Below are 72,089 nucleotides of genomic sequence, written 5' to 3' on the forward strand. Positions count from 1 at the left end.
TTTTTCTGGGGGTTAGTTCACTGCTAGGAAAGTAGTTCATGATCTACACTGATGATTACTCATTTGGAATTCAGAGTATTCCAGTTTGCCTTTTCTAAGCAGTGTTATAGCAGTTTCCCAGCCAGGTATGTCTCCAGTTATGGTAATTATCTTTCAGTTAGAGAGCTAATTGACTCTGCTGCAGCAAGTGTGGAATAAATAATGTTACTATGGTAGCCAAGGGTTTGGAACACAAGATGTCTCATTTCCCTGAATTTTCTTTCTTCCTAAGAAATTGGGCCTTTTGTGACTGAGACGTGAGAGGTTTGAAGCTGGATTTTGTTCCTTCCTAGAAGTAAGGAAAAGAATGTGAGTTTTGTAAGGAGGAGTGCAAGCTTTGCCTGATTCTCTTTACCCTTATTCATTAACAAAGTGCTTACTGATGAGTCCCTTTGAAATCGGATGTGTGCATTCGAGTTAATGTTGGGATTGTCACTGGATAAAGGGTTTGCAGGGTCAGGATTGAAGAATTTGACCTAGAAATGGGTCTGAAACAAACTGCCAGACTCAGAGGCCCCCAAACTTTAAGGAAGATGGGACCAAAATCTGGGTCTGAACTTTGTGGCTGAGGCCTATCCCTACGCATACTATTACTTCTCGAAGGAAGCATTTTGCCCAAGTATCTCAGGATATGTCCACATTGCAAGTGAAAGTGTGATTGTAGCATGGGTAGGCTACTCATGCTGGCTTTAATCTAGCTAGCATAGGTAACAATAGTAAAGTAGGCTTCAGCAAGGGCTAGCAACCAGAGTACAAGCCTTCTGGGGACCCTGCGTATGTACTCTGGTTGTTGCTACATCTACACGACTAGTGTTTCCTGTACTAGCTGGAATAAAGGCAGCAAGGGTATGCCTAGCCATGCTACATTCCCCTCTTTACTTGCAGTATAGACATATCGTCAAAAGTAGTTTCCAACCAATGCACCCATACGCCTTATTCTTGTTCATAGATTCATAGATTTCAAGGCTACAAGGGACAATTCTGATAATCTAATCTGACCTCCCGTATAATACACGGCATAGAAGTTCCCCGAAATGATTCCTGTTTGAACTTCAGCAGATCTTTCCAAAAAAACATTCAATCTTGATTTAAAAATTCCTAGTGATGGAGAATCCACCATGACCCTTGGTTAATTAACCAAGAATTCAATGGAGTGCAGAATTCGTTACTAATGAGACATCAGAATTAGAACTGGACACAAATTGTCATTTTTGTGCAAATATTAGTTTCCCACATCAGGTGCATTCACCCCCTCCCATGCCATTTTTCTCCCTTCCCAACTCTGCCCCACTCTGCTTTTTCTTTTGTCCAAAATACATTAAAAAAGTCTCCTTTTGTGTAAAAACATGCCCAAGAGTACATTGTTTGGATGGTTTTAATGAAAAGCCACCTTTACCCAAAAAAGGGGTGATTATTTTTGCATGGCATTTTGCAAACGGGTTAACTGAGGCCCAAGGAGGTTAAGTGACTTGTCCATGGTCGTACTGAATCTGTGGCAGAGTCCCGATACCAGGTACTATGCTCCTAACAAGAGATCATAGGCCCAGCTGGTATAAATCAGTGTAACTCCATTGACTTGGATGGAGTTATACTGTCTGATACCAACTTGGCCTCACATTTCCCCCTCCCCTCCCACACACACGATGGCCACTGCTATATCCCTGAGAGTTTAGCAAAATGCTTCACTTCTCTGAAGCCCATTTAACAGGCCAAGTTTTATAGTTAACTGCTAGTTTGTCTAGATTTATTGTCTTTTTTTTAAATCGGAGAAGCTTCCAGATTTCAATTTAAAAGTGTTTTGTTCTCATTCGTTTTGCATTTATGGAGCATGGTATTTGTTGGGTGGAGAGAAGTTGAGACCATAATCTGGCATGGTTGACTACGTTTCTAAATTTCAAACCATTGCTTTTTCTTTTTTTAAAAACATTTTCATCTGCTGATATTAAACATTTTGATCATTCAGAATGTAAATTGCATTACCCATAGATACTGATGGGTTTGGGTATATACATATACAAATCAGGTATTGAATGATTCAAATACAAAATTATTTTCTGGTTCATACCCTTAATGACATATTTTCCCATTTTCTGTAATTGCCTAAATGTTATATAGTTTACATACCCAAGCATTTAATAGCAACGTTCTATGCAGGGAGAGGGTATGGTGTAGAGGAGGAGAATCACAAACAATTAAAATACCGTTGTTACAATTGATTGGAATGTTTTTCTTTCAGTGCATCATGTTAAGTAGTGGCATCAGAAGCCGATTCCCTGGAGAATCGTGGGGTAGAGTTGAAGGGAGCAGGAGAGGAGGGAGGGAAATTCCTAGTGCTACATTCCAGCGGATCCGAACCTGATGTCCTTGCTCTAGCAGGACTCCCTGTAATGGGGTGGCCTGCTTCAGGTCATTCCTAAACACACAGCCAAGAGATAGTTAAAGGTTTTCCAGGCTGTGTGACCTCACCTAGCAAGCTCTGAAGGCCATCTGTTGACCAGCCCCTGGCTCTATTTGTTTTGCAAGGAAGCAGAGTCTATAAAGAGTTTAATTACACCATAGAAGTGGTTTTCTTTTTGCTAAACAAATATTTGCAGCCTATTCAGGGTGACCAAGCATTCAAAGGGAAAAAAGCGGGCGACTTGCCATGCGTGTGGACTGGAAGGCATGAAGGGAGCACTTTGGTGAGGAGGATAGCAGGGCTTCAGCAGCTGGGCGAAGCACCACTTCCTCCCTCTTCCCCATTCCTGAAGCCCTACAAGCCATTCCAACAAGTCTAGAAAACTCTTCACAAAGCATCCTGAATTCCATACCAGCGCCTTTGCTTCCCTTCCCCCTGGAGCTGGGGAATAGACATGCACCCTCTTACTCCAGTACATGAACCAACCTCTAATTCATGGGGATTAGGAAAAAACTTTCCCAGAAGCCACTTATTGTTTGGAATTCTTTGACTTTAAGTATATTTCAATAATGGGTGGGCAACTGACTTATTCGGTGATTAGTTTTCTCCCATGAACACAACCCCTCCTCACGGTGGGAATGATTGGAGGCCCAGGACATTTGCATGTCGTTTTCTGGACAGTGAGAATACAGGAAATGAGAGAATATTTGTAAAAAAAAGTTTATTTCACTGATTTAAAGAACTGGCTGTGCAAAACATCTGGAAATCACCGGAATATGAGACATAAAATAAAAATATTTTAAATATGCATTTGTAATACAAAATAATCTTTCACTCTGGTAAGTAATCTTTCCAAATATTTTTAAAGATAGAAAATATAGCTAGATAATACATATATACAGCTTACAGGGTTTTTTTCTTTATTGTAACTGACAGCACTAAGGTAAAAACAAATTCATCTGGGTCTTTAATGCTCATTATAACAGAAACAGACATTCTCTAAAACATTGGAGTCTGTGTTTTCAGAATTGCACATGCAAAAATGTATCCAAGTAATCTGTACATGTGATTGCGTGCAGAATTATACTAATTATGCATGCAAATGATCTTTCAGATGTCTTAAGGGTCATTTGCACATGTAAATCTAAACCCATGGGCCGCAAGTTACCTCTGGGATGTCCAGGAGTTCCAGCTGACTAGCAACCTTGATTTTCCTTTTTAGAATGAAAATTGTTATATTTTTCAGCATTGCCCCCTACCTATCAATGTATTAGTGTGCTTCCAGTAAAGTGTGCTTGTCATCTTCATTATGTGTGGATTCAGAACTGTTTTGATCAGTTACAGCTGTTTTATCCTTTGCTCCAGTGCAAGAACTTCTCTTTCTATTTCATAAGGGAGGTCAGCATTAACTTGCTCTTCAAAATATTTCTTGATTTCCATTACCTCTTTTTCCCAGAACTCTTTGGAGACATCAAACAGTTCTGTCATGTCAATGCCTTCTAGGCCCTTCAGGTTCAAGGCTGCGTCAGCAGGGATGTAGCCTATAGCAGTTCGCTTGGCATCAGCCTCTCCACGGATTCTGTTGAACATCCATTCCAGCACACGGGAGTTCTCCCCATAACCAGGCCACAGGAATTTTCCTTGCTTGTCTTTTCGGAACCAGTTCACATGGAAGATCTTGGGCAGTTTTGCAGCTGGGCGATGTGCCATGCTAAGCCAGTGGGCAAGGTATTTGCCAAAGTTGTAGCCAAAGAAAGGCCGCATGGCAAAGGGGTCGTGCATAATTATTTTTCCTGTTAAAAGAATGTACATAGAAAGTAAGATAATGCTTAGCCTCATACAACATTTTAACCTGTCAGCAAGAAGAGCTTTAAGAATCTGGTTAAGCATTATCCCCAATCTACAAATGGGGAAACTGAGGCAAAAATTGATTCAGAGCCTGAATTTCAGAGGCGCTAAGCATGGTCAACTCCAGTTTAAGTAAATGGAGGGTGCGGATGGTCAGAACTCTGAAAATTCATCCCTGGGCATCCCAAAACTAGCTTGCATTGCCCATTCAACATGTGCTCTGTAGCAAAACAGAAGACTTCAGTGACTTGTCCAAGATCACACAATGGCTCAGTATCAAGTCTTTCAACTCAGACTCCGGCATCCTGTTGGCCACACTGTGTCCTTGCTCCATATTACCCACATGGAGTTGTTTTACTGGGTGTTGAATTTTAGGTTAGAATTTTTTTTAGCTCCAAGCAGAATATTTTGTATTTTGAAAACTGCACAAGTCACAAAATTAACTCCCAAGAAGCAGACTTTACTGTATGGTAATGTACGGTGATCACTGCTGGGTATCCAGAAAGGACTACTTTTAATATGGAAAGGCAAATGAGATTTTGAGTTACCTTTGTGCTCAGCAGCTGCAGTTGCTTCAGATCTCATAGCTGCTCCTATAAATACGCCATGCTGCCAGCTAAAGGCCTCATAGACTAGAGGCACACCTGTAGAGAGCAAAATAGCTTCACTAATTAAAGGTCCAAACATCTTTGCTATAACAGCTTTAGCTACCTGAAGTACAGCAGTATGCATGTTACCATAGAATTCAGTCCCTCTTTTTCCTGTTATATAATTCAGTTCATTTTTTCCCCTCTCTCTTATTGGAAAATAATTTAGGTCAGAATTCTCTCTTTCTCTCTGGCCCAATGAATCTTAAAGTAGTTGAAGCTGTTCCACTCTGTATAAATACTTTGAGTCTGTGAGCAAGAGAGAGAGAGAAAGAGAGACTGATACTGTAGTCTGGTGGTTACGGCACCCACCTAAAAGGTGGGAGATCTAGGGTCCAGTCCCCCTACTCCAATCACTTTTTAATTAACTATCCAAACTGAACAACTTCAATTGGAGAGCTTGAGGAAGCGCCACCTTAGAATATTCCATAGCTCAGTGCTTGGAGTGCTCCCTTCAGAGGTGGGAGACCCCGACACAAATCATTTCTCCCAATCAAGCAGAGGAGGGAATCAAACCTAGGTGTCCTACATCCCAGGTGAGTGCTCTAGCCATAGGGCTAAAAGCCATCATGTGGGCATCTCTTGCTCTTGTGGCCAGATTTTGAATGGAACTTGGTCCAGTAGGCAGCCTCAGTTCCCCATCTATAAGATGGGGATAATACTTCATTTCTCCCACCCTTTCTCAGTCTGGACTATCTAAATTGTAAGCCCAGGCTCTGAGGCATGGACTGTATCTTGCTATGTATCTGTCCCATGCCTAGCACAATGGGGCCCTGATCTTTGTTGGGGCCCCTAGGTGTTAACATAATACAGATAACTATAAAGTGTTGGGCCCCCCAAAATCATAGGCCGCTTCTTAAAATGTGGTTTACTAATCTAGTTATTTTGCTGCTCTCGCTGCTCAGAGACACCACAGTAGCAAAAACCATATTTAAACCCAACTGTTGCCAGCACAGTTTTAGGCATACAGTGGCTAGGGCTTTGGTCTTGATACACATTATTGCAGCTCTTACCAGCAGGTCTACGGCCTCCAAATATTATACCCTCAATCGGCACTCCTTCTGGAGATTCCCAGGCAGGGTCAATGATTGGACACTGGCTGGCAGGGGTGCAGAATCGAGAATTGGGATGGGCACAAGTCTCCCCTGTACAGACCAAAATATTTCATGATTGCAGAGTTAATGTGAAATGTGATGAGAAATTTTAAAAGTCCTCCAAACATGCAGAGTTACCATTCCCTGGAGTCCACTTCTTGTTCTTCCATGAAGTCAGTGTCACTCCTGGTGCAAGTGGTTCATCAATGCCTTCCCAGTATATGCCTCCATCGCTGGTTTCTGCTACATTGGTGAAGATAGTATTCTTGTGTATGGTCTTTATGGCATTGGGGTTTGTTTTTACTGATGTCCCAGGAGCAACTCCAAAAAATCCATTTTCTGGATTGATTGCCCTTAAATTACCTGGAATTTAAGAGATACCAAACGATACAAAACCCAACTTACAATTTTTGCTCTCGGCAGACTAGGGTCCAGATCCTGCTGCCATCAAAGTCAGAGGGAAGTGGCCACGGACTTTAATGAGAGCAGGACTGGTCCCTAGAGCAATTCAGCCTTAAAGTAAGAAGAGTTACCTTGCTCATCGAATTTCATCCAGGCAATATCATCCCCAACACACTCAATTTTCCATCCTGGCAGAGTTGGGTTCATCATAGCCAAGTTAGTTTTTCCACATGCGCTGGGGAATGCCGCGGTAAAGTACTTCTTCTCACCCTCTGGGTTTGTGATACCCAGGATCTATTGAAAAATAAATGTCTCTGTTTAATATGCTTATTTTTCCTGCACTTGTGTTATTACCAGTAAATGGCAATAATAAAACATGCTGGATTTGCTGCAGATAGAATTTTCTTTGACAAAGTGTCCCCTCATGGAATACATGTGAGCAGGTCGCAGGTTTTTCAAATTTATTCACACATTTACTCAAACTTTATTATTATTGTGTTACATAGTGCACCCAATGAGCTTAGAGATGAAAGGGAAAAGGGAGATGGGGCAGTAGTTGGAGTGGCAAGTGGGGTGGCAAGTAGGAATGACTAGCGCATACTTTTATTGTGAAGTGAAAGAGCCAGAGGAGAGTGAGAGGCTAAGGAGAGGAGAAGGGGAGGGAGGGAGAGTGAGTGTGAGGGAGATCAATTTACTTTACTTTATAGATTAAAAATATTCAGACTTTGAATATTTTTGTGTTGCTGAGCTGTGATGGATAATCAGGTAAGCCACATGGTATTTTTCAGTTCCCTGAGTGGGTCAACCTGGCATAAATACTTGTATGAATGAATGTAAAATGTCTTTGCCGTGAATACTCAAGTGCGTACCTAGCAAATTCACTTTGCAGGACCATTTTAGTGAAACTTGATTGCTCAAATGAGAGTGGAAAGTGAACACAGGAAGGGCATGAACGTAGGCAAATGCAATTCATTTGAAAAAGCAAGTGAATATTTTCAGGAGTTTTTTTCAGGTCTTTAATATTAAAAGCAGACAATTTTACAAACTATGGACCCTATCCTGCAAGCTGTTGTATGCATGTAGACCCGTATTCCCATGTGTATCCTTATTGAAGTGAATGGGATCTGCACAGGCACTGAGGTCTGCCTGTAGGGAACATAATTCAGGATCAGAGCCTAGACAAGCAGATGGAAATCTTGCTTAGATCCCTATTTTTATATTTTCTTCTATAAAATGCTTATTGATCAACAACACAAGTACTTCCCTGTTTCTACATAAGCTGGTTGTATGATATGTATATCTCACATCACAGTAATATTCATGCCAGACAGTAATTCCACTAATACTGTATCAAGTCATGGCATAGTCACGCTGAGCTGTTTTGAGGTTTAATTGCTTTAAAAAATGCACTTATGATTTTAACAGCTCTTACCAGCATGTGCTCAGCAAGCCAGCCCTCTTCCTTGGCAATTCTGCTGGCAATCCTGAGGGCAAAGCACTTTTTCCCCAGCAAGGAGTTTCCTCCATAACCACTGCCAAATGAGATGATTTCTCTGCGATCAGGAATCTGAGCAATCAGAGTCAAATCTGGGTTGCAGGGCCAATTGTTTACTAGTGGTTCTGCAAAACACAATGCACTACTCGTGAATATAGGAATTGCCAGATTGGGTCAGACCCAAGGTTCATCTAGTCAGCGTTCTGTGTCTGACACTAGCCAGTACCAGGTGCTTCAGAAACCCTGTAGTGGGCATCTGTGCAATAATCTGCCCCCTAGAAAGGCCTTAAATCCTAATTCCTTCACCTGGGACTTGACCTGCTTTTCTTGCACAATCCAAAACCTCCTGTTGATTTCACTGGCAGTTTTCAGTGTGCCAAGGATACAAGGTAGGTGCAACACATATGTCTGAGAATTAGCCAGAGTTAATGGTTAATACGATTACTTACTTTTTAGTGGGAAAGGGCACCCAACCGAATGAAGGCATTTTACAAACTCTCCATTCCCTAGAGCTTCCAAGACGTCTGTTCCCATCCGGGTCATGATTCTCATACTGGCCACCACGTACGGTGAATCTGTCAGCTCAATACCAATCTTGCATAAAGGAGACCCAATGGGCCCCATACTAAAGGGGATGACATACATTGTACGTCCTGTAAAGTAGGAGCAGAGCCACGTGAGTGAGATGTGACCAAGAAGACAACAGTGTATTGTTAGAATAATCATTAAAAAGTGCATTGTCCCTTTACATTTTCTCATTTCCTTAAAAGCTCTCCACCTTTTGCGAGGTGGTTCCAGAGGATATTTATAGATTTGAAATGTTCCTTTTTGTCAGGTTATGTAATAAAAGGTTTTGTTTTTAACTACTAGTAGTTTTCTGTGTTTTTTAAATGATAAAAGCTGCTGTGCTGTGTGTAGGTAGAATTGTCTAGCAGTCTCAGAAGGAGCAAGGGGCCAAATTCTCTACTAGTGTAAACTGGGGGAATTCTATTGAAGAGAATTTGACCCAAGGAGTCAGGATTCCTGGGTTCTTTCCTCAATTTTCCATCTACTGCTGACTCTCTGTTGATTTCAGGAAAGTCACCCAAGCTTTAGTTGCCCTTCTTTAAAATGGGTAGTAGAATGACCGCATATATGTATGCAGAGCTCTGAGACTGAACGGCCTGAGGAAATGGATTAGGTGCCTAACCTTATGTGCCAAAGTTTGTAAATCTTAGCCAAATGTGTTTGTATTTTTAGATTATTATTTATTATTACTGGTGTTTGTATTATTATGAAAGTGTCATGTGAAATTTTCTTTTTACCTTTCATGCACCCCGGGAATCTGACATTGAAGGCTTTCTCAAAATCTTCTTCTGACATCCAGTGACCCAGCTGGCTAGTTCCAGTTTTAGGGATTGGAATGGTATCTCTCTGCTCCTGAGTGATAATGACTGTTTTGCTTTCAATTCTTGCCACATCCCTTGGATCAGTGAGAGCCAACCAACTATTTAAAAAAAAAATCAGGAAATTGTGTTTTGGTCGTTAAAAAGTGGTAAGTAGAGTACATTTAATCCTTCCCTAGAGGGAAGGCACAATAGGGTAAAATGCATTATAGTGGGTAAGGTGACAGAGCCCATAACGTCCAAATATCTTTCCAGACAGCCACAGCTTATTCAGATAAAGGATCGGTGGAATGTATTCTCCCATACAAAATAGCTACGAATATTGCAGAATGAACTGACGGTGTCATGGCTTTAGAAGTTTAGCTGTAGTATAGTTACATGTTAATCTCCCTTGACCTCAACTTCACCAACAGTCAAATGGGATTAATAACTCATCAGGAGTTATAAGACTTGACTCTATTCTTATTTACACCAGTATAAATTGAGAGTTTTGCCAGTTTTACACAGAAATCAATAGAGCGACTCCTGGCTAAAGCAGGGACCCTGTAAACACTTTGCATACAGGTGTAAGTGTTTGCAGGATCAGGACCTAAGCGAGATCAGAATCTAACCTATTGTGTTGGCAAAGCATTTTGAAGACTTAAGGTCCTACACAAGTCACACGATATGGTTTCTGTTCCTGAATTGGATGATTTATGTAATAGAAAAATGAATTGTAAACTGTGAATATTCCAATTGAATAATACCGTTTAAATCAGCATTGGGTGAATATTCAAGGATAAAGTGCGCTTTTCCTGAGTACTCAAATGCTCAGGGAAAGTAAACACTAAAGGGTTTTGAACACAGTTGAAATGAAATGCCCTTTTAAATATAAACGTTCATGGGAAATTATATACCACAATTCTCTCAGATCTAACCCTGACTTTCTTTTACATTTGTCTGTTACTTACCAGTTCTCATACTTCGTCAGCTTCTTGATCATGCCTTGTTCTACCATGATATCCAGAATGTTTTTGTTCTCTTCTTCTGAGCCATCACAGATATGAATTCTAGCAGGTTGGCATAGCTTGGCATTGCTTTCAATGAAGTATCTCACTTCCTGAGACAGGCTCTTCAAATCCCCCTGGATGAGTCGTGGGGTTATGTTCAGTCGAGTCTTCAGCTGGGGAGTCATTCTTTGTAGGCTGCAGTGGATATTGTCTGCAATCAAAGATCAAACATTTGGCCTGTTAGCACATTACCCAACAATTCCTAATGGAAGGAATATGCTTTTCTAAAAACACATTCAGTAATAAAAAGAATGTGTAATAGACTTAATTGTGTGCTTATGGTAATAAATCTAAATCAAACCTGTGCATAAATATGGAATTTAAAGCTCTAGAAGAATGCATAAAATTTATATATAGAAACTCCACTTACTGTCCTGTAAAAGCGTTCAGAGAGGATTTCACTGCTTCTTCTACCTGTTCGGATTTTGCCTACTTTGGTCTATTCTTGTGATCATTTACTTCCAAGGAGGAATCCTCCTCTCTTAAATACTCCTCTCATGCTGGAGTCCTTCCCACCAGCTGAGGTGAAGCAGGCTTGTCCCCTATGTCATCACAGGATGGCTCTAGGAACAGTGCCGTGGACAGTTATCGTCATGAACAATTGACAAGAAGCCGCGAAGAGGTAATTATTTAACAGGCTTGATTAATGAATGCTCAAAGCCGAGATTCTCAGCCCTTGGATTTGCTGTTTTAAGCAATTACAAAACTTGTTGGTTTGGTCAATCTTTGAACTAGTTCTGCTCTGATGCAAAAAGTGTTGTAACTCCTCAATGTGTGGGAAAGGTTGTGCGCAATGAGGGGCTGGAACTAGAACACCAAGGGTAGTAAAGCATAATAGACAGCCTGGCACATCTCGTATGTGTGTGCCGGCTAGTTGGCTGTGAACTGGTGCCTCATTCAAAGTGTGTTTACTCACCTTGGAAACACTGCCTGATGTGGGGATAAAGTGCAGCTTTGAGCAGCAATAGCAGGGGAATAAAAGAGCGCATTTCACATTCTAGTCACATATCAATGTACCTGGAGGTTTTAAGTTTGTGCATGAAGTTCTGAAAAGCTATGCCCAAATCATTCTTGCTGATGAATTTCCTATAGTGTTAGATATAAGCAAAACCTCTTTCTCTCTAAGCCGGGGCTTTTCATGTGTACAGAACAGGTAGTCTCAAAATTCTGTAACTTCCCAGTAGAGTGAGCAGTGACAGATCAGCAACTGTCTGAGCAGCTAAAAAAAGTCTGTTATTGTTGATTTAACAGAGCTACTATGGAAAATGGAAACCTGTATCTAAATTGCTACCCAAGAAAAATCACAAAACGTCCTTGTGTTTAGCAAGGAAGAGTTAATAGCAGTTCTCTAAGTTAATAAAAGAATAAAATAAAATTCTGCTTTCCATATGTAACTTCCTGTAAGGCAACAGCAGCTGTTTTGTCATTAATTGATATAATTTGATTGATGAAATGATTGACCCCATGGTAACCCTGTGAAAGTATTTCATTCCTGCACGGTTCCTAGAGATAGGACCAGATTTGCAGAGTTCAGCCATTCAGTTGCACATATCTTTATAACTGATGCAATCCTGCCCACAAATCAGACAACTGAGGACAACTGTATGGCCTAAACTCTTTGGATGTCTGGCCCATAACTCCCTATGCATTTTGCTATGTTTAGGTCTTTAGATTTCCACCTCTTACAGGGGTTCTCGCAACAAATTTTTTGGTGGCCTCAGAGTACAGCCACCAACTCTTGCTGGTGGCCGTTATGACAATTTTTCCTAAAATACTTAATTAACTTGAGGAAAAACATATAAATATGAAACATACACATCCAAATCATAGTAATTTATTTATGTAAGGGTTTTTTTGCAGACTGGATAATAAAAATAATGTACAGTTGTCTATTCTTGACTAGACCTAAACAGAATAGAAACATAGATAAGATTCATAGCATGTCTTTGTCTTGTTGTTGTTTCTTTTGCTTTTTTGGTTGCATTTTTGTGTTAGACTTGCTAGCTATGAAAAATGATATTTGTATGTTTGTTAATATCACTTTTCACAGCAGACTTCTTAGCTAGCTGGGAGGCAGTGAAAAGTGATATCAACAAACATACAAATATCACTTTTCACAGCAGACTTACTCAGCCTTACTTAGATGAGGAGGTAGGGAGGGAGGCAGTGGGGGCCAGGGGCGATGGGGTGGATGGGTCTGGGGATGGAGCCTGCCAGGTCCTGCAGCTGCTCCTGGGAAGGTGGGAAACTCACACCAGCTGTCTGCTCCTCCGGCGTTGTGGCTCCAAAGGGGGGCAGAGCCAAACCCTTTTCCCCCACCCCTCCAATCACTGCCCAGAAGGCTGTGGCTGCAAGAAAAGCCGTATTTGAGAAACACTCTCTTAGAAAATGCTTTTCACAAAGAGAAGCTTGAGACTTGTATGCATGTGCCCTCCCACTCTGGTATGTACAAATACTGCAGTGTTTCAGGCAAATTGTGCATTTGCATATGCAAAGAAAAGTCACAAAATAAAGCCACCATGTCAACCAGATCAGATATTAGCAGTCATAAGATCATAAGAATGGCCATATTGGATCAGAGCAAAGGTCCATCTAACCCAGTATCCTAGCTTCTGACAGTGGCCAATGCCAGATGCTTCAGATGGAATGAACAGAACAGGGCAGTTATTGAGTGATCCATCCTCTGTTGTTCAGTCTGATCTTCTGGCAATCAGAGGTTTAGGGGCACCGGGAGTATGGGATTGCATCCTTTACCATCTTGGCTAATAGCCATTGATGGACCTATCCTCCATTAACTTATCTAATTCTTTTTTGAACCCAGTTATACTTTTGGCCTTCACAACATCCCCTGGCAATGAGTTCCACAGGTTGACTGCATTCTGTGAAGAAGTAGTTCCTTACATTTGTTTTAAATCTGCTGCCTATTAATTTATTTGGGTGATTCCTGGTTCATGTGTTATGTGAAGGAGCAAATAACACTTCCCCACTCACTTCCTTCACACAATTCATGCTTTTATAGACCTTTGTCACATCCCTCCTTAGATGTCTCTTTTCTAAGCTGAACAGTACCAGTCTTTTTAATCTCTCCTCGTACGGAAGCTGTTCCATACCCCTAATAATTTTTGTTGCCCTTTGCTGTACCTTTTCCAAATCTAATACTTTTTTTGAGATGGGATGACCAGAACTGCACGCAGTATTCAAGTGTATGTGTACTATGGATTTATATAATGGCATTATAATATTGATTATGATAGCTTCTTTGACTGCTGCTGTACACTGAGCAGATGTTTTCAGAGATCTATCCAGGATAACTCCAAGATCTCTTTCTTCAGTGGTAACAGTCAATTTAGACTCCCATCATTTTCTGTGTATAGTTGGGATTATATTTTCCAATGTGCATCACTTTGCACTTGCCAACATTGAATTTCATCTGCCATTTTGTTGCCCAGTCACCCTGTTTAATGAGTTCTCTTTGTAATGCTTCACAGTCAGCTTTGGACTTAACTATCTTCAGTATTAGTGTATCATTTGCAAATTTTACCACCTTACTTTTCAACCTTTTCACCCCCAGTCCCAGCAGAGATGCTGAGCACTGAATGAAATGGTTTTTCCATCTCATACCTATATATATATATATAATATAAAGTTTCTAGGACAGCAAATCCTGGATCTGACTTTAGTCAGGCTATTGAGTATTATGAAGTAATAACATTGGTGTCAGTGGCCTAGCTAATGAGCTACAAGCTTGTAGGGGAATTCAGAAGCTGTCAAAAGTTCAAGTTTATGCCATTCAGTAATATTTTTCCAAGTAGACTTCCATTAGTTAGACTTCATTGTTACAGACAATTCATCTCTTGGTACTGGAATGTAAACCCTGAATATTAATACTGTGCAATGCCAAGCCTATCTGTATTGTAGATAAAAATTCCAACCTGACCCACAACCTCCACCTTTAAAATGCCATCTGTTTGAAGGGTCTCTTGTGTTAGTTGGTGAGTGACTGGCAGAAACAGCAATACAGGAAAGAAAAGAGTACACTCCTGGGAAAGTCTTTTATTGTGTTTTGTGCAAGCAAAGGAAAGAAAATAGTGAAGTAACAAGAGATGTCCTTGATGCATAGCAAGGCCAACATTCCTGCTAAAACCAAAGGCTGGTAAAGCACGGAGTGGATAAGAGATACTAAAGATTGCTCCGAGAGATATGAATGCATTAAGATAGGTAAAATTAAAAGCAATTTAATGCTGAGAGGAAGGTTGCCCATGCTTTGGGCCCACTTACAGGTGGAACCCTGCTTGGGTTCCATCAGTACAGGGCAAAATCAGACTCTGTAAAATGTTCTGACTTTGCTTCATCAGAATTTGCTGATTTGGCAATGTTTTGTTGGAATTTTTCCAACCCGCTCTAAGCTTTATATGTCTTAATTACTAGATCTTTTTCCTGTTCTGTCCTCATATAGTTTCCCACCCCATCCGTGCACATCTGTTAATAGATAAGTTGTCAGTAGGTGGGGCTCAAGAGTATGCAGCATTGAGCCCTTGCTAGAGGTATATGGCTGGAACTGTGTATCGTATTAAATACCATTACAGTTCCCATGCAGGGCAGTGGGGAAGGAGAACATGGGGGAGATGGTTCCGGGGCAGGCCAGGATTGGGATGATGGGATGTGTATTTATGTGGCTTCAGTATCATCACACAACTGCCATATAGTGGCTTTAGCCCTGAGGTTGGAGAGTTTCACCCAGACCTTAGGTTGCAGGTGACAGTTTTCATCGAGAGAGAGAGAGAGAGAGAGAGATTCTGCAGACCCAGCCAGACAGCCAATAGAGCAAACACAGGTTAGCCAAGAAAACCTCGTCCAGGGACTAAGCTGCCTTCACTGATGACATGGTTGAGGATGTTGACAAACAGGAGTTAATAGGCAAATCAAAAGGAGCTCTGTAAATTTCAGCTCACAGGAAACTTCCATGTTTGCCTAACGGAATAAGCAAAATTCTTGAGGATTTTTCTTAAACTTGTGAGAGGGCCAAGTTTGCTAACCTGCAGAGCATAGTCCAGGGCACACTGCATTTACCTAAGGATTATCATGTGCTTGAGCTAGCGTGGGCTGTTTCCAAGTCATCACTGGGCACAGACAGCAGGTTAATTGGTGATTGTTGCTGCCTATTGTCAGTAGTACCGTGTATATTATTTTTAATTATGTATTTGTAGCCAGAGGCTGTGGTGATGGGCCATAAGAAATCACTGTATTGTGTATATATGAACAAGCAAGAGAGAGTAAAATAACAATGTTTATATCTGTAGAAAAAGGCAATGGGCCAGACTCATCTTAGTGACATCAGTGCAAAGCCAAATGGATGGCACTGCTGAGTGAAGCTATGTCCATTTCATGTTGCATTAAGGCTTCCAAACTTTTTCACTTTTGATTTCAGCAGAATTTGAACATGAATGCCCATACACTGGGCAGTGTCAATCCATAACCAGCAAATGCTTTGTATTTGGGTAGCATCTCTCACCAGAAGATCTAAAGCCCATTATAAATACTCCGTTAAGCCTCCCAACCCCCCTGTGAGGTATGCTAGTATTAACCCCATAGTCCAGTAGGATAATTGGAGCATAGAAAAACTAGGGCCATGGTTTTCAAACAGTTCTTCTCATTTTGGGGGCCTCAATTTCGGGGTGCTCAATTTGAGACACTAAAGAGGTCTGATTTTTAGAGGTGCTGAGCACCACAACTCCCAGCATAGTCCATAGGGTATTCAGCCCCCGCCAATCCAACCCTACTGGTCATGTTGGGCAACTACAGTTAGCTGCTGTCCTAGCTAAGCAGAATACTCCAGTTTCCAGGACTGTCCAGCTGGCAAATTTCACCAGTAATAAAATCATTGGGGAAAGTGTAAGGGCCTTTTAAAAAATGTCTCAAGTGTACATTTTGTTTTCTGTTTTAAATGAAAACCACTTTTTTTTAGTAGTAAGAGTATTATAATACATCACATCTAATAGCGGAATACAAATCCTCTGGATTGAATTTTTTTCTTGCTACTTCTTCTCTGTACTTTTTTTGACACATGAATCTGAGGCTTATCAGGTGTCTTTTTTGGAAGCTGTCAAATTATTTAAATGAGTGCGAATCTGACATTTCCAGATGATAGTGTTCAATAAGTGCCTTGAAAAGAGTGTTTTCAAGATGTCTACTTTGATGGACACCAGTCAGGCTGTTGAAATTAGAGGTTTTGAGTGCTTCAGTTTAGGAGTGACTTACCAGAGCTCAATAAAATAAAATTAAATGTTCCTAGGAAAGAATGTCACACACACACACACACACAAAGTTTTAGCTTCATCACTACAAATGGACATAGGTGCAACAAAGATCTGGAAGTCACTAATAGCACATAACTATTTGTAATAGACTTGGAAATTCTGAGTTCCTCACATAGCTAACTATTGCAGGTATTGTAAAAAAAAGTTTGATGTGATAGTTGTTTTGTGTTAAGGCAATAAATTTTTAAAAATCAATTTATCTGGACTGCATAGGGAGTCTGTGGCAGATCCAGGAATTGAGCCCAGCTCCATTAAGACCCGGTCCACATCTTAAAACAAAACAGGTGTCACATACATTTTTTTTTAACATGTCAATACCTGGAATAATTCGCTACATGAAGAAATCACAAAAGCATCCTTCCTCTAATTTCTCAAGGCCAGATCTTCAGCTGTGCAAAGGGGCCCAGCTCCATTGAAGTCAATGGAGGCTCTGGCCCTCGGCCTTCTGCATTCCTATCCCCACGGAAAAGGCGTTGCAAACCCAGATGTGCTCTGCATACGAAATACATCTGGGCTGCAAAACCTTGCATTGAACTGCGGAACAGGGCCTCTGTGGAGAGAGAGAAAAGATTGCAGACTTCATTACAGTGCTTCCCGATTTCACCTGTTTCTTCTCATCATAAATGTTATTGCATTGTTTGCTTTATGCTGCTTGTAAAATTACTTTCATATGATGGAAAATCCCTAAAGCTGCATAGTTTTCAACCTGGCACAACAATGCCTGAGAAGTAAGGTCTGCTGAGTTACTGAGATAGCCAAGAGAATGACAGAAGATATCGAAACATTTGATCTAGTTTTATAGTTGTGCCAGGAAATATGGTGGATTTGTTTTTTCATTTGCATTTGCCACGCTGGCTTTCTCATCTCTGCACTGCCCATGCTGAAGCTTTGTGAAAACATAATATAAGCAAATCCATGATAAAGGGGAAAATGCATTAGCAGTGACACAAACAAATCCATGTCCCTCTTGGCTGATGGAACTGAGATTATCTGAGCTTCCTACCAGTAAAGATTAATACCTTCTTGAGGGCTTGGTCATAACTTGAGCCTTGTTTTAGGGGCAGTATGTCGTGCTGCTGCCCCTATAGTCTGTAGACCAGTGTGACCATAAACATTTGCATTACAAATTAAGTCATTCCACTTTATGCCCAATATACGGCGTTGGCATTTTATCTAAAAAGCCCTAGCTTTTCCCAGTCTGAAGGCATAGTGTCTGTGTTTCGCAACTGTACAGCAATACGGAGAAGATACGGAGAATACAACCTGAACTTGGCTGTCGTGCCGAGATGATGCTGATTCCATATTCATTGTAAACAATGCATGCAGATGCTGCAATGCCAATCCGGTGGAGAACCTCTGTGTGAGAGTTGGAGGAACTGGTGAGTCTAGAACCCAAATAGCAAAAGCTGGAGATGGATATACACATGCACTGTTGAAGCAAACTAAATAACCAATCAAACATGAATGAGCTTTGAAAATGCAAATGAAGAAAAGTGCTTATTTCAAAGCAAGTGGCCATTGTGTGTGATGATGGGTGGTCAGAGACTTTAAGTGCATTCCTCACTCAGCGAAATCAAAGGAAAAACCACGAGGGTAGAGACATGGGCAGCTTGTTTTCTGTCTGAAGAAGAGACAAGTATAGATTTGAGGATAGATCCTTCATCTCTGGACTCTGGACCACTTTCCTGTAAAAACAGAGATCACCAGAGACAATTTGGGCACCCTGAAAAGACTTTTGGGAAACTGGCAGTATATTACGTCACTGCCACCATTTGGAATTACAAACTCTGACTCACCTATTAATATATTTTACCTGCTTTAACCTCTCCATAACTCTCATTTCCTTTTCTTAACTAATAAACCTTTAGTTAGTTTACTATCGAATTGGCCACAAGCATTGTCTTTGGTGTAAGATCTGGAGTACCAATTGATCTGGGGTAGGTGACTGGTCTCCTGGGACTGGGAACAACCTGATGTGGGGTGATTTTTGGTTTAGATAACTTTTTATCACAAAGTTCAGTCTATCTGGGTGGTAAGCTAGACTTGAGAGTCTAAGGGAACTGTCTGTGATTCTATGGCAAGACTAGTATAGTTATCCAGGAGTTTACATTTGTTATTGGTTTGGTGAAATCTAATTATAGAACCCACTACCAGCGTGGGGTGTCTATCCTATTTTCTGACGGTCTGCCCTGAAGCAGGCACTCACAGCGGTGAGCCACTCCAATCAGCGTGACACCAGCACTGTCCACACTGGTGGGTCAGCTCCTTACAGGGGTGGATCCAAGGCCCAAACATCCACGTTAGTTCTACTGGGTTGTTTATGGCTTTCAGCAGCATGAGTCATGCACTTCTTCTCATCTGCCCATGAGACCTAGAGATGCTTGTTCCAGACATATGGGTCCTGGAGAGAAGTGATGGAGGATTACTGCTCCTCTCCAGGGGACCCTCAACTGTGGAGTCCTGCAGGGATCAATCCTGTTTTCTACCATATTCAACATCAGGGTGAGGGCACTGACATCAGTATCTGGACAATAGGCTCTGTAGCCATCAGTATCTGTACAGCCCTGCGCAGATACATAAATGTGTATCCGCAACTGATTCGCAAAAATTATCTGTGGATATCCACAGATTTGCAGGGCTTTATACTGGGGACCGGGCTGAGGCTCTGAGACACCCCCCCACTGGAGCCCAGTCAGGGAGAGCTGCGTGGGCAGCTGTGGAGTTGCGGACCCTCCACCTGCCCTCGGCAGGTCAGGGAGCCTGGGGGGTGGGGACACAGTTGGGGGCTGCTCTCAGCGCCTTCCCCCCATCCTCCGCAGGAGGAGGGTCCGCCGCAGCTCCCCACGGCTCCTTAGCTGGGCTCCACGCTGGGCTGGCTGGGGGTGGGGGACCTGTGGAGCTGCCCGGGGGCTACTCGGACCCCCCACCCAGGGCAGGTGGAGGGTCCACCACAGCTCCCCACAGCTGCCCACCTGGCTCTTACCGTGGCCGGGCTGCAGCTCTGAGCCGCCCCGCTCACTGGCCGGAGCTGGGTCAGGGAGAGCCACACTGGCAACTGTGGGGAGCCTGGGTCCCTTCACCTGCCCTGGGCAGGGAGCCTGAGCAGCCCCCGGCCCGTGTCCCTGCCCCACACATCCCCCGCCCAGTATCTATCCCTGCTCTCCAGCGCCTCTACCCAGGGCAGGTGGAGGGACCCAGGCTTCTCACAGCTGCCCGCGCAGCTCTCCCCGACCCAGCTCCCGCCGGGTGGAGGGCGGGGAGAGGCAGCTCGGCGCCACAGCCCAAGGAGGTGGAGGATCCGTGCCGCGGTTCCTCACAGCTGCCCGCTGGGCTGTTACTGTCAGAGCCCTGCATGGATACAAAATTTGTATCTGCATCTGCAGAAATAGTCCGCGGATATAAAGCGGATACCCACAGATTTGCAGGGCTCTACGTATCTGGACAGCATCCAGCTTTACATATTCCCCTTATCAAGGAGCTTGGCATTATCCTAATGCTACAGCGGGGATCTGGATGAATAATCACAATCTTAAACATACTCCCTACAAGACAGAGTAGGGGTGGCACGTGGGAGCATTTTGAGAACACAGGCTTGCAAAGCGGCCCCAGGGAGGCTTTGGTGGATTTTTTTCTATTGATGAATTATCGAGTAGGCCGGTTGCTTGGTTAATATTTTCTTTTTGGCTGGATGCATTTCATAGCCACCATTAGGAGACAAGGGACAAGGTGCACTCAGACTGGAAAACAGTCAGTGGAAGCTTGTGCATTTCCCTTTTCCCTCTGCAGCAGCTGCTCTGGTCAATTTGTACAAAGTCCAGATGACACCGAGACTTACGTTTACAATGTAAGGGCCCAGTTGCTGGAGTCAGACAGTGACGGAAATCCAGGCTTACCACATAGCTGTTGTATACTCAGCCGGTGACATTGTCAGGGATTCCCTCTTCCTGCATGAGGAGGTGGCAGGTGACAAACCCCCCATGCAGTAGAGAAAAAGCAGTTAACAAATATCAGACAGGGATTCAGGGTTCAATCCATACTTCTGCCTCAGGCTTCCTCTGTGATCCTGGGCATGTTTATCTCTCTGTGCCTTAGTTCCCAATGTGCCAAATGGAGAGGGTAATACTCCTCCTTCTTCCTGCTCTTGTCTATGTAGATTAATCATTTCTTCACAGTCTTGTCTATTTAGCTTTTAAACTCTTCTGGACAGGAACTTTCTATTACTCTGTGTAAGTACAATGCCTAGCACAGTGGGACCTTGATCTTGGTTGAGACTATTGTAATGCAAATAATAATACTAACGTTCTCTCTCACCTGCTCCTAGCCTTTTGTTTCCTTTCACCTCAAACCTATTTTCTACTTCCCTACCAGCACAGATGCATTTAAACAGGATTTAAGCATGTTTTCTGTTTCAAATAATCTTTGCTCCCTATTTTGCTCAGAAAGGTAGCTTTGCTGAATATTTCACGCTCTGTTTAATAGTGGAAACAAGGACAGGATAAAGAAGCTGACAGTGCAAAAATAAAAGCCAAGCTCTATAAAGGTCAGAAGGCAAACATTGTACCTGTATCAGGCAGTACATATCTCCGGAGTGCCTGAACCAAACTGCTTCATAAAAATCAACATGAGAAAAAGCAATTGAGTGATAATGTTTTAAGTGTTTACTGATAAACACTAATTTAAGGGTTATTTGGCCAGCTGAAAGAATTGTATGTATTGTACAATAACAGCTGAATACATTTCTATTGGAGGAGGCTTTGGTTGTTATTTTTTTTCTATCGATGCATTATTGAGTAGGCTCTTTGCTTGTTAAATAAATTCTTTTTGGCTGGCTGGATGGCATAGCCACCATTAGGAGGCAGGGGACAAGCTGCATTCAGACTGGAAAACAGACAGGGGAAGATTGTGCATTTCCCTTTTCCTATGCAGCAGAATGTATTGTACAGTACAAAAACAGCCCAATATATTTCTATTAGAAGGAAGGTAACAAAAATGATTCAAATGTGAGTTATTTAAAAAATAAAACAAAAAACATTTCTGTTTGGTGACTCTGAGAGGTGTCCACACCACAAAAACTAACCAGTTAACTGTTAATGACAGTCTGTGCAGGGATTCCAATGGGCCATGGAGACAAAAATATTCTCTTCTCCTTACGGGTGGTCCTTCCAGGTCATGGTGAAGGCATATTGGCAGAATATTAGCTCTACAGCATCTATTCTGTTGATAAATACAGCACATCAATGTTCAGATCTGCAAATCTAGCACCACTCATAAACAATGGATGCAATTTATTTTAAGGGGGGGAAAACTTTTATTACATCTGCTTTTTAAAAAAAATTATGTGCAAATGAGTCTTAACTGATTTCTGTAATGCAAATCAAGGAAAACAAAGTAACCCACTAATCACTAACCTCGGAGACTTTATTACATATTAATTAGTAGTGTGGCTGTACCTGGAAGACTAGGCCCCATTGTATTGGGCATAAACATATAAGAAACAATCTTTGCCCAAAAGATCTTACAATCTAAGATGAAAGGCAACAGGTGGATATGAATGACACACTGAGGAAGCATAAGATAACAGGAGATAGCTATTAACAGTATAGTAAGCAGGGGTCACAGCACACCAGTTGCCTAGCCATTATCTGGAGGCATCATGGCACATGTTCACCCCATATTAGCCTGGAAAGGATTAATGAGGCTGAGAAGGGGCCAATTAACTAGATAGGCCACACCTGAGGGAAAGTAGGTGGCCTAAGTAATCCCAGGCTGATGATTGAACCCAGCTGAGAAGGAACAGGCAGGGGTAGAATAAAGCCAAGAAGCCCCTGCAGCCTCTGGTTATAGGAGGAAGGCTATAGCCATTCTCTGGGCACTAGAGCAAGAAAGGAGGTAATACAGAGTAAGACTAGAAACTCTAGGGACCCAGGCCCTGAAGGAAGTGTTTGCCCAGAAGAGTGGTGGAGCAGAGGCTTGAGGGGGGCAGAGTAGGAAAAGCTCAGGGAAATGACAGTGAGGTGGGGTGTTGCTGATCTTAAATGCTGATTAGAGGGTCCCTGAGCTAGAACCCAAAGTGGGCACAGGTTCCCTTACCAGCCACTGGGGAAGTGGTACAGGCAGGGTAGTAGAGTTGAAGACTTCCTAGGGTGGTTTCTCCTGTGGGACTTTGAAACCCCAAAAAGGGGAAAACTCATAGTGATCTAGTCAGAGGGCCAAGCCACAAAGAGGGAAGCAACCAAGTCATAAAGAGGAAGTGTGCTGTGTTCCAGATAGTGGGAGGGGTCATGGCAAGAGCAAATGATGGATGGCGGTATCCGACCTGCACAGAGCTAATCCCCTGAGCAGCCAGGAGGAGGCACCTTAGGAGTGAGTGAACCCTATTACAATGGCTTTTAAGAAAAAAAACTTAAAGGAGGACTTGGTGTTTTTGCAGACTTTTACAAGGAGCTTCCCTGACATATAAAAATGCCTCCCAGACTGCTTCTCTGCAACAGCTATGTTTCCTCTTCTTGACAAAAGAGCACACTATTAGAGTTGTTTGTGGTCTTTACAAGTTATGGTATGTCGCAGTAGGAAGGAAAATGATCTTAAGAAACAGGGTCTGGATGTGGGTGTAGATTAGGAGAGAGTCCACTGAAGTCAGTGAAGTTATTCCAATGTGAGCTCAGAATGGGATCCTAGGAAGTTTTGCACCCCCTTCTGGACTCCCCTGAACTCTAACATCAAGAGGCATTGTTCATGTGTTTTTGTACATATCCCATGTCTCCTCAAGGGTTCCAATGTCCATGCAGGTTTGTGATCCCAGTAGGAATAATTTGCATATGTGGGACCACTGCTGGCCAGAACACATTAATGCTGATTTTTGCAGTGCTTGTGTTGGGGGCATTTCTAAATGGAGACTGAATGTTAACCCCTTTGGGCCTGTCACTCACTGATTAATATATTTGAAACAATGATTTAATAGTCTCATCCTCTGAGTTTATTAATTCCTAAGAGTTGGCACACACCCTCTGTTCTCAGAACTCTTTTCCTGATTAACGATTAACATTGATAAAGCAAGGAAACATGGACATCCTTGAAACTTGTTTCTTTCATCAATTAAGTTAAACCTTTACTATCTCTTCCCATTTGTGTATCTGCACTCTGGGTTTGGCAATCAGATTCTGCACTCTCCAACTTTTCTCTAGGTTAGCCAAAATAAATGGAAAACTTTCTGCTTTCTCAATTTGGTAGTTCTTTGACTCTTGCACAAGTAGCAGCATGTGCTGAAAACACTAAACAAGGGGGAGTTGTCTTTAGAAAAACTGCTATTGATTAGATTAAAGAGTGTTCTGTAAATACAATGATCTTCAGAAAATAATTGTTAATGGTTTTTTGTTGTTTATAGAATACCATACGTTTGCACAGCACTTGATATATAAGAGACCAGGGCCTCAGTCTTCTGCAGGTGTAAACCAGCGTAGCTTCACTGAAGTCATTCAGACTAATGCAGAGATTTGTATGGAATGAAAGAAGTGAGTTCTAAGGAGAGTTATGAAGGAGGAAAAGGAGGGTGTCTGGCACTGCGAAATGAAAATGTGTTCCGGCTGTTTGGGAGAGGGGAGGACAAAGTGAGATGCTGAGAGCGGGCTGAAATGATAATAGTGATGCAGGCAAGAGCAAAAGGGTGAAGAGCCTTGAAAGTAAGGATAAGAAATGGTCCTGTAGGGCAAATTTTGCCCCTGCCTCCAATGCCATGGAGGGTTCCATGGCAGAGAAATAATCCAATTTTGCTATGCAAAAGAAGGTAATATTTTGTGGGGAGGGTAGAAGGGTCGCATGCTGCATGGCTGGGTATAGAAGGTGGGTAGAGCAGGTTATGGGCAGGATCAGGGAGGGATGGCTGTGGTGCCGGAGGATCCTATGCTATATAGATCTTCCTGTTCTCCCTGAAGCAGTGTGCATGGAAGGACAACAGAATTTGACCTCTCTGAATAGTCCTATCACCCCCACCCCGTAGGCATCACAGCAGAGGTGGGAGGGACTGGATAGAGATAGTAGCTTTCTGATTTTTTTTTTCTCTTCGGGAAATTTGTATCATGCATTAGTAGCAGCATGGGAGAGAGTGCATAGGTGCCTGAGGGAGAAAAGGCTTAATGGGCAGTGAAGACTGCACATGCCAGCAGATCAAAGGCAGCAGTTGGTACAGTAAGATAATGGTTCTGATAGGGAGGGTGTGATGGGTTCGGTCTCAGAGATCCCCTTGGGACTATCACCTGATGTGCTGAGACTACCTCTGAGCCCGTTTTCCCTGCCAGCTTGGGACTCCAGAACCCTGCCTTGTTGAGCCAGACATGCCAGCCTGCTGCAACCCAGACCCAGGTCTGCTACATGCCCCCCAAAGCTGCAGACTTTAACTAAAAACTGCTCAGCAGGTTACTTGCCTCCAGCACCCAGCCTCCAATGGGATCCAAACCCCAAATAAATCCATTTTACTCTGTATAAAGCTTATACAGGGTAAACTCATAAATTGTTCACCCTCTATAACACTGATAGAGATGCACAGCTGTTTTCTCCCCTAGGTATTAATCACTTATTCTGGGTTCATTAATAAACAAAAGTGATTTTATTACATATAAAAAGTGGGATTTAAGTGGTTTCAAGTAATAACCTACAAAACAAAGTAAGTCACCAAGCAAAATAAAGCACAAACAGGCAAGTCTAAGCCTAATACATTTAGAAACTGATTCCAGGTAAAATCTCATCCTCATAGATGTTCCAATAAGCTTCTTTCATAGCCCAGACTCTCCCCGGTACAGTCCTTGTTAGTTCCAGCAGACATCTTAGGTAGAAGCTAGGGATTTTCTCATGACTGGCAGCTCCCTTTGTCTTGTTCCACCCCCTTTTATAGCTTTGGCCCAAGGTGGGAATCTTTTGTGTCTCTGGGTCCCCACTCCTCCTTCTAAATGGAAAAGTACCAGATTTAAGATGAATTCCAGTATCATGTGACATGGTCACATGTCCTGTGAGACCCCAGCCTCCATTCTTCCTGGGCTGGCCCACAGGTACATAGGAAGGTTTGTAAGTAAACAGAGCCATTTACAACCAATAGTTCTAGTCAATGGGAGCCATCAAGATTCTAAACCACCATTAATGGCCCACACTTTTCATAATTACAATAGGACCTCAGAGTTATACTTCATATTTCTAGCTTCAGATACAAGAATGATACATACATACATACAAATAGGAGGAATATATTCAGTAGGTTATAACCTTTGTTATGACACCTTACAAGAGATCTTTTGCATAAAGCATATTCCAGTGATGACATAGTCACACTCGTAAGCATATTTCCATAAAACATATGGAGTGCAACATCACAGAGGGTAGGGCAAGTTACTCACTTTCAGTTAACTGCAAAAGTGGGTATAGAAATACTTAGCAGGGATACTATATGGCCTACCTGATGGTTGTAGGATGTGTTGAGAGGTTTGGATGAAAAATGCTGTGTCAATACAAAATCCTCATTATTATTAATTATTTTATAGATTTTTTTTATGTTAAATCCCATTGATTGAAGATTTTTAATTTACTGGAAGTAGGCTCATCTTGGTTTATCCATGATCAAACCTGATTGGAGAAGCAGTTGAAATCATGAAGGTGTCATGCACACAGCACGATGGGTATTTTTACAGACTATGCGCTGCCTACTCAGTGATTGGTAAGACAACATGCTTCTTAAGACAGCCAAAGAAAACAGAAATGTTTGTCTCCAAACAATCATCTTCTGCACAACTGGCAAAAAATTACCTGCCAGTAAGATGGCTGGTTCATGCTATCCCAGCTGGAAATCACTGCTAACCTTCTGTGATGGATTTGGGACTGCTCTGTAATTGATGAATACTGTATGTTGTCCTAGTTACTGGGATGTTTTCTGTATGAGTATATTGGCTGTGTTTAATAAGGAAAAACAAGCAGGAAGGAGAAAATGGCTAAAGCTAAAGCTCCCTCCCTCAGCAAACACTAAAGTGTTGTTAAGAGACAGTGCCAGATATATTCACTTGGGTTATTTTACCTTCATCTCAAGCCAACCTACCAAACAGGTTCAGATGAGATGGAGCAAAGCCTGGGAACAGAGAAGGACGAAGGCCTCTAGCAGGGCCCCTATCTATCAAGAGGGGATAGTTGTTTGATGGATACCTCAGTCTCAATTTCTCCCTAGCTTCCAATTGGCTGCTCCTCCTTTCTTTCCCTCCTTCCTCCCCCCTCCCCCGCAAGGAAGAATAATTTATTGCTGACATATACCTGCAGTAAAGTACTTCCCAGGCTAGCACAGATTGTCTGGCCAGTGCACAGAGGTGTGGAACCAAGATTCTGTCTATTCCTTGCCCCTCCGTTCCTACTTCCTTTGAAGAGGGTGTAAGGAAGCAAGTAGCCCCATTTATTCCTAAATGCTTGGATCCAAGGTGCGGTTACACCAGTGGTTCTCAAACTTTTGCACTGGTGATCCCTTTCACATAGCAAGCCTCTGAGTGTGATTTCCCCCCCCTTATAAATTAAAAACACCTTTTAATATATTTAACACCATTATAAATGCTAGAGGCAAAGCGGGGTTTGGAGTGGAGGCTGACAACTCACGACCCCCCATAGAATAACCCTGAGGGGTACCGACCCCCAGTTTGAGAACCCCTGTGTTACACCTTGTAGAGGTGAAGGGAAGGGCTTCCTTACTACTGCCTTGTGCATCGTGCATGTAGTCCAAGTCACAACTGAATCCTAAACTACATCTACTGAAGTAAATATGTACTGGACCCACAATCTGACTGTACAGCTGCATATAACATTTTTGTATATGTTCAGCAGCTTCCTTCTGTATTTGTGTAACTCTGATCTCAGAATCAGGGAAGCAAGATTTCTGCAACAAAAGGTTAAAATACTTTAACAAACAGTTTTCTTTCCCAAGTGATCAATATCCTTCCTGAAATTCAGAATGTATCCCCCCTCCTTGACAATCTGCCAGGCCAGCACTTCAGAGCATTAAGGTAATTCTAAATCTGCAACTCCTAGTTTCCTGTACTGGCCTGAGAAAGAAAATAGCTATTTTCTAATCTCTCTTTAGCGGACATGTTTTCATATTTTAATTAAGTTCTCTAGTTGCTCTCTGAAGAACTGACTCATCAGCAGAAAGACAAGAGAAGTAAAAGAATTACAAGTTGACAACACACATTGCATTCAGTCAGTTTCAGCAGCAGTGTAGAAGCAGCTTCAAAACTGAAGAACTTAGAAAACAAAGGTTAGAAAATTACAGTGCAATAATCACTGCCTCTGAAGCTGGTGACAATGTGTAGAGGATTACTTACCTGTGTGACTAATAAGAGGGGGAATATCTCTTCACAAACCAGGTGATAGTGAAGAAGATAATCTTTGCCACTGAGACCAGGGTTAGAAGCATAAAAATTGTTGCCATGGAGAGCAGTGTTGAAGCACTCAGATACCACATTGAGGGGCACGCTACAAATATTAGATTAAGCAATATAGAAAAGTGATACCTTCCAGGTAGGGGACTATGAAAAACCTTCAAGATGCCCCACTCTAAGGCTGCTAAGAAAGATAGAATGTGAGTCTTTGTACTAGATTAAAGGGGAATCATATTTAGGATTAAAATGGACCTTGGAGTGCAAGAAGGGAGTTCATAAACTGAACCCATTTGAGATGCTGAAAAGGTTTGGACTAGTTCTGCATAGAGGCCAGGTTGCGGTTGGTTGGTTTTTGTTTTTCCCTTTTGCCGACTTGATTCATTGCGATAATAAACCTGATCCAGCCTGAACTCTGGACAGGTTGAATATTTTTCCATAAATCAGGCCTTATTGCTTCAGAGATCTATACACCACAGGCCCTATCCAAAACCTGCTGAAGTCAGTGGAAAGCCTCCAAATCACTTCAGCTGGATTTGGATTAGGGCCCATGTTAGGGACATGCAGTAGCAATACAAAATGTACAGAATGGTTCTTGATTACCACAGGTTCTTCAATCACCAGTGGCTGTTTTCTAAAGAGGAAGAATGGGACCAAAAGGAAGGCTTTTAATTACTCTGAAGAGCAAAGATATGGTATGTGATAATGAAGGTGTTAAAGCTATTAGCATTAAATACATTTTAACTAATATTAAGAGTCTCAATTAAATCTGTAAATGACAGTCAATTGAGAATTACATCTGACAATCTGGACTAATGTTCTGATTTTAACTCATGCCAAAGTACCCCCCAAAAAAGTGAATGACAACTATCCAGTTTGTACACAGGAAAAACTCATATTGGATCAAACACTGTTTCTTTACGCTGGTGCACCCAAAAGCAGTATTTGGCCCAATTACTTAGATCTTAGGGCGTATATATATATATATATTCACTTTCACGCACTCTTAGCTCCTTTACAGCAATTTATCTTAATTTGTACAGCTGAACTTTTTGTTTCTTTATGCAACACTGTTTTGACAAAAAAGTCTGAAAAATATTTAAATTCCATATGGTAAGAACTCCCTAATTAATAATGATTCATACTTTGTTTACTTTCCCCAAAATAATTAGAATGTTTTTTTAAAAGTATACTGTTCACAAGATAAATGCAGATTCTTCACCTGACGGACTGAAATGGAACCTTTGCAGTATTGGGTAAAAGCCTGGTTGTAGTTTATAGACAGATGATGTAACAGACAGTATTCATAGCTATGGAAATTGTACACACAATAGACCATAACGATCATAATGGTGCTGTTACTGTCTATTGTGTCAAAACTTCATTAGGGAATTTTTAGTTTGTGGATCACTGATCAAATGGCTCTTTTGAATTCAATGAAAATGAACTGAATTGATATTTTAAATTAGAGTTATAAATCCTGAAAATATCAGATTGTAATGGAAATAATGACAGACCCTTAACTAAAACTGTATGGATGGTACTGGTATTAATAATACAGAAGTACAAAGCAAGAGAGCACTTAGGTGCTGATGACTGTTCAAGTGCAGAGAATCTCATTAAAATGACCTAAAGGAAGATATATAATTTTAACAGCTTCTTTTTCCCCAGTGCCCTTCAACTACCTATTATTACTACATAATACACAGTAGCAACCTGAAAAGATACAGAAAATCTGAAAGTATGATCTATGAATGCAGCCAGTGGCACCATTCTGGTGTTCTGTGTCTTATTGTTAGTGGTATTGAGAGACTCCCATTGAGTGTAAACAATTTGATACCCAACTAAAATGTTATCAGAAATTACTGGAGTAAATAATCTTACTTAAATAACTGCTTTGGTTTGGGTTGCCCTATTAACAAATAACTTAATAGTTGTGAAATTATTTGCTCATAAAGTAGCCTGTGGTCAATTTTTCTAGTGTCTACACCTGGAAGTTTTCTTTAGATGAGATGGGAATTTGTAGGCTTAGTTGCTGTGTGATAATACTATCTACATTATAGCCACTGTGTATTCCTGAATAAATTTAACTGTAAAACTACTATGAGGTAAAACCCTACAGCTGTTTGGTTTCTGCAAGTTTATGGCTATAGGTGTTTGGTTTCTAGTAGTACCCACTGGACCACATGGGAGCTATGGAAACTTAGCACCTCCGAGAACTAGGCCTTGTAAGGTTAATTTACTAAAATCAGTCAAGTCATGAGACTCACTTTTCTGTGTATGCATTTTTTAGGTCAACATCCTGCAACCTGGATGTCTGCACCCAGGTGGAGCTCCTCTGATAACAATGGGACTTCAGGCACTGACCCCTTGCAATAAGTCACAAGATCACTGCCTAGACTGTGAAGTCTTTAGTGCCTTCCTTTTGTGTTTGTATAGCATCTATCATTGTGGGCACTAATTGAAACAAATACACCTTTACCCCGATATAACACAACCCGATATAACACGAATTCGGATATAACGCGGTAAAGCAGTGCTCCGTGGGGGCGGGGCTGCACACTCCGGTGGATCAAAACAAGTTCGATATAACGCAGTTTCACCTATAACGCTGTAAGATTTTTTGGCTCCCGAGGACAGCATTATATCGAGGAAAAGGTATAATTATGCCTTTGTTATATTCTTGGAGAAAATTAAATGCACAATACCTGGATTTACACTGAACAGTATTTGTACAGTAATTTAAATGTACTCAGTGGTATACATTAGGTACAGAGTAATGTAGGCTGTCTGCAAAATTCCATTATATCAGCTATGTAGACCAGGGTATGTACTGTGGGCTGCTTTTGTGCTGAACTAATTTCAATCACAATCAATATTTTTATATGGGTCGAGCCTATCAGTTTTGACAATCAATGTGAAAACAGTTTAGTGAAATATTATATAGTCTGCCTAGGCCACGATTGGGACATGGGAGATGCTAACCTATAGCCATTTTACAATTTGTCATCCTAAAAGTTAGAGGTGAATCTTTAAATCCTTCCTCTGCATTGATATCTAATGTTAGAGTATTAATAGCAAATGGGCCTTTAAAAATAAATAAAACTTTAATGGTTTATCCTGAAGATTGAAAAATGCTGTTTTTTGAAGGATATAAAAGATTAAATAAACTTGTAAGATTTCACAAAATATCTCAGACATTTTTATAAGGCCTTTAGAGAACTCTTGAACATAAAACTTGTTGTTCCCTGGTTGAATAACAAATCCTGAACTACGGTATAGTGTAATGATGCTTATAGCTCTTTAATCAATTTTGTAAAATACTTAAGCTTTGATGGTAAGAGATGATACACTATTGGCAGTCAACTATCTCTTGAATAACACTCAACTGGCATAATATCTAGGCTGAGTGTTTCCATAAGAGAAGCATGTAAATACTTTAGTTTGAAAGTGGAAGGCCAACTGAGTGCTGTTCCATTGACTCTCACCAAGTAGGAGCACATGTTAAGAACATTAAACAAACACTCAGAAATCTCCCTTTATGACTCAGTTAGGGGAAATGTTTCTAAATATTTTTGGGTTTTATGGGAGAGTCACAGGAACTTTTTATGTCTAGTCACAGGAACTTGCTATGGTTGCATAAAAGTTGCATAAAAGTGGAAAATGGAAACTTTGGCGCAGACCATGCAACAAGATCCATGTGGTCCCACGGGCTCATGCATTGGGATAGAGTTGCAGGCTGCTGGCCTTCCTTAACAGGGTGAAGAGGTGGTTCCTATTCATAGAGCCCTATACTGATACAAAATGTGTATCCGCATCAGATCTGCAAATATCTGCAGATACAAAGCGAATATCCATGGATTTGCAGGGCTCTAACTATTTGGTCAGAATCTTGAAGGTCCTGACTTGCACTGTCCCTGGAAATTGAAATAAATGTACAGTATCTTTTCTGTGTATGATTGTCTGGGTCTGTTTAGCTCGTGAATGCTATGGTGACACGGGGCCTTTCTCCTACCGGTCAGAGTGCAAGTGAGAGCCTGGCAAGGTCAGGCGCTCTTCCTACCCTGCCAGTATATTGCTGGGGGGCTCTGGCACTGGGCTTTTCCCATCTTGCCCCTTGTGATGCAGGCCTGATGGAAATGAAGTGGATGGGGTTGGTTCCCAGCTGGGGAAAGGGAGCTCAGGTCTCAGTCCCCGCTGCTGGGGGAGGGGGTGGGGATCTCAGAGCAGTGGAGGTCCCATCTCTCCCTGCAGTGGGGGAAGGAGTGAGGTACTTAAGGGTGGTCCCTTGCGGTGGGGGAGGGGCGGGTCCCTCTCCCCTTGCGGTGGGGGAGGGGCTCTTCTTGTCGCCCCTCCCCCGCGGGACTCAGAGCCCGCTTCGCGGCCGCCCCGCAGTCACGTGCGTCGGCCGCGCTCCCGCTCTCTGCAGAGCCCGCCGGGCCGGCCGCTGGGGGGAGCGCGGGGCCGGGGAAAGGGCGGCGGCCGCCCCTGGAGGTCGGGGCTGGAAGCCGCAGGGTGAGGGCTTCCCTGCAGGCCCGCTCCCCGCGCGGCAGCGGCTGGGGGTTTCGGGGGCGGGGGCTGTACAGGGGTGGGGGCTAGTGGAGCTTTAGGGGCATTATGGGGAGGGGCAGCTGGGTCACTAGGGTGGGGTGCAGCGGGGGTGGGTTGGTTGGAGTGGGTGGGATTGGGGAGCTTCTGGGGAAGGCAGGGGGTTGAGGAGTAGGGCGGGAGGTAGGTTTCCTGGAGGGTAGCCCATATCAGGGTTTATGGGGGGCGTATTTGGGGATAGGTGCTTGAGGGGTGCCATGGTGGTGTTTCATAGAGGGTGGGTGGTAGATGGGGGAGTTATTGGAGGGGGAAGTGTTGTGGGGTTTAATGGGGAAAGGGCAGCTTTGGAAGGGTCGTGGGGACTATTTTCCCAATGGGTGGCTAGTGGAGGTAGGTTTTGGGTGACCAGATTTTTAGCAGAGAGGGTTTCTGGGTGTGGGGGTTCTTAATGAGCGGAAGTGGTGCGGGGCAGCATGTGGAGTTGGTCTGAGCTGAATTTAAGGGCGATGAGGTGCCTTAGTAGCTTTCTTTGCTGTCTCTTGGGACAGGTTCGCTTAATGATGGCCTCTCAGGACTCAGCCCTGCCTGAGCCGTTCACCAAAATAAAAGGTGCAGAAAGACCCGGGGACAAGGCAAGAGAAGATGATGGAGGGGGCAAGATATCCTGGGTGAAAGAAAGAAACAGCATCTGTGGCCCAGATGCTGAAGGCCTAAATGGAACCCCTCTAGCCAAGCAGCTGGAAGAAGGAGGAGGAAACCTGGAGTTGTCCCCATCTCCAGTACAGGGTGAAAAGCATTTGATAATGCTGCAGACTGTGCATTTGAAGGAAGGGGAAGATGACCTCCAGGGGGTCAGTCAGTTGAATATTCAGCAACAGAGTGGGGTGCACATGGTGGTTCAACGAGGGGCAAGTGTCTTGCAGCCCTTGGTAGTAGTGCAACAGGGAGTAGGTGCTCAGCAGAATCTACCCACAGGTGTAGCAATAAGTATACAGGATGGTGTTTATACATTTCATGATGTGGAGGTGATGCAGATTAACGTTTTGCAAGAAAAAGTACAGGCAAAAGATGAAGAAAACCTGTCCATGGATAAACCCCCAGGAATGCTACTGATTAAGGTAGAGATACCATCAATGAAGATGATGAGATGGTAACCTTTGGTCTGTAGTATTATATTGGTAGACTTAAAACTAAAATCTGGTTTTAAAAAATATAAATGAAAAATAAAAATCATGGCTGTGACTTTTTAAATGAAGGGATTTAGACATATAAATCCCTTAAGTGAGTTTTTTTAAATCTCCGCCTATGTTATTAAAAAGCAATCTTTCCTATATACATTACTGACAGTTTATTAAAACTAAAAGACTTTTTTAAATTTATTTTTCTCATTTCTACATTATTTGCCTTTCAGTTGAGACAGATGTTCATAAGTACTTTGGTAGGTTTCCTTTCCTGGTTCTCACACATCAGTATAATACATCATAAAAAGCCAAACACAACTAGTTTTCACTTAGAACAAACTATTTGGAAAGTTCATGAGAACACTGGTATTGCTATAAATATTTGGCTTTGTAAATTTTGCTACAAAACTTGAATGTTGGGCTTAAAATACTAGACATTGTCCCTTTCAAGAGATAATGCATTATATTTTTGTAATCTTGGGAGTAGTAATGATCACACTGATTATTAAAACCTATAAAAATTCAATTATAATACCTTAGTAACTACCACATGATGTGGAATTAATACAAAATGTTTACAAATATACTGCATAAATCCTATATTAATTTTACAAAAATATAATTTAAAAATTACATTTATTTTCCTTGTTTTTTCTTAAAACATAGAGTCCTAGAAATTATATGAAAAATGCTGTCAAAAGAAGTTGAAAATATAAACTTTTATAGTCTCGTTGCTATAGTCTCAAAAAGAAGGTCTACAATTTGTTTAAATCTGTAAAGATTCAGGGTCAGATTTTGAAAATTGCTCAGCACGCTGTAACCCCCATTTAGGAACTTTACATGAATCTGTTTAATATTTCAGAAGTGCTCAACTTCCAGCAGTTTCCACTGAGTTGAAAATCTGCCCACTCAATTTAGATGCCTAAATGGCCTTTTTTGAAAATTGGGGGACACAGTTTTCAAGCACCTACAATTGGGGCCCAAAGTCTGGTCCTGTTGAAGTATATGTCAAAACTCCTTGATTCAGTAGGCCCCAAATCAAAATCCCTGCAGATTATGTACCAAATAACTAGCTGTAAATGAGAATTAATTGATGGGTAGTTTATTGTATTCTCCTTGCAGGTACAGATAGCCTCTGCTGCTTTGCCACAAGCATGATTGTCCTGAGACCATTTTCTTTCTTGATGAAGTGTAGAACTGTTTGTTTTTTATTTTTTAAACTAGATTGATAGAAGTAAAGATCTACATGCAGTTGAAGGTAAGGGTCAGCAACTGCCTCCAAATGAAGAGGGAAGAGAAAAGGACATTTTCACTATTGAGAAAGCAAAGATCTTGAGCTGTAAAGCCAAAGATGATATGTCAGTGTCACACTGTGAACCCAAAGAGCAAGAAGAACAAGCAGTTATAAAAAACACTGATACTGTAGAAGCTCAAAAAAACACACAGCATAGGAAAAAAGGTAAAAAGTTGACTATGCAGTATTTGTAGCTCATATTTAGAAAACCGATTGAAGTCCTGTAAGTAACTTCTACTCTTTATGGTTAGATTAAGTTAAGGTTAGAACTACTACTGAAATTTGGAAGAATTAATAACCCTTTCTGACCTTACCTGATAAGAATTTTTTAATCGGTGTGATGTCACTGTAAAGTTTCAACAGAGAAATTCTTCAGATTACTGCCTCAATCATCTGCACTTTGAGTAACTTGGCGGATTTGAAACCTGACTCCATAGCTAAGGTTCCATTGGGTTTTCCACTTAAAGTTGAGTGTAAATGCTTAATAATTAAACATGAAGATTTTTAAAATCATTCTGAGATTTGTACTCTTTAGAGCCTTCTTGGTAATCTTAATATTTAAAATCATTGTCTTCTGAAATCCTTAGATTATAACTTTTCCAGTCTCCTATAATACGACAAACTCAAAGGTGAGAAAAACTCAGCTTGTAATTGCACTGAGTACTTTATCAAATATAAGCCCAGAATAGGGTAATTCATGGTGGAGGAAAATACAAAAAGCTGTTTATTATAACTCATCTGGTGTGGGTTTTTTGTTTTGCTACGGAAGCTGATGGAGCTACAGATCTTCACAGATAACTCCCATTCTCTGAGGCTCCCTTCTTGATTCCCCTGTCGATCCTGGCTTCCCTGTCCATGTGCATCCTGCGTGTCCCATCTAGTTCCACTGCTACTGTACCAACCCCTCTTCCTAGCTGCCTCTGTGCCTCCAGTTTGCTCTCATCCGTGTCTTCACTTTCAGCTTTCTTTAATTGTGATAATGGGAGTTCCAATTCAGCAGTCCTAGTAAGGTTGGCCAGAGCAGAGTTTCTGTCTGGTGAGCCATAAGAGTTTGCCAGGTGGAGAAGCAGACTCTGTAACAGTGACAAACTTCATGTGCCCCCTGCCACCATGTCTCAGTCCTTAACAGAAGGCAGAAGGAAGGGGAGGTTAGCAGGCAAAAACATTTAGCAGCAGCAGAGGCAATATAGGGTGCAAGAGATTGGGGTGGGCAGGCAGATAAAGTTGCCTAAGAAGCAAAGTTCCTACTTTTCTGGTGAGGCAGGTTTTCTGTCTTATATACTTAATAAGGTGGAGCCCTGATTTGACGGCACTTACTAGCTATGCCAGACAATGCCTCCCTGTGGCCAAATTTACAAGATTTGCAGGAAGTTTGGAGGCGCCTATGGGTGGTTTCAAAATGCAGTTTTTTGTGTGGATATGAACTGATGAATAAAATAATGATAAAGTACTTTTGTTTGTTATTCATTGAAGTATACTACTAGCTGCATGTCCTGATACAGGCACATGAATTCTGTAGAAATACTTGTTGGCTGCAACGTGAATGGTCATCGTAGAGAATCAGCTTGACCCAGACCTGAGATAATGGTTCCAGGAAGGCTGTCCAGATATTACACTGTGTGCCATTTGGCAACTCTGAATCTGCTTGAAAGCTGAAAATGTTCCACATTTCCTCAATTTATTTTCTAAAGAAATTCATTACTTCTATTATGTGGTTTGCAGGTGTTATATAATCAGCATGGAGTATAGTTCTCTTTGACCGCTTAAGGAACTAACATTCTGCTGCATTTGCATTCTTGAAGTTCAAGCAATAGATTGAGGCTTTAAACTATAATAGTTTTTTTGTCTATACTTAGTATTTTCAAACCTCTGAATATGTGGAGAATTTCATAATTAATCTGCCATTTCTAGGCTTTTGTGTAAGTATAGGAGATTGTCTCACTAGTTAATGAAACTGACATCAGAGGCGTACTCCACAGGATATAAGCATCTAGATGAGCTAAATGTTAAAGATACTCTCAAGGGAGGGAGGATTATCCATTGGTGTGAGTTAGACTAGGAGTCGTGCCTCTTGGATTTTGTTCCCAACTGTATCACTAACTCAGTGTATGGTTTTGGATGAATCACTTTAAACTCTTTTTATAATAGGTATAATAATACCTTTCTGACAGGCTTAATTTTTGGAAAGCACTTTGAGGTACTCTTATGAAAGACACTGCAGAAGTGAAAAGTATTATTACTTAATCTAGGAGGTTTAGTTAGGAAATTGGCACTATTCTTTAAGTCAAATAATTGTTTTGTGGCTCATGTGTCCTAAATATGTCTATATTCTCATAGGGGAAAAGGTGATCTTCCATTGTGATCTGTGCGCATTCACCTCTCTTAGAATGTCAAGTCTTAATCGTCACATGAAAACCCATTCTGATGAAAAACCCCATGTGTGTCACCTCTGCCTTAAGGCTTTCCGTACAGTTACTCTCCTGCGTAACCATGTGAATACACATACAGGTATACTTATTATGTGAGAACGTGCTCCTTTTACTTGGTGTCTGCCAGATTTAAGTGGCATTGAAATGATCTTGTCTTCAGCCATCAGTCTGAATTCAAAACCCCACATTGATTTTTTTTTTATTGGGAGTTCCATATGTAGAGCGGTGACACGACATGGCTTTAGTGTTTTTATATATATATATATATATATATATATATATATATATATATATATATANNNTATATATATATATATATATATATATATATATATATATATATATATATATATATTCAACAGAACCATCCTCAAGGTGAAATGAATTTCTCCTTTTAATGTCTGTGGGCATTTTTCTTCCTGATATTTTAAAATAGGTATGTAATACATAAACCTTGCTTTCGTAATACATTTATCGTTTTAAAATATTTGAATCTTCCAAAAATGTCATATCAATTTTTGATATTAAAACTGTTTTCAGTAATGTGTAAATGCTGATTTACTACTGAGAAATTACAGATATGCCTTTTTAAAAAATTCTAAATAATATGTTCTTACAGGGACCAGACCGTATAAGTGCAGTGACTGTGAGATGGCATTTGTGACCAGTGGTGAACTTGCACGACACAGGCGATATAAGCACACTCTAGAAAAACCCTTTAAGTGCTCAATGTGTAAATATTCTAGTGTAGAAGTAAGTGCAGTACTACTGAATCTCTTTTTTTGCAGGGGAGGAGGGATGTATGTTTTCAAATACAAAGGCCTGATATGTTGTGAGTTCAGTAGGTTTTTACATAAATGCATAAAATTACTTATGAGCACAAGTGCTTGAAGGATTGGGACCTAATGGTGCACCTTCATACTGTCTTTATTGACCTTAGTTTTACAAAACTCATTAACCATAGCAGATACACAGGTCAGAAAATGACATCTGTAGCCGCATAAGTTAAGCTACAGTATTGACACTGAACGACTGGGTTGGGTTGGTGAGATTCTCCTTAGTGCAGAGGGCTTGTGCATTGTTGTTTCCACCATTTTAACCCCATTACTTCCCTCCACAGAAGAGGGGTGGCCACACAGATAGCTGCTATAGTCCCTGCACACCACATGATCCCATAGACTGGCATGGAGATTGCCACAGGGGCATGTGTAAGCAGAGGGAGATATTGGATCTCCAGGTTCAGTGGCCCATAAACTTGTGTAATGGCCACAAAGGGCTGAGTTTTCAGCCCCAGAATCTGGCCAAACATTGAGGGAGTGAAATCCATTCCTCCACTTCCAGGTGCCTTCACAAAGCCCAAGTAATAAAACTTTCAGAAGTAGAGGATGAATTTCATTATTTATGAAGAAGCCTTTCAAAATAAAGACATTTATTCAGAACCATCACATTCTTATTTTGTCTGCTCACTCATTCTAATGCGTGAGCTCTTGTACTTTTTAAGTTAACATTTTCTGTTTATCTAACCCTTTTTTGAAAACAAACCAACAAATACATTTTGTTCTAATATTTTTTCTAGTTATTATCTAACAGTAAAATGGCTGCTGCATGATGTATTTACAGTGACCCATATCCTACAAACAGGCACTTGATTAACTTTATGCACATGAGTAGGCTTGTTATAGTCATTTGTTACTGCTAATGTGTAAAATTAAGCACTTGCTTAGTGTTTGTCGGATTGGCATCTATATTGTAATTCTGGGTCAAATAAAATAAAAACTAGAAAATGCCAGAGGTTCACATGGAATAGTAAGCATTCAATCATGCACCTACATTTGTGTCCACTACTATTGCAGTTACATTGTTAAATGACTATTTAGATGCTTAAGTGCTTGACATGCTGTGCCCAATTTGCAGCTGTGTACAGACCTTGCCCGTTCTTCTTTTCAAAATATGGTCCCTTAATTCTCCACATGTATTGTGCTAGTAGATTTTGAATAGTATTTAAATCTAAATTGAAATGATTTTTAAAAATATTAAATATACTCTGTACTTTTCTCTTTTTTTAAGTAAGGTTCTTATTAACCACTTTTTGCTATTGTAAACCTCACATTGAAGTTTCTGAGAGTTTTGCTTGAGTGAGTGCTGAAGAAGCTCTTAGATAGTTATTGCTATGCAGTTAGGATTTGATGCAGCACACATTTAAGCACATCCATGATTTTTACTTGAGTAGTGACCTTGAGTGGGGCTATTCATGGGTTAAATTAAGCATGTATATCTTTGTCATCTCTTGTGTAAATCTTTTCCAGATTGAAACCAATGTGATGAGCAAATATGTTACTTAGTATTGGCCTTTCCATTTTTTCTCTATATGTTCAATTTTTCTTTTGCTGGTGTTTTCATAGCTGCCGAAGGGAGATGGGTGCCCTCATTAGGCTGCTTTGAAAATCCTAGCCTTTGTGCATTTGATGGAGGTGTACGCAGGGCCAGTTTCACTGTTTCCCCATGTATAGTCAGTTTCCCTTTTGTTTGTGTGGCTCTTCAATGCTCCTTGCAGGGGAGGAATGTTAAAAATACTCCTAAAAAATGTGATTGCAAATCCATTAAAATTGAAAGAGTGTTTTAATGACTGGTGTAGAACTTGAAATTGCTACATTTGTAAAATGGGTTAGATTTTAAGTCAACAGTGTCCCTTTAATATGGGTGGTGTTGAATAAATTTTTGACTTTTACACTAGGCAAGCAAATTGAAGCGTCATATTCGTTCACACACAGGAGAACGTCCTTATAACTGTTATCTCTGTAGTTATGCTAGCAAAGATACCTATAAGCTGAAAAGACATATGGTAACTCATTCAGGTAAGACTTACTAATGTAATGGGCAATATATATATTTTACAGTTTTGGTAAATCTGTAGGACTACATTTTTTTTAAACTGGCCTCAATCCAGCCCTGAAATTGCTGCTGCAGTTTTACACAGACAATTTTTTCACTTATGTTTTGTGTGTCACAAGAACATACATGGAAAAATGTTCATGTAAAATTGTTGGATCTGTTTTTAAAACTACCTTTGAAAATGTGGCCTGTCAGATTATGACAATTTTTTAATTGTGTTCATTTTGTTTAAACTGACATTTACCAATAAGAAATAAAACGTTCAGTGTTTTCACTTGTGTGCTCTTGTTTTCTGTGATCCAATTTTCAGTTTTGTATCAGGCCTGGTTAATTTTACATGCATGTGTCTCACAGTCAGGGAGGGTTTAAAAAAAATAGCTGCCCCAAAATGTGGGCATGACTGTGGCACATCTGTTTCCTAATAATACAATTCCTTCATGTAAATTATTTTGACAAATGAGTAACTGCAAATCCTGTAATTATAACTTGCACTATTTTAATATTTATGGCAAAATAACAAAAGTAATTTGTTCCTGATGTGCTCTCCTATTTCCTTATGGAATCCCAGTGAAGACAAACAGATTACAAAGTCTGCTTGAGAGCCGAATTCAGTGTTAGCAATTGTGCATTTTCCTACGTTGAACACAGCAGAAAAGAACAAACTAATTAATATTTTAAGTTACATAAATGGCTTTGTATTGTCATTAGTTCTGCTCACAACTTCTGTAGGCTGAAATCCTGCATTGGGATCAGCTGTAAGCTAGTGTGGATCTCTGCACACATCATGCAGTTTTCCTACTGAAGTTAATGAGTTTCTGTACAGGCACAGAGGTTCGTGCTGGTGGATCACAGTGCAGCATCAGGGCCATAGATGTCCATGGGAGAGATGCATTTGTATCAAATATATATGTAGAGCTGCTGAGCATATATTATCTAACTTCTCATGCTTTTTTCATAGGAGAAAAACCCTATGAATGTTATGTTTGTCAGGCCAGATTCACACAAAGTGGTACCATGAAAATCCATATATTACAGAAGCATAGTGAAAATGTGCCCAGATACCAGTGTCCACATTGTAATACATTTATTGCAAGAAAAAGTGATTTGGGTGAGTTCGGATTTAAGAAAAAAATGGAATGCAAATGCATAGGGAATTTGGTATCTTTTCTTACTGTTCATAGGCTATAAAAATATTCATTGACTTATTTTTATCATTAACTAAAATATTCCTAGGGAAAAAATATTCATGAATTTCTCCTGCTGAGGGGTTGTGCTACCATCTTGTGGTTGCTATAAATTGGTACAGTTATAATGCTCCACATCAAGAGTTAACATTTCCAAGATATTACTAAATACCTGTGGCATTAGGAAAATCCATTTTCCAGAGTGACATCCCTAACAAAAATCTAGGCCATAGATTCTCTACTGCACAGAGTGGAAACTCAGTGTGGCAGAAGGAGCAGATCTTGATAGGACCGTCACAGTTTCCAGATTCTGTTCCAGCCCCAGCCCAAGCGTGAAATAAAAGTGGGTGTCAGACCAGAAATCTGAGGAGCTGGAAATATATTGAATGTTTTTAATACACTGATATCCTTGAATATATAAGATCTGCTTGTACCTTTGTATTTGTCCTTGACTGTCTTTTTAACTTTACTTGTGAATTTTGGAGCATTTTACTAATGAGGCATCAAAGAGTACAAGGAATCATATTCATAATCAATTCATAAAGTGTATATTAACTTTTAATCTTGCTTTCATATATGCTTAGCAGGCAATATTTGTACTATATAACTTCTAAATTCCATTAAGCAGTTGTAGCAGATCTATTTTCAGGTTCTGTAAGTTTCATGTGACATGACAGATGATGGTGTACAATAAATAGAAATGACCTTTAACTCTTTGGGTCTTTTCCCATCAAGCAGAAAGCAAACCACTATATTCTGATGTAAATACTTAAATTCTTTATACAACTCATGGATTTTTTTTTTCTCACCTGCAAGTAATATCACTACAGTACTGGTGCATATGCAAATTTATGCTTAAAATATCATAAATGAAAGCTGGATATATGCAGATTAAATTTTCAGTTATACAAACCACTATATTGCAAATACAAACCCACCTGAGTTTCCAGGAGAATTATGATTCTGCTAACTCTGTATCTGAAACAATACTTCATTTGCATACCAATAAAATTATCAGTATCCATGTAGTTCACTTGTAAATTGATGTCTTTAAGTAATAAGAAGACCTCATAGAAACCAGATTTCCGTTAACAAGCCACCGTATTAGAAATACAACTTATTTGTTATAATTGAGTCAATATAACTGACAGGTTCCAAACAAATGTATACAAAAGGCCAAGATTTTCAAACTAGGAGCCTAAAGTTAGGGTCTTAAATGGATATTTAAGTGCCAACCTAATTTTCAAAAGTGCTGAATAGCCAAAAGATACGATTTGGGTCAATACTGCACGTTTTTCAGCTTCTTGTACAAGGCTCATGCCTTCATCACAAGTGTGTGTGTATGTGTATGTATGTGTGATTTGATTAAATAAGTTATCATAGTGGGCTCCCAGTGAGGTGGGTTGAGGCATAAAGGGCCAGATTTTTAAAGGTATTTAGGCAGATGAAGATAGGCACCTAGGCACATTTGGAAAACCCACTAAAGGCCTAACTCAAATTGAAATCAATTAAATATTTATTCATAAAGGTAGAAATACGGTAGGGTGCTTACTTATGGAATTTGTCTTTGTTCAAAGATTGTCACCTAACAAGCACCTATTGATTGTCAGCAAGCCCACGTATACTGCAGGTACCATATTACAATACGGTAAATATCATTTTGGGCCAGATTGTCAAAGGTACTTAGGTGCCTAAAGATGCATAATGATTTCAATGGGAGGTAGATGCCCAAACTGCTTAGGTGCTTTTGAAAATCCCTCTAAGCGCCTAAACACCGTTCGAAAATCTGGTCTTTTGTGCCGCTGCCCCATAGGTGATGCCAGTAGACTGTTTTTTTGGCTCCTGTTCAGAGGTAGTAAGGGCCTGGAAGGTTCCTTGTCAGCTTTCTTTCACACCTCTTCCCCCGTCCCCCTCCCCCCAATGTACACCTATTCAGGGCTATTCACAGACTAGCCTTTTGTCTGAAACTATGGACATCCAAAAATCCATCTTCAGCTACCACAACTTTTCAATGTAATGATCTTTAAAACTGTTTTAGGTGTCCACCTACGAAAGCTGCATTCCTACCTGGCCGTAGCGATGAAGTGCCGTTATTGTGAAGCTCTCTTCCATGAGCGCTATGCTCTTATTCAGCACAAGAAAACTCACAGAAATGAAAAACGATTCAAATGTGATCAATGCAGTTATGCATGCAAGCAGGTATTTACACTAATTGGAGTGTGATTGTTTATTCAGTTGATATTTCTGTGGGGTAGGCTTGGGGTTAGGGTTATATTTGTTACCACAATCTAGCTAAAATACTGTGTTTATATTTATTTGCAAGATAACCGGGTTATGAATGAATGATAAATTAGTAATGCAAAAAAATCGTAAACTATTTGCTTATGAAAAATCATTCAGACATGATCTGGTCGAAAGTAGAAAATAAGAGCAGTTATTTTCACTGCCATTGTGATAACAAAACATGGTATTTGCATCTTATTTGTAATATTCAACATGTACAGAATAAAGTTTTTTCAGTCCGAACTGGCATTTATATAAAACAAATAACAATATGCTATAAAAGTAGCTTGGAAGCCATGCAATACAAAATGTCAGGAAAGGCTGGATTCCTGGAGTAGGTTATTTTTCATAAGAAATAATTTGACATAGGATACTGTCTTCCTTGCCTAATTTATTTACACAATTTACATTTTTAATAGGTTAGATGTACCCCATATCTTACAGATATAGACAACTCTTTAGAAACTTCATTACATTTCATTTAGAAATGTTCATACCCTCAATCAGCTTTGTTCTATTTATCTGGCCTTGGCTGAAACAAACTTCTTAGTGGACCTTTTGTTATCTACATATTTCTATCTTATACCTATTCTAGAAGGAATTTTCATACATCTGAAAATGGAAGAATTAAATCATGCTATATGTTTAACATAGGGAAGCATATTTATCCCAATATATAACGTTACAGTCTTTGTTTTATTCCTGGATGATGTGATTAAAGAGTTACGTACACTCTAGACAAATCATTTTACACTATATTTCAATCCAAAGAAACTTATTTTTGGATGCTCTGATTAGAGAATTATGTGCAGTCCAGACATGATGAATTTTCATCCTCTTAAGTTGTATTTAGAAATCTGTCATGTTTAAAAACTGAAATATGTGGCCATGCTCTATGGAATATTTATTTGTTCATAACAGTTATTAACTCCATTATTACCCTTGCATTAGCAATGTATGTACTATACATTAGCACAATTAAAATCTTCACAATCCAAAGGAATAAACATGCTATAGTAGTATAAGTTTTTCTAAAAAGAATTCATAAAAAACACACAGGATTCTTTCATTGAGACTCCTGCTCTAAGTGCTTTTAGAACTGTCATTGGAAAAGTGTGAAAATGTAGTGACTTGTTCTGCCTGTTGATTTTTAGAAAGATTCTGTCACACTCAGGAAGAGACTTAAACTATAGAGAGGAGATAACTAAATATGGATCAAAAGCATGGATTCTCAGTCAGACAAGCATACTCTGTAGTAGAAAGGGATATTTAACTTTTAAGGCTGGGCTTTTAAGCCCACTAAAACCATGTATAGCTTTCTCTTGCCATTGCTCCCCTGAAGTGAGTAACAAAGTGTAAAATACTGAGAGCTCAGTAATATGGGTTTTCACGTGTGTTCTTCATAACTTCAGCAGCTTATTAATTTGTCCGAGGAAAGGAGGCATTCTCTTATCTAGTCAGCTGTCCACTTGTCTGGGGAAAAGAGGGCAGGAGGCAAGCCAGATCTTGAAGAGGTTTTTGAAGCTGCAGTATGCAGGTGTGCATTCTCTACAAGCAGCAATCTTTTCTACCCTCTCTGATGCCGTTGCTATTAGTCATTCCTTCCCACTGTTAATTACATAGGCCCTGATGTGCTAGCTTAGACTGTTCCCTTGCAGAGTTCCATTTCCTTCAGCATGTCTCCAGATGCATGCAAGGATCCATATCAGTGGATCTCACTGCATCATTGGGGCCATGCAAACTCAGCAGGAGTGGAGTTTACAACAGACAGTAGGAGACAAAGTCTTAAGTACCCACCAACTCTTAAAATAACATTTTTTAAAAAATCTAAATAGTTAACTTATTCTCTCATTTTTCTGAAAAGGTTTGTTTTGTTCCAACCATTTTTTAAATCATTGCTCAGTAAAATAATTGACACTCTTGAATGTTCTGGTAAAGTGAAAAATTTAGGAAAATACAAACTAAATCTCAGTACTCAGCCCTTAACATTTTATTTCAGGGATCACTGTTCTCCAAGTGATGGTACACATTGGGTAAAATCCTGGTCCCATTCAAGTCAGTGACAGTTTTGCCATTGACTTCAGTGGGAGCAGAATTTTACCCTACATGTTCTTCAGTAATTGTGCTCTGTGAGACAAATGAAGGAAACTGCAACAACCTTGGACTCTAGTTTTCTTGCTTGTCACAAAAGTTAGTTATGTTTTAAACATTGTTTTCTTCGTTTCAGGAACGACACTTGATTGTGCATAAGCGTACACATACTGGTGAGAAACCCTTCACTTGTGTATGTTGCAGCAAATGCTTCCGGCAGAAGCAGCTTCTAACTGTTCACTTCAGGAAATACCATGATTCCAATTTTAAACCAACAGTTTATGAATGCCCTAAATGTGGCAAGGGCTATTCACGCTGGGTAAGGTACTTCCTTTTAAGGAATCTCAATGGGGAGATATCTTTAGTTAAGTACTACATACCACATTTTTATAAAGAAGCAGTCTACTGGCTGAACTGAATCTCCTGCTAGCTCCTTGATGCAGAGCCACCAATAGGCTTTTCCCAGATCTTACATCAAAGGGTTAATACATCTGATAATTTTCCACTTTATATAAAAGGCCAGGTGATTGTTTCAAGAATTTTTATTGGTACAGTGCAAGTTGGGAATTAATAAGATTGAAAGTGCAAATCGTCTATTGATAGAAAATAAAAGGCAAATAAGAAACAAATGTAAATATCTGGCAAGTATCGTAGATAGGTACCAAAAGACAAACAGAAGAAACTGAGAAAATATGTAAAGTAGAAAATACAAGGAATAGTTCAGCAAAGTGAATGAGAGAATAATAATCCTATTCTTCAAAACCATATGCTACCAGCAGAATTTGTATCTCAGCCAGCTCCCTGAGCACACAGGATACTGTGTTAGCAACAAGAAGTGTTACTGGTGTTCGGATTTGTGATTATAGTCGCTTCAAAAGCTGGTCCTATCTTCTTTGTAAATTTGATAGTTTATAAACTATTTTATTCACTTATGAATCAAACAAAGATGCTAGATCTGATTTTAAGTCTGCCAGTCTTTATAATGTTCCTTTAAAGTGGAATTTAAAAATTTTTACTGGCACAATCTTCAGAAGTTTGATAAGCAGCAAGTCATTGAGATTAATTGACTTTTTTCTAGTTTTCTAAAATCTATATATTAGAAACTTGAAATGTTTGTCTCTGTGTGTTTAAAATGCATAATTGCATTAATACTGCATTCATATGTCTGTGCTTCATTGTCCTATCAGAATAATATGCATAAGCATGCTGAAAGCTGTGGATTGGTGAGGGCAAAATCTGTTACACGCCGCAAAGGAAGCAAGGGCAAAAAGAAAAGATGTGACAGACTAAAACATGATGTTAAGCAAGAAGGTAATCAGCTAATAAGTTAGAATTTAATCAAGTAAATTGGAATCAACCAGATATGGCTAAAGATGTGACTCTCCTCCTGTGCTTTAATTAATATTTCACAGTGAGGTTAATTTAAGTGCTAACATAGGATGAATGTTTTTCAGACACCTTTTTGTGTGTCAGAAAGCCCAGTCATCTGAGTGTGAGTCATTGCTCAATTATTTATTCTGGAGCCACTGTTCCCCTGCTCATGTAAGTTTTCTCCCAGTCTCCCTGCCCAGCAATAGGCAAAAATGCAACACTGTTCTATAATCAAGGAAGATGAAGGCCACAGAGTTTTCTCTTGTGCGGATCAGCGTGGGTTAGCAGGCAATAGGGACCAAATTGAAAACTCCTGAGTATCACAAACCAAGCTCCTCCCATTTGTGATGCCAAACTAGGATGCTGCTTAGAGTACACTGAGCATGTCTTCATAATATGATCATTCCTCTTCTTTATCTTGTGTTTGGTCATCAGAGGAATAGTAAAAATGACTATTTTGAACAGAATTGGGCTTCCCAGTTAACATGCCATTGAGATGAGTAAGACAGTTCAGACCTCAAAGCTATTGTTTCAGGCTGTCTGCAGGCTTGGGCAGACACATGTTTTATTATTATCTCTGATTTTTAAAATACAACTATAGGCTCCCATCCAGTACTTTGGGCATCTATCCCATAAATTAAAAATCACAAGATGAACAGAGGGATTACCCCTAGATATCTGTTTCTCTCACTCTCCTCAGCAGCCTTAACAAAAGGGGTGGGGGAGTCAAGGTGAGCTTTGCATCATGTCTGGAGAGCTGCCTGGGCTATGGCAGATCAAGGGTGGGGAAGTGAGTTACCAAACTGAGAACCTCTCACAGGGAACTCCTGCCAGCAGCTCAGGCACCTCTGCTGAGGCACGCTGCGTTGGTTTACAATTTGTTCACTTTTTGAAGGTTATCTTTACAGTCATCAGGGCCATATAGTATAATAAGCTTAGATTCTGGAGTACAAGATGGTAGCCAATATGAAAAGGTACTGGCTCATTCATCCACTGCAAGCTTGTCCTATTTGACCCTTTCTAAGCATGAGTAGGCAACACAATATTTAATGTATTGGCGGGCAGTTTACACTGATTTTTCCCGCCCTGTATGGGCAATGCCACTGGGATAACATTTCACATAATGATAATTGTGATGATGTAATTTTTCAAAGTCTGATGAATACATCTCAAGGTGGAACGTCAGCAGGTGGTTTTACAATAGTGTTCCCTCCACTCCTTTCAGTGGTGAGGCTGCAACGGTTATGACTGAAGATTTTAAAAGAAATGCCAGTGTAGACCCAGACCTAGGTTTTGCTTGTGGTTTTTGTATTTGCAATACTTACGTTGTGTAGACTTTTGCTGCTGCTGTTTGCTACATGCAGACTGAGAATTTTTGTGCATCTTCAGCTCTTGGGGTGAGAAATTCAGTTTGCTGGAATTTAAATAATGTCTCTACAAGCACTAGAGAGATGGAATGCAACTACTTCCTATTATTTGACTCTCTCGGATCTTACATACTAAAGCACTGGGTCCAAATTACTTTTTTCAACAGTTAGTATTTGGGGCTGAACAAAGGCAGAGGAAGCATTTTCCACACACACTTGGAATATTGACTATAAGATATATAATTGGCTTCTTAAAAGATCATAGTATCACAAGAACTTTTGACTCTTTTGCTCAGGTTTAAAAATGGATTTGTGGTGTCTTTCTGACTGATGAATAACATGCTCTGCTGCTGCTGTTAAAAATGAATTTAAATTTTTTTTTTTAAAGAAATTCCCTCTTCATCATTCTGCCATGGATGTGAGAAGTATGTAAGTCTCCAGTTAATTAATGTTGAGGTCTCTGCTGGTTAGTAAATCATTGGTGCTACTCAGTAGCATTGATTATTGTACATTACAACTAAATTGATCCATCAAAGTTGAGAACAGAATCCTAATGGTAGCAAGGTGACATTTATAACAGAATGTACTCTCCTCCAAAATTGGAGACTTTAAAATAAAAAATGTAGTGGTGTATTATAGACACTGAAAATGTTTTTTTTCCCCCTACAGTGAAACTGCAGAATGGTAAATTCATTTAGTATTTAATTCTTTCTCTAGTTGACAATTATGATGTTTAATTTTTCTGCAAAGCTGTTGACCTGGGATCATTCCAAGATGTTTCCTTTGTGAACACTGAATGCTGTTCCAGTGAGATTGTCCCTGTCGTATATGGAATAGAAACAAGTTCTCCGAGGGAGCAGAAAACAGAAATGACTTGTGAAATGATCCTCAACATGATGGACAAATAACACAAACACAATTCTGATTTCCATTGTTAACGTACAGAATGTCAGTTTGTATACTAGTGCAAAGTTTGTAAGCATGTTAAGGGAAGTAAGCTGTAGAAGGTATTGGTTTCTGTAAAAGTTGCTAAAAAGTTGTTAGCTAAAGTTACATGGAAGCCACATATGTTCTAACATGTTCACATCGGCGTCAAAGAAAAACAAATTTTAAAACTAGGCCGTGGAAAAAAAGTTGAATTTATTCAATTTACTTTTCATTTTTCTTCCAGATTTAGTTACAGAATTACATACAATTTTCAAGCAGATTTATTCCACAGTATCTCTGTGCTCCTGTCAGATCCAGATCTGTGTGACCTTCAGCTTGTTTGCATTTACCTCATGGTGAACATATTGTGAAAGGCAACATTATTTTGATGCAAAGAACATAGCCAGGTCTTCTCTCGGAACACTAAAGATCTTAACAAATCTGTACAATTTTAGCCTAGTATAGTACTTTTTTTATATATATGCATATGTATCTGGGTACCCTGTCAGTAAGTTCATTGTAACATTATTAACTTTACAATATATATACTTTTAATCTCTTAATTTTAAAAAGGACACTTCTTTTATAACATAACAACCAAGCCTCAAAACTGGGTAAGGCCTTGGTCAAATTCTCATCCCATTTAACACCAGTTTTACACAGGTCTAACTCCATTGATTTCAGTTGGGGCACTTGTGATTTACACCAGGGTGGGAGGAGAATCAGACCCTTGTTTTTTGGTTGATTATTAGGACTTTTATAACCACTTTGCACTATAGCAGGGGTCGGCAACGTTTGGCACGCGGCTTGCCAGGGTAAGCACCCTGGCGGGCCGGACCAGTTTATTTACCTGCTGACGTGACAGGTTTGGCCGATCGCGGCCCCCACTGGTTTCCATTGGCCCGGGACGGCAAACCGCGGCGAGTGGGGGCCGGGATTGTCCAAACCTGCCTCGTCAGCAGGTAAATAAACTGGCCCAGCCCGCCAGGGTGCTTACCCTGGCGAGCCGCATGCGAAACATTGCCGACCCCTGCACGATAGTTTGAAAAACTTTAGTAGAGTAGTAAGACTGTCAGGTGACCTGTGATTGAATGTTATCTAGCAATTTTCATTTTCTTAACTATTTTCTTGTAGTTTGCTTTTTGAAAAGCTGTCTTGCATGTAGCTACGTGCATATGACTGTAAGAATGGGCTTATACTTGGAACTTGATCCAAAGCATATAAAGGTCATTTGAAAGATTCCCATTGACTTAAATCACTTTGGTTCAGACCTCTAATAATATATGCTTGTTTTTAAAAATATGAAAAGTATTTTAACAATGTTCATGGGACATACTGTATGTAAAAAGCAATGAAATTCTAGTCATTTTAGCTTTTTACCAATTTGTTGGAATCCCCACTTTTATACCAGTCTTACTGCTCAGTCTTCGGGACAATCGCAAATAGTACCATTGATTGATTGTTGGTTACAGTGAGCAAAACCAATTTTTGCGTTATTCACTCATTTTTACTTTCATTTACAAATAATATTTGAAAGCATGCTCAAAATATAAAATATATACTTTAAATATATACTAGCATTTTCAGTGAAAACATGCTGTTTTAAACTAATTTTAATGACCGGTCATAATGAACAAATTTTATTTTAATTAAAAAAAACCCCAACATATATTTGGTTTTCAGATGTGGAGTAAGTTATGTATCTGGATTGTTTTTATGAGTGTTACAAATCCTGCTGTCTTTATTCAATCAAAACATCATCATAACTTCAGCAAGGGTTTTGCCTGAGGAGAAATGCAGAATTTGGTTCACTTTAGTTGGCTGACAGCCTAATTCTAATGTTTTTAAAGGCAAATATTTTAACACAAAGCTACACATACTGTAAATTCAAACTGATACCCCATTTATATTCTGCGCATAGACCTAATTATGTACTATAGGTTTTTAATTATCCTTTTAACAATGCTTTTGTAGCCATGACAATAAGATTCTTCTGTGTTCCGTGCATTCCAAGCTAACTGAGTTCAAATATTCACGTCTGAAAGAACACTTACATGTTTTTGTTACTTTTAAGAGGTTAATAAATGCATGTTTATTTTCAATTAATATAGTGTTAAGAACTTTATCCTGTCCTTTACATGGCAAGTATAACTAGATAGCTTGTAGCAGCTACACTACTTCGAAATAAGGCCGATCCTGTGATGTGCTGAGACTCAATTACCATTGAACGTGGGAAAGCAATCTCACCCTCTTGTGCACCAACACACATCTAGGAGTTAATGGTGGTGAGCAACTCACCAAAGGCACTTGTCATCTTGCAGACTGGAGTACCCAGGTTAACGAGATACAGTGTGATGCATGCTGCCACAGGACAGGATCAAGTCCTTAAACTACTACTGATATAACTACTTATTACAGTAGTTACAGCTTTTATAATGCAGTGCGATACCCCATCCAGTTTTGTAATGTAAGTAATTTAGAATCAATGGGAAGGCGGTGTACTTGAATCAGTTAACCTTGCTGGTTTGTTTAACCCACATTCCATAATAACAATGTTATGTGGCTGTTCAGATTCATAGTCTGTGTTCATATTCTGTGGCAGTTTGTCTAATGATAATGTTTACCTATTTCTAATAAGCTAATAGTTAATGCTGATTACTTAAATTACCTAACAAGACCTAGGTTTTAAGAATGGTTTTGTTTCTATTATGGAAGTGTGAATGGTATTGTTGGCCTAGCATGCACTAACGTTAACATTCTTCATCTGAACATCAGAATATTGGTTTCTTTGTTTAAAATTCATAAAAATGTTGTGTAAACATTTCAACATTTTCTGTGTATAAACTGTTTATTTTGAATCAGAGTAATTTGGCTTTCTTCTTATTCTAAACCAGAAAATCAGACTGCTTGAAATAAAAGATATTTTCTCTTATTTGTGAACTCAAAGTAGTTATCATTTAAGCCATTTATAAATTGAAAATAATGTATGCTTTTGAAGATAGAAAGATAGTACTTTAAATCCATGAGGAGTCTGTTCCTAATTGTAGTCTTTTGCCATTCAATCTAATTCCACTTTTCACTGAAACCAGTGGTGATTCTGTCTGAATAAGAACTATAGGATGGAGGCTTTTAGGTACTTTTGTATCTGTGACTTGAGTCAGGTTATGATGAACATTTTACAAAATGCTAGTTTTGAGGATATCCGATCAAAAAGCTATACATAACTATGTGGATTTTAAGACAATATATGGATATGATTAAATACAGTATAGAGAAATAAGATCGCAGCTGTAATCCTAAGAAGTTAAATTGATCAATGGTATTTAAGAGGCCAAAGGAAAAATTATTTTAAAAGTTTGATTGTAATGCTTTAAAGGTTTAAATGTTGTCTTGTATTTCTTTATTTTATATTTTAGTTATTCCCAAGGAGCTATTGAGAAAACTTGTATTGTCTGTAACCAGGTTTTTTGTTTTTTTTTAGATAAAGGGCCTAGTTGTCAAAAGTCACTTTTAATTTTACGTTTGCAGTTTTGTACTTGCAATCCCTTCTGAGTGCAAATGCTAGAATTTAAATGGCAGTTATTTGATTTTCAATTACAGATTTGTGTATCTGCAAATCAGGTAGTTAATCAACAAAATTTTATTATTCCACAAAATTAGACTATCTTAAGGCTATTTAAAAATTCAGTCTAAAAAGCGCAAAGACTTTTTGTGCAACTGTCTCAACAAAAATTGGATAGAAGTTGGGAGATACTTTTGCAAGGGGGAAAGTTTTATTTGTTAGGGGTTTTATGATATTTTTATCCTGTTGGGAATGACTCATGCACCAATATTACAAATGCTAATCTCTACATTGTCAATACAACATGACAGAGCATCAGAAAAATAATTTTTAGTGGGTCTAAGTGTGAGACTACCATCTAACTTCAAGCAGTTGTAATAAACAGAAGTAGAGCATTTCTAAGAGAGAGTAGAACACTTAGCTTCTGAGTTTTCCCCACAAAAATAAGCAATAGTCTTCCCTTTAAATAGTTGATGGCTTCTATGCAGGCATGTAGAACACACATCCAATAGACTAAGGGGAACAGGTGGTTAAAAGAAAAGGTGTGTGTGTTCTAAATTGAGCACCAAGCATAAAATGTATCTGATACCTGGAAGCATAGCTGCTTCCAGAGCTTTAACATATGAAATATGAGGCAGCAAAAATAATAAAATACAGAACTGGCCATCAGACTTGTAATCTCCCCCAGACAGATGTATAACCCATTTCAAATAATGTATAGAAAACTACCCAATCCTACTGTCAGAAAAATGACAGGCTGGGGATGTATCTGTTGGAAAATGCGAACAACTGCTTGCACAACAGTGCTGAATTAAGCACTATGCTGTGTATTGACATTATGATGGAAGTAATAACAACAGTTTCCTTAAGATGGCAGTCTAAGTTCATTTGTTTGGTCACTCACTAGGTGAAAGTCTTAATCAGGTAAATGTTAGAGGTTCTTCAGATTTTTCATCTTTATGTTGGTTTAAGTGTCTATTAAAGCTGCAGCAGGAGCTCTTTGTGGCATTTTGCCTTGAGCGGGCACAGCCATTCCGGGGGTGTGTAGAAAGTGTGGTCACTGCACCACCCTTGGAAAGGATGTGGAGTGCACAGCTCACGTATGCTCCCACTAAAGAGCTTGTAATAGCATGGAAGCTGGAGCTGCCCTTGAACAAAGGAGAGAACAGCCACTGCCACTGTGCTGGATATCTGCATGGCCAAGTAAGCAAGGGGGAAAAACTTTCCTTGCCCTTATGTGTCCACATGCCACAGCACTAAGAATTTATGTAAAACTATTTGCCAAAAGAAAGCAGTGGGTCATGAGATAGTTAACCTGTGGAGCTCATTGTTCCAGTATCACTGACACAGAGTTTACTAGAATTAAAAAAAAGAATGATATGGGTAATGAGGTAATAAAAATAATGTATAAGGGATATAACAACCCCCCCCCCCCAATGCTTCAGGGAATAAGCTAACCACTAACTGCCTGGGGGTAGGAAAAAACTCTATAAATGATAATTGTCCATTATGTGGTTTCTTGCACATTCCTTTGAAGTGTGTCAGCTGATGACGAGATACCCATCTAATTCAGTGCATCAATTCTTATAGTCCTGTATTTACTAAGGCTTAATAACACAACAGTGTAAAAATACTGAGAGCCTAATTCCCAACTGTAGAATCCCAGTTGACTTCAGTGCAGTTACACTGATGTAAAATTAGAGTAATGTAGACATTCAATGGTTAAAGCATCCCTTTAAAAATTGTTGTTTTTTGCCTAGAATGAAAATGTTTGTTCATGTTCATTGTCCCTGAGCTGTATATGTGAAGTTAGCTCCTATATATATATTTTCTTTGGAATCAGCCATAAACTTGTTTTACACACACCTTCTGTTGGCCTTCATGGGATTTCCATGCATAGAATGATATTGCTCTAAGGTTTTAATCTAAGGTTTATATTAATTCAAATCTTGCATGCAGTGATTTATTAAGTAATGAAGAAGTAGCTTTGTCTTATTCCCTAGTAGATATTTGTCAGCATTAAAAAACTATCACACAATTAAGCATGATTGACTTTCTAAAAAAAGGAACCCAGACTGGATAGGGACATGACATATTTAAGTACTGAAATTAGTAAAACTGTAACTGTGTATTTTATTATATCTATGAACCTGGCTTACCTGTTTTTCATAAGCATTTCTTCTAACAATGAAAGCAGATCATATTTAGCATTTATATATTGTACCTCTTCAAAGCACTGAATGAGCATTAACTAAGCCTCACAAAACCCCTGAGATGTAGGTAGTGCTGAGTTGAACCTTTGGCCAGTGACGAAGTCTTAAATTGTCCATAGCAGGTGAAAGGTGGCAGGTGGATCATTTTAACATGTTACGTAAAACTGTGGTTGAAAGTACAGAACAAAGGCAAAGAAATTATGTAAACTAATTTTATCAGAACTAAGAGGAATGTTAATTAGGGGTTCAAAGCTACGAGAGAAAAACCAGTTTTGTTATAGCAACAGACTTTATGGTGAGGTGAAGTGTACACATATCAACCATTGGCTGCTTGTTTTGATTTGAGAGTTTTGGATGGGACAAAGTTGCCACCTCTTTTAGGTATTTATTTTCTGTGGAGTACTTGGCAAACTGCTCTGCTCACAGCATGAGAATGGAGCAGTGTTGCCACATGTGAGGATGCAGGGTTTTACTATCTGCCCTTTTTCCTGATCCTAAAAGATGTCCTGACCAGACTAGATGAGAAGAGGGAATCGGATGATATTCATCTCCATGGCTGTGCCCTGAGCAACTCCTGAGATGTGAATCTAAGGTTCCTACTGCTCCCCTCCTCCCCGTGTGTCACTTTCTTTCCCTATTTTATACCTCTTACATCTTTCCTCTCTCTCATTTTTTTCTATCTACTTAGTGAGAGTTTGGCTTAGCCAAACAGGTTCAGTGCAAAACTTTGCTGTGATTCCTCTGGCTAGCTAAAAGTGATGCTGTTTGTTGTGCCTGTAGCTTTCTGACAACTAAAGTGCAAACATGACAAACCAAAGCCGCATTTCCTTATCTTTTTGCTCTTCAGTGCCTAGTCCCCTTTGTGTACATTTGTCTCTCTTTGTAGACGAACAAGCATGGAAAAGAACCAGAGGCCATAGCTACACTGATATCCCCAGGATTGCTACAGCAGATCTATCTGTCATGGATATAAAAATGCTAGCAGCTTCTCTACATTAGTGCTCCCACTGTTGCTTGCACAAGTGGCGTTGCTGCCATACTAGAGCAGTGGTGGGACAACTCCCAAAATCCTACCCTAAAATAGCCTCCTTTCCCTTTTCCCCCACATGGATAGGTAAGATTCTCTGAGATTCTCACACAAGGTTTTTTCCCTTTGAAAAATGTCTGTACAGAAAGAGAAGGAAGGGAGATTACTAAAATGAAGACTGGCTTGATTTTTTTTTTCATCTTAATTGTTTTTCCCTCTTTCATTTTGTTTGCTTTAATACTAATAATACCTAACACTTGCATTTTTTCTCTGTAGATCTCAAAGTGCTTTACAAAGGATGTAAGTATCATTATCACAGTTTTATAGATGAGGAAACTGAGGTACAGAGTGAGCTGAAATGACTTTTGAGTGGCTGGGAATAGAATCTAAATGTTCTGATTTGTTCAGTCTATTGTTCTATCCACTAGGTCACATGGCCTCCCCATAGTACAATAAGCAAAACCAAGTGTCTGGCAACTAAACCTCAGACCGAAATTACTGCTAAATGGCAGTTAAAAAGGTAATGACTGGAGTAATTTTAATGATAATATTGTGCAGATCCTAGCCAATGTGTTATCTGCATTGTACAGATGGGGAAGATGAGACAAAGAAGATCAAAGTAATCTCTGGTTTAATTCCTTTCCCTTCAGATGAAGGGATGAGTTTGGCCCACAAGGTTGACTGGTCCAAGTCACAAAAATGAATGGTTGTGATGGGATTAAAATTAAAATGCAGAATTACCTGGCTAGCAATCCTGTGCTCAGTCCACTAGAGCACATTGCCCCTTAATCGATACCTAGCAGATGATAGTGTAAATTGTGTGTATTGCCAGATGATCACCCCATGAGATTAGAAATAGAAACCCATAAGTGTTGCAGGCCATCATGATTGAGTTCCATTATCAGAATTGTGTATGGAAACATACAAGGCCTACCAGCGTTATGCCAGTGCTATTCGCTGCTTTCAGGGCCACCAATTAAAATTGAAATAACATTTATAACTAAAGGTCAACCCTTAAAATAATATAAAGGCATTACAGTAAAGTGTGCTAAAGAGCATGGCTCAGATTGCTGTATTATAATGTCTGATAAGGAAAATGTGAAGAGAGCTTAATATCTTAGTAGTTTAGAAAAGTTCATAAATAAGATACAGATTTTCATTAATCATAAGAGCTTTCTAAAGTAGGTAGCATTCAGAAGGTGTCATTCACTTAGATACCTGTGTTTAGAGAACCATTCTGCTGACCATCGCACTGAAGACAAGCTGCTTCTATTTGATTAATGACAGGCTCCCGGATGGATAGCATTTAAATGACTATTGTTATCAGGGTATAGAGCTCCAACAGTGTCCTCCACTTGCTCAGGTCAACATCTAGTTTTCTGTGGTTTTTTGTCGAGAAATCAAATCAATGTTTGAAACCACTTTACATTAATAAAGTACGCTTTCAAACAAATATCATTTCCTGCTGTTTTGTTTTGTTTTTAACAGCCCACTATTGTTTGAGGTTAGTCACTGAAACAGTTGGTCTCTAGCGTTACGGATGTGCAACCATTATAAAATGGCAAAGAATTTTCTAGCAGTTTTGGTTCAATCTGTTTTCATTCTTAACTAACATTTGACAGTTAACAGAATTTAATTTCTTTCTTCTTTTGTTAGTTGACTGTTTTCATTACATCTAAATTATTTTTCTATTTTTAGCTTTGTGGTTTTTTTCCAGATTCCATCCATTATTAGTCTTACTTCAGTCCTGTTCACATAGCAACACTGGCTGGTAAGGGTAAGAATGCAAAGAGAGAGTGACAGAGCTGCATGCTTTGATAAGGAAGAGCCCTGCCTTTATTAATACCAACTAATCAAATGGTAGGTAGCAGTTAAATGGCGATTATAATTAACCCTTCTAACTGCCATCCTTTATCTGAGAAAATTGTGTATTTAGAGAGCAAAAATGTCCTCCCTTTCTGGCAGAAGTGATTTTGTTTTGTTGTAACAACTAATCAGCAACTTTTCATTGTGGAACTAAAGTTATAAAATATTATATATATATTTACAGTAGTTATTTCTTGCCATATTACTTTGCGTGCTCTTTCAATTGATACATTGCTATCATTGGTCACAGCAGTCTGTACATTACTCAGTTTAAATGGGCCAAATCCTGTAAGCCTTACTCCAATAAAACTTCCACAGAAAACCAGTGGGTGTTGTGCCTTATCCAGAATTGCATGATTGGGTTATATAAGCCCAATTATGTCCCATCTTGCATTGGGGCAAATTCAGAGTAAATCCACTTCTTTCAATGAGCTTACTCCAGTTATACACTGATTTTTTTCAGAAGTGCTGAGCACCCACAAATCCCATTAGCACCAGTGGAAGCTGCAGGTATTCAGTATTCCTAAAGGGGTTTTGCTAATGTTGTCTTGAGATCTCTTAAAAGAGATGCAGCTGTTTTCACTCGGTACTAGATTGAGTGTAAAGATGCCTGCCATCCCAAGTTTGTCAGAAGAACAGTACAGCAGTGAACTGCTGTTTGTTCGGTGTCTTGCCATACCGTCTGGCAGATGTAAGCTAACTACAGGAGGTCATATAGGCAGGCGGGCAGGCTGTCCTAATACTTCTTTCCTTCTCAGAAGCAGATGAATGAGTAGAAACAAAGCATTGCTTTCACGATGTGGTGATGAAGGATGACAGTTTGTAGGAGATGAGTCAAAGGTTATTGATGAGAAGATCCATCCAGATAATTGCTATAATTATACCCTAAGGATGCAGTGTCCATCAAAAAGAGTTATGCAATAATTCTATTTATAAATACATACTTGACAGTGAACTTCTATTCTGGGCCTTAAATCAGGCAGGTTCCTCCTTTACATCTAAAGGGAGAAACTTTCATTTTAACTTATTAATCCAATTGTGCTGCTTCTGTTGGCATGTGAAAAGGAAATGTTCTTGATCTGAAACAAAAAAGCAATTGTGATTTTTTTTTTTTTAGACAAGTTACTAATAAACAAAAATACCACTTTTTGTTAAATCCTTATATGTATAAGTTGGTTGCTTTGAATCCACAACCAAGTCAATAAATAGCATGAGCAAGATAAGTGTAAAATGTCATTCATTGAGAAGGTGCACCTTGCTTGGAGACCACTTGGCTCATCTTTCTGGAGCGTGCCCAGTGGTGGGTCTGCAATGTAATGGAAAGAGCAGCCCAGGGACAAGAACTCTACCTGGAACATTGGGGACTGGATATATCGTAGTCAGGGCACTCCCAAAGTCCCTATTGCAATAACACCTGTTCAATCAGCCCCTTACTATACCACATAGAATCTCATGCTGCTGCAACATCTATGAGGTGTGAATCAAGGAAGGTGCTGGAGAACCATTTTCAAAGCACCTATCTGCATTTTGGGCATGTAAGTACCTTTAAATATCTGGCCCTTAGTCTTAATGTGGCTAACACCTATGGGCCAGATTGATCTCAGTAATGCCAGTATAAATCAATACCAAAGCAATGGATTTACACCAGTGTAGCAGCCTAGCCCTTTGATTTCTAAATCACTGAAAGGCCCTTTTTTGGATCCCATGACACAGAAACCGTACATTCCCTGAAATCATTAAACACATTAATCATAGATAATATTTTTTCAAAATTCAGACTTTATGAAAATACTAGAAGTCCATCTAGTTATCAGGAAAGAATCAGTACAAGTTGAAATGATTCATAGTTTCCTACAGCTTTAACTAGCCAGATGTCATTCTTCAATAGTTAGAGACTGGATTGGGAACTTCTTGTTTATAAAGTAATTAGAGGACTTAAGGAAAATGTATCTTTATCTTTAATGCTTAATAAATAATCTTTTTTTTTTTTAAGAGTAACTTACAAGTATCTGACAGTAGCAAGACTATGTAACATACCCTGCCAGTCAAATGCAACTGGGATTTTTGAAGAAGGAATGAGTTTGAAAAATGCATGTAATTTGGATAATGAAACTGTTTAATCCCATGAGGCCATGTGCTCCCTTCTGCGGTATGACAGAGGCAATAGGATATGTGCAACTACCAAATGTATCCAGGAAGGGGAGGGGATGTGGCATGTTCTCCCTCAGCCCATTGGTGGCTTCCTGTGTGTATGCGGCTTCTTGGGATTTTCAGAGGTGTCTCTAGCTAGAAAGTGAGTGGGCACCTTGGGCAGAACACTGCATTCGTTAATGTATTTGACTACACTTGTCCATCACCCTCCAGCACCTTTGGAGGTATAATACTTTACTATAGTATCAATGCTTTGGTGATGCACCTTTTTCCCCTTCCCAGCATTTTTGTAAGAAAAATAATTGAGCCAGTTCCTTTATTACTGTTTAAGACACAAATTTTTGTATAGTGTATTGATTATTGCCATATTTTGCTCCTTTTGATGCTGGCTTCCTAGAGAAAGCCACAGCTGTCACTTGCTGCTTTATGTCTATCCCATAGAGAAAACAACAGGATAATATAATCTCATGCTACTTTGGAGTGTTACAAAACATCAGGTCCGGTGCTTCTTAATAAGTAGGATTACAACCCACAAGCTCTGTGGATACATTTGTGAGTGCAGCTAAAGCTAACACTATAACACCATTACTTGTCAATTCCAGCTCTCAAAGACTTCAAGTTTAATTGTGTGAAGAATGAAAAAGCCCTCTTAATCTAAACAGAGTGCATTCACTAAGCAAGAGTTAAAATGGCATGAACTGATTGACCCACAGAAATCATGTCTTGCTTCACACACAAACAATAATTTACATTCTAAAGATGTATTCCACAAAATGCTTCCACTTTTAAGTAACCAGCTATTTAACAACAAGAGATTCATTTACACCAGGGCACCCAAAACAGTAGGAAGTAAAATGATTTGTTTCCAAGAAGATAGTGTCTATACTGTAGCAACCCAACATAAAGAAGCAGAAACAGCTTGCCCACACTTTAGCAAGGAAGGAAGCTGTGTTCAAATATGTCCTTGTTATATTAACAGACTTTTTATATCTGAAGAAACGGACATTGCATTTTTCAGACTACATATCCTACATAATGGTTTTCTATGGTTACCACAGGTTGCCAAAATTAAGAAGTGCTAGGGTTACCTGGCACTGCATTAAACAAAGGCTTGTTCCTCTCTGATGCACTCTGGGGATTGTTGGCATGTCCAGGCATGTTCCTCTCTTACAACAAGTACACAAAGGCTTTGAGAGAACTATTTTCTGGAAGCCATTTGGCCTTTTTCTTAATCCTCCTATATTTTTCTCTTCCTATGTCTTTCTGATCAGATTCCAAGAAATTGTGATGGGAAGGAAGAATGTTTTTCCTTTAAGTAGATGCCGGTGTAGGCATTACAGTACAGTAATAAATCTTTGCTCTTAGATGGGGGTTAGCCTGCAGCCAGTAGTCCCGTTGACTCCAGTGAGACTTCAGTGGGAGTACGCCTGTGAGTAAAGACTGCTGGATCAAGTTCACAGTGGTTCATGTCTTAATAGTACCATGCAAACACTCACTAATTGAATTCTCACAGTACTCCTCTGAGGAAAGTAAATATTATTACACCCACTGAAAAACTGAGACACCAGCCTCTCCGTAGTCTAGCATTGTACAATGAGTTGTCTATAAGGTGTTTTTTTCTTTTTTACTTTCTCTCTACAATATAAAAACCCAATAGATTTTCCACTGACCTCCATGGGTCATTCAGATTATAATCCTCTTTTTAACACTGGTTCAATAATAACACTTCCTGCACTGAATACCTGCTACCTGACCTTATTCAGGTTCAGATAATATTGAGCCAAACAGCACAACAGTTAATATATAGAATCAGTCAACCTGTGTAGGAGCGACATTTGATGTATACCCATAAATATTTTTGAATTGTTCAGCACTTGTTTCGTTACGAGAGGAAAGTTGTAGTGCAAATTTCAGGACCAGCAAAGGATTGCTGTGTTTGCAGAAATAGGCCCTTGTGCACTGAGCCCACATTTCCAAACTGGCTTGAAGTCAGGGGTCTCTTTTAGCAGAATCTGGGTAAGCAGTTGTGACTCTTTGGCCTACCCTGGTGTCTAGTGGACGGCAGCAGCCTCTAACTTCATTGTTTTCAAGGCAATCTCTGACAACAAGCAGCACAAAGAAAAACGCCACAAGTAAAAGCTCATCAAAACTCAAGTTTACAAGCTTGTGACAGCTGCCCAGGGATGGCAGATGTCAGTGAGGCAAGAAAAAAATTCCTCTGTTGACAGGGAAGTAGGTCCAACTGCCGTGGGCGGAGGGGGGACTTGGTCTGCCCCCACCAGTCAGGGCAGCCTTTTGGTGAGTATTGAGATATGATACGTGCTGACAGGCACTGACCCAACTTTGTTCACCCCTCACTTCCTCTTGTGGGCTTGCTGCCTGCCGTGAAGCCCAATTGGGCTGGATCAAATTGGGAGAGAACATCAGGATTTTGGTGCTGGACCCAAAAGGACTATCTATCACCCAATAGCCGTGAAGTCTTTTGGCCCCAACATTCCCTCTCTGAACTCCTCAGCACGCACTTGCGCGTCCCACAAAACGTTTGGGTCTCAATGTTCCAGTTGCCCAAACACACCCCACAACTTCAACAGAACTTTCTGGCCCCAAAATTCAATTTGACGGCTCCCAACCCCCTCAGCAACTGCCACAGGATATTCAGGGTCCCATCATCTCACCTAACAGCTCCAATCCCCCTACTTCCCCCCCACGCAATTCCCATGGAACTCTCAGCTCCAGGCGTTCCCAAAACACCCCTCTCAAACACCTGTGTGCACACAGAGATATGCACCTGTTGAGCCCACAGACACCCACCTTTTCACAAACAAGCCATGGTCTGATCACACAAATAGTTTAATTATGTGTGTAAACGTTAGTGAAGCACATACTTACCCGATTTGTGTACAAATGTGAGACTGTAGTGTCAGCAGATGTGCACACAATTTTGTGGGTCACCCATTGCAAGACACTTTCAAAAATGTGGCACTCCCTGTAATTTTGCACTCTAAACTCAGAGGGGTGTTAAAAGGATTAAAATGGAGCTGCACACACATAGTCTGCTCACTTTACTGTCTTAAGAAACATTAATTATAGAGAGTCCCAAAGATGTAGTGCAGCTAAAATGGCTGAGTAGTATTTAAAGCTGAGACACTTAAATAACCAGTTTGATTTGAGCTCTAATAAATTACTGTGTTTTGATGGCAAAAATTCAGTAAGAGTGTGACAGTCAGATGGGGGTTTGGCAGCAAAAGTTTTAAAAATAGTCTTAAATTACAGGAAATTACAGCAAGAAGCTCCTTTGAGTTCTGTTTTTCCAATGCATTATGTGCCTGGGTAGCTAGACAGGCTGCTGGTAAGCTTTTGACCTTTTGTGTATGGAATAAAATAGGCAGGTGCGATATTGTGAATGCAAGGATGGGAACCAGTAACGTTACGCTGGGAGATTGTGTAATGAGTGTTTCAGAGGGTTTATCAAAGGTGTTCCTCATCAGCATCTAAAAGCATACATAAAGCCAGCTAAAAATTAGAACTGCTACTGCCAGCTTGTAGGCAATATGTATATCACAGAGATGTTGTAACATTCAAAAATGGTAGGTCAGTTGGTGCTCATTTTAAAAAATGATCTTTTCCCAGATGCTGGTCTCCTTTACACTGGTGTGAATCTGGAGTGACTATTAAAGTCAATGGAGTTACTCCAGAATGACATTGGTGTAACTAAGAACCAGATCTCAGTTACACTGGAAAAACGTGTGAGATCAGAATCAGGCGCTATTTTACTCTCACTAAAACTAAATTTCTGTAAAATACAAATAGAACAAATCTAGCTAAGGTACTAATAAGGCTCCTATTACCATTGGATTTGATTGCCTCACAATCTTTAGTGTATTTATCATCACAACACCCCCGTGGAATACAGCAATGCTATTCTCTCCAGTTTATTGATGGGGACCTAAGTGACTTGCCCAACGTAATATACAAAGTCTGTGGTGGAGCAGGGACACGCACCCAGGTCCCCCAAACCAGGCCCAGGCTCCAATCACTAGGCCATCCCTACCTCAGTGAACAGGGAAATATAGTGAGGAAAATACTTGATTGTAAGGTTTCGTTCTTTAAGGATCTAATAATCTAATGCCCACCTAAGTCAATGACTTTAGTGGATTGTGGATCAGGACTTTACATAGCATGAACTATACTAATTAAGAGAGCCTGTATGATCATGTGGAACTGCTGCAGAAGATATTTATTGCTATACTGGGATGACCACACAACTCATGAGTAAAGTTAGTTGAAAAACAGGGAAATAATTTCAAATTTTTTTTTTCAAAATTCCAAAGTTCTTTCCATTTTGCAGTTTGAAATGGACCCTTTTCCATTTTTAACAAATTTTTTCATGATTTTTAAACAGTATTTTAAAACAACATTTTAACAACGTTGTTTTTGAAATTACCAAAATTCCTCATTTACTGAAAATCTGATTTTCTTAGGCTACGCCTACACTATGCAGCCTGTGCTGATATAGCTATGTCATCATAGCCCTTAGTGTAGATGCAGCATATGCTGACAAAAGGAGTTTTTCCGCTGGTGTAGGGACATTGTCTCCCCTAAGGGTGTTATCCAGGCCGGCAAAAGCACTCTTCTAAAGCTTCAGAGATTTGGTTGGATAAAGATCCCAAAGTTTTACCAAATGTTTCACCAAATGCAAACAATTATACAGCTGTAGAATATGCAAAAACAGGGTAGAACTCTGCTAAAACAAGTTTGTGCTCCCTGCTTCTGCTCAGTCTGGAAATGCTGTGAGAACAGATTTCTCATGGGATTTTTGTCACTGGGAACAAAGAAGCATAGAGGCATAAAAAATAATGTGATAAGAAAAGTTATCCAAGCCTTTCCTTTCCTTGCCCTCATTAAAGATTCGCTTAAGGTTCTTTTCAAGTGTACCCAAAGGTTTGTGTCAGTTCTTATTTTATATCCAAACTAAATTGCCAAACCCTAATTCTAACCAGCTGCTCCTCTTTCTTTATGTGAAATCTTTCTCTTTTCCCCCACATTTTGACCAAGACAATTTTTCAGTAGATTAACTATTCCTGATTACTGCTTGCCATCAAATTTATACTGCAGCATGTATTCTGCAGTTGAATTTATTTTAATCTCAATTTCAAAGAAGTTGGTTTAACTTCAAATGATTTACCTCTCACAGAAAAAGGCCATTCACAAATGAGGTTTTCCTATACAAAGAATGAGTTTTGGGCTGTAAATAAGTGACTTACACAACAGTAGAAGGCAAGCCATTCATATAATAGGCAATAAAACCCGCATTCATTAAATGGCAGTTTCTAAAATTCATTGCTGATGCCTATCAATAAATGAGATGACTTCAACAAGTTCATTTGCACAGTTTAGGAGTAATGAAATCCTTACATTGGTAGATTCAAGACTGCATGGCTCCACTACTGCATAGGACTTCAACAAAATGAGCATGAAAGATGTATTTTAAAGTAACCTGTTTTAAAGGTGACCTGGAAAGGATTTTTAAAACAGTTGATATAGATATAGAGGATATAGATATAGACATGTCTGTTTTAGTACAGTTTGTAGTAATGAAGAACCCATGTTAAGTTATCTAATCAAACTACTAAAATAATCTTGTGATGTCTTTTGTTAAGTCAGTTTGAAAGATACTGTATCTGTAGCATCTGTTCTACACAAGAGATTTGAGACTAGATAAAGTAATAGTTCGCTTACGTGACTGTGTTCATGAAAGGACGTATGAATTGTGTAAGAGATACACGCTATAGATTGTTGGTCACCCTGAGCTGACAGGCAGTGGAATCTGGTTGGGTCGGGAACCTAAATACAGCAAGCGGAATTTTCTGAGAAACCTAGAGCTTTGTGCAGAGCTCTTGCTCTGCTTTGGGTTTCCCAACCAGAGAGTCCGTTGGATTGGCCTGGAAGCGGGTCAGGGAAGTGGTGGTAGCAGAAGAGGATTTTGCAGGACCAGATTTGAGCAATGAAGAACCAGATTTTGCTGGACAGGATCATAAAGCCGCTGAGCTGACTTCACCAGGACTGGCCACAGTCAGCAGCTGACTTGATGGAGTTGACCTCATGGAATCAGACCAGGTAACTGCAGGTCAGAGCTGGACCTGATGGGGCAGGCTCTTCAGCAGAAAATTGGATTTTCAACCCAGGGGCTCGCTGATGAGCCACTTCCTCTCACCAGAGGGGAAGCAGTGGTGCATTATGGGAGATATAGTCTAACCAGGGAGCTTGGGGAGAATGAAAGCATGAAGGACTTGAACATCAACTCCCATGAGGTGCCTTGGCCACATTCCCATATTAAAATGTTTCATTTTTTTTTCATCAAAAGGTCTACAATTTTTGTGCTTGTGGGAGGGCCTGTTTTCCAACCAGCTCCACCCACTTTTCTACCACTGAATCTATTTGGATTTGTGATTGAGTGTTTAGATGGGTGAGGATTGTCTTGTGAATAAGTGTTTTGAGCCTCAATAAGCCAGGCAATTAACAGCTGGGGCTGTGGGGTAGGCTAGAACCCTTATATGGGTTTTGCTCATTTTTATTTTTGTGCAACTCTTTGGTTCACATGTTTTCCCCTAGTTAAAGGTATTTGTAGTTTTGAATTCCCAAGGACTCACGTGTGCTTGTGAGTGGAAAGAAACACCTGTGAAGGTGACCAGGTGATTTACATTTTAAGTTCCTAAAATCTGGGAGTGGATAATGTTTTAGGTGGGGAGGTTTATTCATATTAGGAAGGGTCCCCTCGACATCTTATTGATGTAGGCCCTGGTCACTGCCACTACCCTCTGGCAAAAGGGTTATAGAAATGTCAGGTATGTCAGGAATGATCTTCACTGGTTTTGTTTGAGTCCCAGAAACATGCATGGTTAGTTCTTACACCATAACAGATGGGACCAGAGTGCTGAGTCCCCCCCCCAAAAAAAAAAAGACAGCCTTCAAAGACATCCTTTCTCTCACTTGTTGTTTAGGTATCGGAGTTAAATACTCTCTTATATGAGAAAAAATAAGTTTCCATTGTTTCAGTTGTTCAGCTTTGAGTTTTGTGATATCATTATTTCACTCTTTCTTCAGTTGCCACAGAGTTTTTCAAGCTAGACAACGCCTGAATTTCCATTGCAAAAAATAAGCAGACATCTCTACTCTCAGGCTTTTTTTTTAATTCACGAACATTTTTCAGATCATTATGCATCAGAAAGAAGCAAGAAGTGTCAAAAATCTTTTTATTTTCCTCTTTGCAGCTCAACTTTACGATCAATTTTTAACTTCCATATTCCTACTCAAGTAAGTGATATTTTAAAAAAATATTTCAATGTCAAATACTTGTAAACTTAAGCAATGCACATGGAGAAATCCATAATGCAAGATTTCTGTGCTGAAATCAGTTCTAGCTACTAGCTGGTGGTGGCACCATTACTCCAGAGGAAGCTAATCTCAAATCTCTTATGTAGAAGAGATGCTACAGATACAGTATCTTTCAAACTGACTTATCAAAAGGCATCACAAGATTATTTTAGTAGTTTGATTAGATAACTTAACACATGTACTTCATTACCGCAAACTGTACTAAAACAGATTCTTGCCACTGATTTCTGAGTTCGAAAACCAGCAGGGCTGCTGAACTGGTATGGGAGGTAAAAGAGTCATGCACAGACAGAGTTGGGCCCTGACGCTGGGACTTCCACCTGAGATTTACACTAGTGTAAGTGTAACCAAGATCTGTTGGGAACTGAGAATTGGTGGCCTGAAAATCTGGCTAGCTGGGCAAGAAGGGACTCGCTGTATTAGATTTTTCAGAAACATTCAAATACTATGGGGTAGATTCAGACCATGATCTGTGCCAGTGGGACTCACCAAGAGCCCATAGAACCAAAATGGCAGCATTCTAGCATGGCAGCAGCCCATGGAAAGATGCACCTGTTCTATGGTTCTCTTAAGCAGCCTCTGCTGGTGGAGCTTCCAGATTCCCTGGCCATACGTTAAAGCTGTTTCTCTCATGTGGAAACCCCCAGGGAAGGTAGAACTGAAAATGCCATTCTCTCCCTTTGCCTGGGATGGGTCCTTGGAGCACTGAGAGGTGTATTTAAATCGGTCTGCGTAACAACAGTGGATCTGGCCCGGTGCATATTAAAATCAAAGCCACTATAAAATAATCAGTTTTTATGTCAGCTATCAGTCCTTGGTGGTTGAAGATTTAAAAAAAAATGTTTTAATAGAGAACATAATTTATGATGAAACAGGGAATGAAACTGCTTGCTGGTGCCACCTAAAGCCTGCAGTCCTTTACACAATCATATCCTGTTCTCTTTCTACATCAGTAATATTCTCCATTAGGTTTTTTTTCTCCCCCTCTTCTTTTAAACCCTGGAAAAATTAGTAAAATTAATTCTAAACTCTGTCTCCCTTTATTCTGCTGATTATTAGCGTTTCATTTTCTGCTTTTCTTATTGCATGTGGATAAGAACAAGACCATAATCCTACATCCCCTGGTTTAGTTTTCACAAAGGCTCTGGTTTGTGGTGTGATCAGTTGATAAGCTTCCTCATAGCTCTTTGTTTACTACCAATGTGCACAGGATTCTGTCTGTGGAGCAAGCACAGGCATTCATTTTCCATCAGCTGCTATGATAGAGAGAGCCTCATTCTGTTCTCATTTATACCCATCTAAATCAGGAGTAATTTCCTTGAAGTCAGTAGGGTTATACTGGTGGGGGGAAAAGGGTATGAGTGAAAACTCAATTCAATATTTTGCTCATATATTGGGGGGAGAGAGAGAGTGTGTAGAGAGAGAAAGTGCAAGCAGTTTTTAAAAAGTATGATGAATACTTTTCAGACTGTTTGGATATATCTTATTTTATATACATGATCATATTTAAGATCTGTATCAAATCAAGCATACATGCTACAACTCCTTCCTGATCAGAACATGGGCTGGAAGAGCAAGCAAGATGCTTATGTGGGATTTGGGGAAATCTACCAAAAGCAGGCAGGGTAGCACAAGCACTGTCCCTCTCCTAGCCTCCACAAAGTTGATTTAAGGTTATTAAATAGACCTTTGGCCTATGAGACTTATGACATCTGGGTCAATTTTTCCATCGAGAGAGGTGGCTTCCAAACTTTCAGGCGAGTGCTCAAAAATCCTCCCAAGAGCTCCACTGGAAAGACCCTCCATCCATCTTTCAGATGAGATATAAAATGTGGTCCTGGCCACTTGTGATCTAAAAACTCCATAGCATGTTGAGATCCCATAACCCTGATATTCTGTCTAGTTCCATCTCCTGCATTTGGTACCATCCTAATTCCTCATGTCGTTTTCTAGATTTGTCTCACAGTTGTAGGTAGGTTTTACTCAGGGGCAACTCGAGGGAGGGCCACAAAGGGTTAGGGTTAGGGTTAAGGTCAAGTGACCCTCCCCAGGGTCAAGTGCCCCCAGCAGCTGGCCCAGGCGGGGAGAGAAAGGGGTGGGGCCAGAGCCTTTCCTCTTCCAGCCATGCTGCCTGGGACGCTGCCCAGTGTAGTGCAGCAGCTGTCCCCCATCCAGGCCCGTTATACATGGAGGATGGGTTGCTGAGTTTGGATTCTTTAGTGAGTGGGAGAGCCATGCTAGTGGCTGCATATTAGTCTGTGTCTGTGTTCTCTAACTTTGGTTTTAGTTTGTTTTTCTTGAAATAACTCCTATGTAGAGTTGAGTTTTTCAGTATTTAACAAAGTTAATATTCCTTAATACTGAAAAACACATATAGCATTATCTATTACCTACATTGACTTGTATTGGGATATACATTTGCTCTCTTTTCACAAGGAAGTTGTTTGATGATCTAAAAATTCCACAGCATGTTGAGATCCCATAACCTTAGTATTCTGTCCAGTTCCATTTTCCCATTATTTTAGAGGCTTTCTCATTCTCTGAAATAATGGGGAAATGGTAGGTTCCTTTATCCAGGGCATATTTTTAAGTATGTTTTAGGATCAAACAAAGACTAAAATTATACAACCTATAAATCCTGCTACTGGTCTTCACAATTTTCTTTTCTTCCAAAATTATAGAAAGCACAGATTCACTTTCTCTCATAGTTAATATTGGCTTTTATCTGGGCAGGAGTCACTCATGCAAAACTTATTGTGTATAGGACAGTGCCTAAAAATATTCCAAAAGGTCACTGCGCCTCAGACAGAAGGCAGTGCTCCTTCCAGGCACCGGCACTAGGAAATTCAGGTCTTTGTTTAATATTCATTGTGCATATTCTAAACAGTCAGTGCATGTTTTAAAAATACACTGCACAAACATGCACCAATGAACATTTTATAATCCCAGAGACTGCACGGTGGAGCTCAGCTTTTCACTGGTGATTTTAGTATGGTCATACTATTCACTGCCCTTTTGAAGTCTTTTTATAAGTTTTACAAATTGGGCCCACGCTTTCAGAATTGCACGGGTACTTGCAAAAGTCTTGAGTGCATTTCCATGCCTAACTTGTGCTCACAGTTACTGCAAATGAAAATGCACTGACAATAACAATGTGCATAAATTTCCAGTTAGATATTTAACTGGTCATTTGCACTATCGTTAACCAGGATTGTGCTTATGACGATCATTTTGCATGCATATCATTCTAAAAATTTTGCTCTTTGGGTTTTTTCCCCCTCGAGTGATTATATGGATTTTGCAAAATATGCTCAACTATTATATGTATTTTAAAAGACCAGATTCTCTACTGTCTCTAATTGACCATCCATTACAGCTTCCCAGTTCTCTCCCCCAGCTCTGCCCAGGCACAGGTTAGAATTACCTCCCGGCCTAAGGGTCCATCTGCCAGCTGAGCTTAGTACTCATAGTGCATTGAACTCAGCCACTTCTCTCTCGCTTGCCCTGTACCACCCTTGATATTCAAACCAACTTACCAAAGGTCAGATCACACTGCTATTGACACTCCTACGCTGTCGGCTGCAGAGCGGGTGGCATTAGGACCCAGATACGCTAGCTGTAGATATGTTGGGGAAGGGAGTTAGGGCTGGATTCCCGTTCTTTTTCCTGCAGAAGCAGCGCAAAGGGAAGGGATGACGAAGGCCAGCGAAACCTTTTTTTGACATCCCTGTCTTTGCACCCAAACAAAACGGAAGGGTCAGAGCCTGTCCTAAGATGCGCACCAATCCAAGCATTATGCCTCTAACTGGCCAAATCTAAGATTGTTGCATCTCTGCTTGGAAAATGCCAAAATGCTTAGATTTTAAAAGACTCTGTCCATTTTATTAGACCAAGGCCTGTTCTACACGGGGGGGATCCATCTAAGATACGCAACTTCAGCTACGAGAATAGCGTAACTGAAGTCGACGAATCTTAGATCGACTTAGAATCACTTACCTTGCATTCTCGCGGCTCCCCGTCGACTTTGCTTCCGCCTCTCGCCGAGCTGGAGTTCAGCAGTCGATGGGAGAGTGATTGGGGATCGATTTATCACGTCTACACTACACACGATAAATCGATCCCCGATAGATCGATCGCTACCCGCCGATCTGGGTAGTGTGGACGTACCCCAAGAAACTGACCAACCTGAACACTGTTCCCATCAGGATCATCTCACGCTCTAGAATCTCAGTGTGTCTGGC

The 72,089-nt window shown here is 40.0% G+C and overlaps 2 protein-coding genes across 2 annotated transcripts; one reads left to right on the forward strand and one right to left on the reverse strand.

Annotated features, from left to right (window-relative positions):
• Window positions 1-3,164: 3,164 nt before the first annotated feature.
• On the reverse strand, window positions 3,165-11,119 carry PCK1 (phosphoenolpyruvate carboxykinase 1). Its single transcript, XM_034787913.1, has 10 exons — window positions 10,728-11,119; window positions 10,259-10,508; window positions 9,228-9,409; window positions 8,373-8,576; window positions 7,861-8,048; window positions 6,560-6,722; window positions 6,165-6,389; window positions 5,946-6,077; window positions 4,834-4,929; window positions 3,165-4,230 (listed from the first exon to the last, which is right to left on the reverse strand). The coding sequence occupies exons 2-10, from the start codon at window positions 10,480-10,482 to the stop codon at window positions 3,776-3,778; spliced, it is 1,869 nt and encodes a 622-aa protein (XP_034643804.1). The 5' UTR covers window positions 10,483-10,508; window positions 10,728-11,119; the 3' UTR covers window positions 3,165-3,775.
• Window positions 11,120-32,487: 21,368 nt separating this feature from the next.
• CTCFL (CCCTC-binding factor like) lies at window positions 32,488-50,428 on the forward strand. The gene is made up of 11 exons (XM_034787969.1): window positions 32,488-32,582; window positions 33,164-33,733; window positions 35,021-35,255; window positions 37,428-37,598; window positions 38,139-38,272; window positions 40,254-40,374; window positions 41,370-41,519; window positions 43,634-43,794; window positions 46,106-46,288; window positions 47,157-47,280; window positions 49,458-50,428. The coding sequence occupies exons 2-11, from the start codon at window positions 33,173-33,175 to the stop codon at window positions 49,613-49,615; spliced, it is 1,998 nt and encodes a 665-aa protein (XP_034643860.1). The 5' UTR covers window positions 32,488-32,582; window positions 33,164-33,172; the 3' UTR covers window positions 49,616-50,428.
• The last annotated feature ends 21,661 nt before the right edge of the window (window positions 50,429-72,089 follow it).

This window comes from Trachemys scripta, chromosome 12, assembly GCF_013100865.1.
Source record: "Trachemys scripta elegans isolate TJP31775 chromosome 12, CAS_Tse_1.0, whole genome shotgun sequence".
Lineage (NCBI taxonomy): Eukaryota > Metazoa > Chordata > Testudines > Emydidae > Trachemys > Trachemys scripta.

Bases quoted from the DNA above. Each gene is read 5' to 3' on its own strand.
- PCK1 (XM_034787913.1), bottom strand. From the start codon at position 10,482: ATGACTCCCCAGCTGAAGACTCGACTGAACATAACCCCACGACTCATC. The intron at 8,577-9,227 runs GTAAAAAGAAAA...CCTACTTTACAG, and splicing joins ATTCCCGGGGTGCATGAAAG to GACGTACAATGTATGTCATC. The intron at 6,390-6,559 runs GTAACTCTTCTT...CTTAAATTCCAG, and splicing joins GATGAAATTCGATGAGCAAG to GTAATTTAAGGGCAATCAAT.
- CTCFL (XM_034787969.1), top strand. From the start codon at position 33,173: ATGATGGCCTCTCAGGACTCAGCCCTGCCTGAGCCGTTCACCAAAATA. The intron at 41,520-43,633 runs GTGAGTTCGGAT...AAACTGTTTTAG, and splicing joins TGCAAGAAAAAGTGATTTGG to GTGTCCACCTACGAAAGCTG. The intron at 46,289-47,156 runs GTAAGGTACTTC...TTGTCCTATCAG, and splicing joins GCAAGGGCTATTCACGCTGG to AATAATATGCATAAGCATGC.